Source organism: Calypte anna, chromosome 20 (assembly GCF_003957555.1).
Source record: "Calypte anna isolate BGI_N300 chromosome 20, bCalAnn1_v1.p, whole genome shotgun sequence".
NCBI lineage: Eukaryota > Metazoa > Chordata > Aves > Apodiformes > Trochilidae > Calypte > Calypte anna.
Window position 1 is genome coordinate 9,098,105 of NC_044265.1, and position 72,089 is coordinate 9,170,193.

General features: G+C 39.2%; 1 protein-coding gene across 1 annotated transcript; it reads right to left on the bottom strand.

Annotated features, from left to right (window-relative positions):
• Nucleotides 1-20,153: 20,153 nt before the first annotated feature.
• Nucleotides 20,154-24,990, bottom strand: CBLN4 (cerebellin 4 precursor). Its single transcript, XM_030463105.1, has 3 exons — nt 24,715-24,990; nt 23,030-23,146; nt 20,154-20,351 (listed from the first exon to the last, which is right to left on the bottom strand). Exons 1-3 carry the CDS (start codon nt 24,988-24,990, stop codon nt 20,154-20,156), a joined length of 591 nt encoding a protein of 196 aa, XP_030318965.1.
• Nucleotides 24,991-72,089: the final 47,099 nt, after the last annotated feature.

The window sequence follows — 72,089 nt, forward strand, 5'->3', positions numbered from 1 at the left end:
CGTCTTCCTCCTTTTCCCCAAACGTTGCACCTCGTGCCATTTTTCTTAAATGGTTCAAAGATACAAAAGAAAAATCAGAGCCCTCTCTAGCAAGCCTGATAACAAAAATCCACGTTCTACCTCCTCCCCTTTCTTCCTGTGAGCTCAATGCAAGCAGCAGTGTCTCAGGAGAGAATACCCACTGCTGGCTTTGGAGCCTCTGTTGTTCTGCTACTGGGAGAGGCTCTTTTCATCCACTGGGAGAGGCAGAAAGTTTGTCTTGGTTTTGCTGGTCAGGTCAACAGATTGCAGGGGCTGGGAAGCACGTGAAATTAAGATAATTTACTCTGGTCTTCCTCTATCCTTGTTCCAGGATTCCCCTTTGCTCTGCCAGAATAGAAATTTAACTCAAGAGTATATCATCATAGAATCATAGAATTGGCTGGGTTGGAAGGGACCTCAGAGATCATCAAGTCCAACTCTTGATCCACTACCACTGCGGTTACCAGACCATGGCACTGAGTGCCACATCCAGTCTCTTTTTAAATATCTCCAGGGATCGAGAATCCACTAACTGACCCCAATCCACTAAATGACCCAAACTTGGTTTTGACAAAACTGGTGAGAATTTCCCCAGGCAGGGTGCAGCACATGTGTAGGGTAAAGAGAATGTGGGTCTGCATCCTCTGACAGCCATTGGTTAAGGGTTCCCCTAACCCCATCAGTAACACTTTTTGTCCTATGGCTGTTTGCATCCCTTCTTACCCAGCATTTCAGATACCACAGATGGAAATGCTGAATGATCTAGAGGCCAATCTCATCTTGTCCCAAGAGGAGGGAAATTTGCTGCCAGCAAGGCTGCCTGAAGCTGTCCTTCCTGGGCTTCCTGGGCTAGAGGGTGAAGTGTTCTGCAGCTTCAGGGCCTTGAGTTTCTGTAGCTGGCAGTGCTGTAAAAGCTCTCTGCCCTAAAAGTCCTCAAACACAGAGAATTTTTTATTTAATACCTGCATCTACATGTTCGAGTACTTAGAATTAATATTGTTGTTCTTTTGTTTAACACAGTATACTTAGGTGGAAAATATTAATAAAAAATTAAAAAAAAATAATAATTTTTAATTTTTTTTTAAATACAGCACCAGTTTTAGTGTTATGTTCCCTGACACTACTAGGGCCAACTTCTGCCACGAAAACAGAAATGGGTAGCCCTGATACAGATTCCAACAACCTCAGTTTTATTTTTAGGTTATCTGATTTATTCAATTAAAATCCCTGTTTTTATAAACATGAAACATTTTCAGTTGTGAAAGAGAACAAACACAATCCTTTGTGGAAGACAGTAAATGTAATGCAGTCAGTGTGCAAGTGAAGCGTCCTTTGGTTGGATGCTTTTTTATTTTTATCCTTGTGATATGAATCTTTGTCTTTTTGCTCTGATGAAAGACAGTTTCATTTTCTCTGTCATTTTTCCCTCTCCCTCCTGCATGCACACTCTTCATTAGCACCGTCCAAATCCCTCACATTGCATTAGAGGCTCATTTTATTTATAATTAAGCAGGGATGCAGTCATATGTGTTGTTGTAGTTGAAGGATGCTCTCAGCTATGTTGGAAAGCTGAAGGTTCAGAGCAGGGTGCATTAAGGTTAATTACCTAATAATTTAGAGTATAAAATGCAGTTGCAGACACTTTGATTTTCACTAATTGTGGCATTGAACAAAGTAAATAAGAATTTCTCATATACCAGCACTGTGAGCATGGAAAAAGGAAAAAAAACCAAACCTCTTTATGGCATTTACAATGTCCTTTCTTTGTCCTTGGGTTCAGTGGCACAGGAGACACCTTCAGTAGGGTATCATCCAGAGTGCTGGAGTCTCACCATATCCATTTTATAAAGATTTTCCTTTCTTAATACAATTCAGATGTCAAATACAGCCCAGCTGACCTCTATTGCATTATAGGATATCAAACATAAGCTAGAGAGGCAATACTAATAGGGTTTGATGGTGCTGGAAAGACAATTTGGAAGGTCTTGGGACAAAGTGAAGAGACAGGGAGCCAGAAGCACAAATTTAGAGCAAAAGAAACCCCTCAGCTGCAGGATCTTGGACTCTTTTCTGAACTTATACAACAGCAGATGATCCCAGGTCTCCAGGTAGTACAGATATGTGTAGCTTCACTGAATTCATAAAAATGGGCAGAAATTGTTCAAATATGTACATGCCGTTCATCCTCTGAGTCTGCTGGCATCACTGTGTGGATTTCATGGTAACTGGGACCAAAAGCACAGCCCTTGCTCACAGTCAGCCTCTTGAAGATCTCCTCAAATGAAGGAGTATGGAGAGCTAACATTTCCTGCTGCCACTTCATGTCTTACAGGTGGCTTTTTTTGTAGTAATTTGTAGATTAACATAATCAGTTCAGCTCTATATAAGACACCAAGGAGGGAAGGCACTGAGAGAAAGGACAGTGAGAAAAAGATGCAAGGGAAAGGATGGTAACCTTGGGACCAGCCTCTATACCTGTCCTGTCAGATCTCCAGCAAAAATAGTCAGTAATTAATGTTGCCATGATAATTTGCTACTATCTTATTCTGTCAGGACACGTTTTGGATCATTCACATTTTTTTATGTTTGAAGTGTCATTTAGAGTCTAAATTTTGCATGACATGTAGCAGTGTATTTTCCTGTGTATTTATCCATGTTGGGCTATAGTTTTCCTCTTAACTCTCCAATCATTAATTTTAGCCCTTTGCATGAATTTGGGCTCACCAGTTAGGTCACCACCCTGTAGTGCAGTGAATGTCATTTGAAAGGTTTGGGAAGGGGCTTTTTTGTTTCTTAGTATTTTTTTTCTGGTGCTGCCTATGTAGAGTGGCTGAGAAAGAAATTGGGATATTTTTGGGTACTATAAGTAAATTAATTTCACACACTGTGGCAAGCTTAGGGATCTTAAGTATTAGGTGCAAATGGTATGTGAAAACACTAACTGCATTTAATAAATATTAATGTTTTAAGAATGAGCCTCACCACCTTTTCAGGTTTCTGTGCTCAGGTAAAAGCATCACAGAGAAGAAGTGAACAGTGGAAAGAAACTGCAAAACATCTCTCCTCAGGAGACATCAGCCTTTCTGTACAGAATAGATAAAAAGATCAGACTTCAACATTTCATGCTGCAGATGGTCAAATGCTTTGCTTCCTTTTTCCTCCAGTTCTTTTTGGTGTTCAAAATCCATTCAGAAAACTTCCATTAAAGGTTTCTCAAAAGTTTTAATCCAGAATGAAACAGACATTCTTCTTTCAGCTCGATTCTAGTCTAATAATTTGAATTAAAAACTTGGGCCCTTTCAATTTCTTACATAGGAAAATGGGACTTATTTGGGGAGCAATTCCCCTCACCACTTCCATTATCTGACATTTCTAATATTCTTTTAAAGAGAGCTGTAACAAGTGAAACAGGAAGAGTGTAAAGATATTTCTCTCTCTTTGTCTTTTACTGCAGAAAGACAGTGAAAACCAAAAAAACCCACAAAAAAGCATGAGGAGTTTGGGTTGGCTAAGAATACATTCCTTCTAATTAATATTTTCGAATACTTTGAATGAAAACATTTAACAGATAATGAGAGGATGGGTTTGGAGTTTTTTGGAGCTTACTTGCTTTAGACTTTTTCCTCTAACATTTTCTATGGGAAAGACCTAGAAATGTAAGCCAAGGAGGAGCTCTTAATTGTTCTTTACTGTTCATAGGCTCTTAATTTTTAGTTATTCTCTGAATAATAGGAAGAAAAGAGGAACAAAAAAACCCTCCAGAATTTATTTTCCAAAAATAGTTGGTTTAAGAGTGTTATTTCTTGTTCCACCTGTGATCATACCTCCATGCCCTCAGCACATCCCCAGGCTGACTGCCCAGGGGGATGCTGGTGCCCTTGCCCCCAGTCCAGCCTGGCCCTGCAGTAGCCACTCTCCCTCATCCCAATGTATTGGGACATTTCAGATAGTTTATTCAGATAGTAATGAGAGAGATTCCATAAACCCTAATCAGTCTGAGAAGTGCTTGCACACCCAAAGAGTCCAAGATGATGATGAATGCAACTCAGATTAGGGTTTGCTGAGATGCACACAAAATTAAATACCATGGTATTAACTTAAATAAAAGTTAATGATAAAAAATAATCCAGAATGTATATATGGGGGGTGGAAACTGATAAAACCTTTGTTTTAACTTATAATAAATATTTCGCTATTAAGGATCAAAAGCCAGTAAGTCATGGAGATTCATTCTAAACAGAATTGTTAAACAAAGGGTGATATATTGAGAAGAGACCTTAACAAACCAGGCAGTCACTTTATCCTTAAACTACTGTTGTTGCATTCAGTGTTGAACTGTGCAATCTTTATATTTAAAGGGAAATCAATATCATTGATTAAACAAAATAAAAGCTGCTCCATAAGAAACTATTACCAACCTGGCTGTTGGAAATATACATTGTTTTTAAATCAAACTGATAAAAATCAGTGTCAGTTTCTTATAGCTAGAAGTGATGACTAAAATGCACAATGAGGAGCAGAGAATTACACATTTTATCAAGCAAACACATGCCATTAGTTTGGAAAAGCTTCTTAGGTCCTTGGTTCTTTCTCGTGCAAACAGCTCTCTGTGGCAAGCAATTTGCTGGAGGCTTTTATTTAAATGTTACATTTTAATAGATTTTTTTCTTCCTCTTCCAGAAGATGCATACAGCAGTCAATCAAATTAGTGCCAGAATCCTTACCACAATAAAACAGCCAGCTTAGTACAATTCTTTAGGACACAGCCCCTAGACTTAGCTCTGTTTGTCTTCATAACATGGTCTTGGGCTTCCATTCAGTTGTAGTTACACCAAACACCTTTTATATTGGAAGGAATTTCAGCAGTGCCAGTATTGCTGGCAGAACTAAAGGGCTATTTTTCATTTTTATTAGCATCATTCTACACTATCACTGAACTTCTGTTTTAATAGTTTTATCAGTCTTATGGGAGCTGACATTAGATAATTAAACTGGCATCCAGATCACTAATGTAAATGTACAATGGTATATTTAAAGGCATAGAATAAAGTAAATTATGACCCAGGCTGACATAAACCAAAATTTTCTATGCAAATAGTTTCTCATAAATTTGTTTGAGGAGGTTCTTTATTAAAACAACAGAGATCCTTAAAAAACAAACAAAAAAACAAAACAAAAGAACAAAACCACCCTGTCTGTCAAAGAGACTTCAGTTATCTTTATTTTACATTGGTTTTCTTCTAGAAATAATAGTAGAGAAGGTGCTCTGAATACTTTTATCTGAAGCAATAAACCTCCAGGCTGTTCAAGTATAATTAACTGCATTGTTTAAAAGAAGGGGTTCTAGCAGAATATACAGACCTTGACATTTTTGTTATGCATGAACTCTACTAGGCTTATGCCATAATTAAGCATCAGGATTATACTTTCATTACATTCTTAAAATTTTCAATAAAACTAAAATAAGGGAAACTTTCAACAAAAGCTAATGCTTGAATAAAAGTGATGACACATTCCAAGGCTGAGGTATATAAGAAATGAGATGATAACGTCACAAATACATTTCTGTCACATTTGTCAGAAGGGTTATTAATATGAAAATTAAAAAAAGACAGGACATTCTCCAGAAAGCAAGCCATGGTTTTGCACTTTGCAAAGAAATAATAGCAAAGCCTTCTTTTATAACCCAGTTAAATCAACACAGTTTGTTTCTGAGTTATAAAGCAATTAAAGGTTACTGTGCAGATACAGGGATGGACTTGGTTATGGCCCAGTTTACAGCCCTGCAAGGCAAGAAAGATTTTTTCAGGTTTTCAGAGGAGAGTTTCCATGTTAACAAACTTCTCTCTGCATCTTATGGAAGGGTGAGATAGCACCATGCGAAAAAGCTGCAACGTAACACACACCACTCTGTTTTGCCAGATGTTGCTGCTGCTCCTCTACTTCATAAAAGACATTAAGATCTGGTTTATTTTTACCCAAATTAACACAGACTGTGGCTTCGATCGAGGGCTGAATCCTAACGATTTTATACAGCTAATTGCAGAAGAGCTGGTGAGGACAGGAAAAAGATGGGTAAGAACTTAAGCATTTACTGAACAAGTGACTTCCAAAGGGGTTCAGATCTTACCTGGATTCAAACACTGGCTTGAAAAACTTCTAGCAATCTGAATTTCATCAGAGGATTTTATAGGAGCTACCTATAACTTTGATCTTAACAAAGGGTTTTAGCTGCTCATTCTGACATGGTCTTTTTCTATTTTTAGTTTGCTATTTGGACCTTTACTGTGTCTGTTTAGATCCAAACTACATGCAGGTTATGATCCAACATTATGATATTCATTAGCAGTAGGATATTTTTCCTGAGATATCCAACTTTTCTTGCACCATGAGGTCTCTCTCTATCCGTAGCCTTTGTAGCACATAGAAATCCCTCTCAAATAAGAAAATATCTATTCCCATACAGAAGTAGATTAATTATTAGCTACCTTAACCTCAATCACTTACTATCAGGCATGTGCTAAGTAGTTATGGCTCTATCAGCTGAACTCAAACAGGTAGCCATGTGCTCACCTATGTTTTATTTTGGCCATTGAAGGCAGTGAGTGATGGGATTAAGGAAACAATTGGCAATGGATTTTTGAAAATTATTTTCTGTAACCCCTTTCCTGTCCTGTTCAGCACATTCTTTGCCTTCTCCTACTCTTTATGCCAATTTCTTCCTTCAGTATGCAGCTCTAGAGGAGGGTTGCCTTACTAAATAGGCAGATTTTCACAATGATCTACTATTTATTTAAGACTGTATTATCTATGTATACTCAACAGATTCAGACATCCTTGGCTCATGGCAGTGAGTAGAGCTTTATGAAAGCAGTCAGCAGGAAGCATAGGGGATGCTGAGCTCATCAGTGACTCAATACATCATTGTTGACAATCAAGACTTAATTTTGTTCCTGTGCTTTCTTCATATTGGAGAAGGAAGAACTAGCAACTGAGTTCCTTGAAGTGCAGCTTTTCTAACTAAGCTGTAGCTATAGAATGAATGCCTCAAGTATCCAAAAAGGAGGCAAACAGCTTTGTTATTACCATTGACATAAAAGCAAGGACCAGTCTCCCTGGACAGAAATGTCCTATTAGAAAATGCTTCTCCATGTCTTTGTTTTTAAGCCTCTTACTTTTACTTCCATTGCTTAGGATCTGCAGACCTTCTGATTAGAAAAGATCTTATCTGTGGTGCTGAAATGTGATCAAATCTAGGTCTGGAGAAAGAAAATAGTTCCAGATTAGGAAAAGGCTGTATCTCTGTAGGTTTCCAATCCAAATTCAAGAGAAAGTATCTCACTGTCTTCCTGAGAAATTGCAGACCCAGGAAATGAAAGGCTTTAGCCAAAGTCTGATGACAGCAAGTAAGACGATTTTAGCCATGTCAAATGGAAAGCAGAATAAGCAGAGCTGGGCCAGCTCACAGATCAGCAACTCTGACTCTTGGGATTCAGCCTCTGTATTTATAAATACATCTTGCATTTAAAACTGTTGAACATTTATCTTGAACAAGCCCACTGCTGGTCTGGAAAGGAGCCAAATGCCTGATTTGGTCACAATGTTTGTGCCTTACTGGCCATGCTGACTACAGGGACTCTTTGTTTTCTGCCCCTGGCTGCTGCTCCCTGGAGTAAGGCTTGCTCAGCCTGCAGCTCTGGGTACCAGGGCCCACCCCAGGCCACTGCACAACTGATTGATGCAAAACCCACTAATGCTCAGTAGCATTGCTGCTTTCTTATGGCTTTTATTTTCCCAAAGAAACAGTCTAAGAGACCGAGCCAGATTTAAAGTCTATAAATTAAGAGTGTAGTGAAAATGTTCAATGCTCAGGAGAAAAGTGCCTTAAGTCTGAAACCACCCAGACACTTCTCTGAAATTCATCTGAGGTTTTTCTATCCCTAAACAGAGCATTCACAGGGAGCTTTAACATGCTGCTTCACAACAAAAACATGGGCTGCATAAAGCACTGTAAAGGGGCATCCATACCAGTGTCTCAAATACACATAGCTGCTGACAAATCCCATGTATTTCAAGACAAATCATCCAGTCCACCCTGAGAGCCTTGCAAAGTTGTAAATATGCAGAAACTGGAATAATAATGAATCAAGCTGAAGTATCGGTATGAAATATGTATGATTTTTCCCCACAATTTTTGTAGGAGTGATGCCATTTCAAGTTTGGATGTGACTTCTACTTAAAGCTGCTGGGGTGAATTAGGACTCTGCATGTTGAAATCAGTCCCCCCAGCCCTAGAAATCTGAAAGTCAAGATTGCAACTTAGAACTTTCTTCAGACAACACTCTGCAAAAGATACCATTCTCTGTAGAGAGTTTCCTGTCTTAGATATTGTATTTTAAAAATCTATTGGACACATAGATCATCTGTTAGTAGAGCAACCACTGCAATAAAGCATAGGTTTTCCTGGTTTTGTATGCTTGAAGCCATATTGCAAAAATTTTACAAAAAAACCAGTAGAGTCCCCTCATTCATGCACTTCTTTAGCTTGCTTTATTTCCTATCCCAGACTTGGCAGTCAATTGTGCTCCTTTTATAGCCAAAAAGTCCCCAAGGCTTGTAAATGAAGGAACCAAGGGGAGTCTGAGTCTGTCCTTGTCTCTGAACTATCCTTTACCTCACCTCACACCAGCAGCCTTTGTAGCCACCAGTGCCCTCCCTGGGAGCTGATTTGGGCTGAAGCAGAACCAGGGTTTAAGCACACTGAGCTCTGACCCTGCATTGATTTATTTAAGTAGCTTTTAGGCATTTCTGTAGCTTACAGAACCATCATGATGAGCACAGAGCTGAGGAAAACTTTGCTAAACTGCAAAATTCTGAATTCTGTAATATTTTTGTAAAATGGTAGCTGGGAAGAAAGCTGTGCTGTCTGGTTCTCACCTTCTCTGTGACCAATTAAAAAAGTTCTTCAATTTCCAAGAGAGAAAATAAACATTGTGGTGTACTACATTTGGAATTGCCTTTGAACACAGTGTTTAAGGGGCAGGTATTGGTTTACAACAACTCCTACAGATGTGGAGATTTGAATTTAGAGTCTGGCCATAAACTGAGATGACTTAATGCTGTTCCATTTCAGGTCCTAGATTCTAGGTTTATACTTTTGTAACAAACAAGGATATTTCACCTCCTCCCATCAAATAGCTGTCCTTTAGGTGAATTAAATCCAGTCCTATGACCAATATGAAAGCCATTATTATTAACTACATTTCAACCACAGAGCTGTTCATGGGCAGCTCATTGCCACATAAATTAATCTTGCTTACAAATCTATTCCTAAGCAGTATAGGCATAGTCTGCAGTATTACAATTTCATCCAGACTTACATTTCTAACTCTAAATGGCGACTCCTTATCTGTTAGTAAATAATAAGCATCTAGAAACCATGATGCATAAATACATAAATAATCTAGTTCCCAGCCATTTCAAAGATAAATGCCAAGCACTCGCCTCAGTCTGTGCAGACAACATCAGACAGAATGCCAAAGGGAATTTGTGTATTCCCAGTGCCAGTATGAATTTTGAGAAAGCATCTTTAATACATTAAAAGCTAATATATTTTATAGCCTACTCCATGACGATGCTTCTGCACTGGCAATAACCTTGGTTATTTGAGGAAATAAAAATATGTAAGATGTTTAGAGTCGGTAAAAGAAGTCTAGATTTCCAAAACCTATATAATGACTCAGATGTATCAAATCCAGTCTGTCTCTGAAGTAGTCTCGTGACTACCCTGTACAGGAAGGATTGAATTGCAGACTCCTGCATCTGCAGAGTCCAGTCAATCCCAGTAAGTACATGGCAACACTGCTTCATCACCTGGATTATGCTCCATCAACAAAAGATATTAAAAACTCATTCTGGTGCATTTGTAGGAGGTCACATTCACACACACAGAATCACATCCAACTGACTGGACCCCCAACTGGAAAACTGACTTATCTTTCCTGTTTCTCTGGTTGTTTGCTGGCATTCCCCTATGGGATAAAAAAACCCAACCATTTTTTCCAAGCTGTGACCCTGCTCAGCTCCCAACTGTGGTTTTAGACCTATGGGACTGTGTAACTCTTGATTTAAGTTGGACTTTCTCTTCTTTGCACCAAGCTATGCAATATCATAGTGAAGGCCATTGCTTAAAGTAATTGTGGTTACTAAAGACAAAGGAATTGGTTAGAGCTGGGGAGCAGATTTTGGGAGCTTGAGTTCTGTGCCCCTTTCTGATAATCATTCCCTGGGTGCCTGGGGACAAACCAAGCAAGAAAATTCTCTGTGACTCAGTTACTCTTTCTGTACAACTATGATGAGGACAGATCCAGTTTTAGATTATTCTGAGATGAAGAAAGCAGTATAAAATGTCACATTATTACCATGACTCATTCAAAGAATAGGAAAACTCTTTAGTAAAATTTCATCTTTTTGCAATAATACAAAGGAAGAAATAACAGTAAATTCTGCTTGCTGGATATCTTCCTGAATCTTTGCTTTCACCCTTTCTTTCTTTCAGAATAGTTTGCCTTTTATAAATTTGGAGTGGTTTGGTTCACAGAGTTTTGCCAGAGGAAACTTTCTTGTCACAGACTGTGCAGTGAAAAGGAGGGTGGCAGCCAGCAGCCCTGCAGCTCTCTGCCTGCCCAGGCCAATGGGAGGGTAAAAATGTAAAGATTATTCAAGGTCTGGCTTACAAATAGCTATAGGATCTTTTTTAGCTCTCTATTTTTCCAGTACCAGAAAGATTATGATACTCAGGAATTTCTCCAGTAGACTGGTTTGCCTTTCACAATTCAGAAGACATAAATAATGCCTACAGTTTTCAAGTTAATTTAAGTTGCATTCAATATGCCATCAGTTTAAATCTCACTCCAAAAATGAATCAATCTTTATTCAGCTTCAAAATGTGCTAAATTATATAGCTACTCTAAAACTCTTCTTCCTTAAGGCTTCTGAGTGAAATTCTACATTTATTTAATAAAGCAGCCAGGATTTACTACACCAGTAGTGGTAAGCACTTTTTACTTTCCTCCAGATAGATTAGAGTTGACTGTATACTTTTTTTGCTACAACTGCACAAGTTTACAAGTCACAATTGAATTACCAAACTGAGGAAAAGAAAGATTATTCCTGTGGGTGCAATGCAGGTTGCAGACTTGTTTTCTTTTAAAGAAGGGTTTAAAGAATTAGCAATAAATGTTATCAACTGTAGCTAGAAAATGATGCTGACTTATTACTTTGTGGGGACCCTAAGGGGCATCATGAAAACCAAATTCCTTAGCTGAGCTTTCCAGAAGAAAGGAAAAAATCTAACAATGCTTTTTGAACACCTTAAACTCAGATTTACTGCAGAAAAAAAGACTAAGCTTATAGGCATCCCTGGCTCACCCCTGAAGTTGCACAGCTCTATAGTGTGCAACTCCACTTGAGCAGCTACTGATTTATTTACTATTTAATCAGCATGTTCCCACTGCCACCAACAATGTAGGAGCTGAGGAGGTTTCTACTGCAGCCATCCCTGGCAGGGGCAGGCAGAGAACTTTCCTGCCTGCAGTGCAAACCTCCAGCCAAGAGCACCAAAAAAGGCTGAAACTTTATTTCACATCACTCTGGGGTGAATCCTCTCCTGATCTGGACAGACATTACCTCTCTGAAGATTATCCCCTTGTTACCCACCACCAAATAACCTACTGGCTTGAAGGATACGTTTGAGGTCTGGAAAATGCAAAGCAGTAACTTTTACCTGACTGACACACATGAGTTGTGTGGCTCTAACTTTAGGCAGTATTATGGTGTTTCAAGAGACAGATGTGTTATTCAAAAGGCTTTTTTAATGTTATAAGTTTTGCAGGTCATGCTGCATATCAAGGTTGGGCTTTTTTTTCCTGCATCTAATGGAAAACAATATTGTGAGCCATAATTTTTTTCCATGAAATGTACTTGCTACTCTTTTTCCATTTGTACATTTTGGTACAATCTTTCATCTTTGAAACCCTTAGACTATGGGCTTAATAAAATTTCTCATCTCATAGTTATTTTTTGAGAATCCATCAGAGTTTAGAAATGCTCACAATGGTTATCTTGCATTTTATCATTACTGGAAACCCCATTTAATCCAACTCTATGTCTTAGACAGGACTGATAGTGACAAGCAGGAAAAACCTCACAGCCTTTTCCACCAGATGTAAGTACATAGTATTCAATGCAGCTTAACATAAAATGGGGACTTAGACTGCAGCCTGAAAGTCAGAATTTTAAAACCCAGTGTATTTTCTGTTTCTAACATTGCTATTCAATCAAAGTCATATACTCTCAGCTGTCTCTCAGACACCTGAAGTATGTCCCATACTCACCCAGTTAAGTAATTCCTGTACAAAGAGTACACGACAGCTAAATCATGCCCAGTGAATCACTGTTTACAACAGACTAAACCTTGACTATCTCACTTGGCCTGTATTGAATTCAAGACAACCAAGATACATGGTCTTGGAGTTATCTTCTGCAGAAACCTTCATTATTTTGGTAGGAATTGTTTGAAACAGTTTGCAGAAACTAAAAACACACAATGCTGCTGCAGAATAGATTCCTCTTATACAGCAGAGATTGCCTTAATATTTCTGTGGTTTAAGTATTCATTCTTCAAGTCTTTTCATTATTTGGATTACAGCTTTAGTTTCTAGAAATGAACCAGAGCCTATTTCTCCCAAAGAAATGAAAAATGGTGTGTACTTAAACAGATGACAAGTACATCAGGTTATCTTCTGCCTTCCTCCCTCTTGATCTGCATTGCACTGCAGAGTTCCACCTGGGCACTGATGGCTCCAGCTGCCCTGACCTTTTGCAAAGGCCAAGCCTGGGGCTGAATGCCTTCTCAGACACATGGTTACTGTCTTTCTGCAGTGCCCATGCAGGCTTCTGGTTGTCTTACCTTCTTTAAAAAGATTTCAAAAATAAAAAGCTTGCCCAACAGGAGCAAATTGTGTAGTCTTTGTTTAGCTGAGCTTACAGCTGTACTAATAACTGCTGAACTAAGCCAACATGTTTATCAATATTTCAATACTGATATTGATTTCAATATCAGTGTTTCTGTTCAGCCAAAAGCTTATGGAGAGGAAAAGAATGGAGGGAGTGTGGTGCCTGGTATGTGGAGGATGAGGGGACACATGTCCATGTCCCTCTGACTCAGCTTTGCAGGGATTGATTGCTCCCTCATGACAAGAATTTGAATCTATGAAAAAGGTGAAATAAATAAAATAGTCTGACCATTAACATTGAATTAGGAAGCAGTAGCTGAGAGTCAACATGGAGTCAAATTGCAGATGGAAAGTGGAAAAAGGAAAAAAGGAAAAAAGCTGGACCCCTCCTACAGCCTGATGCCTAACTGTCTTAAGGAAGATTTCACTGAATTTAAATACGAATATGAACCTCTGCTGAAATCTTTTAGCCAGATGTGCTTAACATGACTCGGGTTTTCTCAACAGAGAAAATCTGCTGTGTTTGATCCTGCTCTGGTGACAAGAATTATTTTAAAGCAGTCTAAATGTTTTATTTTCAAATATTTATTTCAAAAGTTCAAATGTTTCTTTTCTAATTGAACCAATTTAATCTTTCAAATAACGAGTTTAAAATTAAACACAGAAGCTTTTTGATCCAAAGCAATTCCCTCCTTTTGTTTGCAAAAATAAGTATCTCTTCTGTTATGCCTACTTTCTCCAAAGAGTAATTGAATAAAAATGGTGTTTCCTGGTAGGGAATTGTTGCAATCAAAATTTTGCAGCCTGCTGTAGGTCAAAGTGTTGCAAAGGTTGGCCAGGTCTGCCAGGGTGCTTGAGAGGTTCTGGAGGAGCTGCATCAAGCCGTGTTATCCCAGGAAGATGCTCCAGCACTAACCCTGCTCACTGGGAAATGAATCTCATGAGCAGAAGCTGGATCAGCACTGAAGGTGAGGCTGCCCAGGGGCTGTTTCTAACACTGTACAGTAGACACAGTCAGCATAATGACTTTTTAGACTGTTGGACTGAGCTTCTGAGCTGTTTTGCAGGTATATGGGATAGATGCCAGAATCAATTTTCCTCCTTTATGTTTAGTTGAGTAGTAGAGCACAGATGTATCTGTATTTTAATTTGCCTTGCTACTTAATTGCATGCCTTCAACTTAAGTGAAATTTAGCCTTGCTATGTACTTAGAACTTTTCCTTACTTTTATTTTCAGACAGTGTTAGCTTCAAAGACTGCCTTTGTTTGAGAATCCCATATGTTCACTGTAAATAGACCTTCATTTGCAAAGAAGGTGACAAAATAAAATCCCAAACACTGGTTTCTAATTTGAGGAGAAACTCGAGGACAGCTAACAGCTTGCCTGACTGTTACAACACTGCTCTAAGACTTCTACACCGGCTCCCAAAATTGGGTCAATTTAGACCCTCCATCTGCAGGCAGGACTTCTCCCCTTCACAGAGCTTTGGTCACTCTACCCTTTTGCCATGGGGATCTGCTTCCTTTCAGCATTAGGACCATACAGGACATTTAAACATCCTCACAATGAGATTAGAGTGGAGGTTTTTCCTTGGGTCAGCAGTAATTCAGAAAGCTCCATACTCTCAGCTGGTTTTTGAGTGTGCCATCCACACATTTGCCCTTTGCACCAAAGTGCCTCAGGGATGACAGACCTGCTTTGTAGGAGCAAATCCAGGCACATGTGTAAGTAAGGAGATAAAGCTCTTTTATTTGCTGATCTCCAGAGTTCTGCACTACACTTCTACATCCTTACCTTCAGCAGAACTAAAAGCCATCAGATTACAATATGGTGGCTTTAACAGGAAGGTCAGTGTCATGCATTGTAAAGTATTATCCACATAAGCAGAGCTAGTTTTTTCCCTCACAATAGATACCAGGGGTGGAAAACCCATCCTCATCCCCACCCCCCTCTTAAGAAATTAACTTTTCTTAGATAATTTTTGATTATTATTTTTTTTAGCTAAGCTGAACCACAAGGCAGGCGGGAAAATGAAAAGAAAAAGAAATCTGTTAAAAATGATGCAACTGTCTGTTTCCCTTCCTCCAACCCGTGAAGATTAAAATAGTGATTGCTTCCATCAAATGCCTTAGATCACAGCTTTCACTAAACAGACTATTCAAGCCACATTTCCATTATTCTCATCATCACTTATATAACAGTGACTGATTTTATCATTATTCTTTGTACGCATTCCCCTTAGTGCTCTAGAGTAGGCAAGGGGTTTTTTTCCTCCCATCTTTCCTATCCTAACCAGCAACAGATAAATCACCTTAGCTGAGTGTCTAAGACAATGTGTTTTCTGAGAGGAACCTTTTCTCCCTGTACAATAGTACAAAAAAATATGATGGTGTGGCACGTGCCAGCCAATAGATTCTGTCAATGGAGATCTTCATTTATTTACATTGAGTCATCTTGTTAACATTGTCTATAGAAGACAAAAAGCTTGAATATTATAAAGAGCTCTTAGAATATGAAGGGCAACTGTAAAGAATTGCTAAGGTAAAACAATGCCAACTCAGAAGCCCTTAAAAGAAGAGAACATATATCTGCTTCTCTGCTTCAGCCCATATTTCATGTTAATGGTTCAGCTTCCTTGTGATTATGACATACTGCTTCTTTCATTTATCTTCTCTATCCTAAAACCTGCTTGTAAAAATACTATTTGTGCAGATGTGTTCCTTTGTGAGATGACAGAAAAAAAAAAAAAACAAAAAAAAAGGACAGAGTTGGTAGCTAATTGTGATTTTTTTAGAACGTGTAAAACTATCCTGTGGCAGTGCATTCATCTTTCTGGAAACAGGCATATAAATAATACGGAAAAGGAAATATAGCAATGCACCATTCACTCCAATAGTGAAAAAAAAAAGGCTTCATATCAGAAAAAACAGCAATCCAACAACCTGAACAGGACTGAGCATCATTAGCAGATGAGCTGGCACACTGGGCACTGGTATTTTCCCAAACCCTTTCTTCATTTTCTCAGTAGTAACACTGAGGCTGCGACATTTACTCTGCTGTGATCTGGCAAAAGTAATTTAATTAACACTGAGAAAATCCTTGGATGCTACTTGAAAATGACATAATATAAAACAAATACAAAATGTTGCTTAGAAAAAAGAAATAATTGTGTTTTCCTTCTCTGTGCTTAAAAATTAGTTATTTCTTGTTTATTCTTTTTTTTTTTTTAAAGACAGAACTGCTGTGAAATTTTTCAAAGGTACTTCAGTGCCTTTTCAAAAAAACATTTCCATTACCCAGGCTCTTTTAGCTCCATGGTCACTTGGCATATATAGCCTAAACTCTTGGTGGCAAACAGAACAGCTTGCTACACAGGATGAATGCAGGAGACCAGGATATTCCTGACTCTACCAAAAACATTTACATCACCTGAGGAGGACATTATGGGGGGTTCTTTCCCCTTCTTTTGATATTAACATATGAACAAAATATAAATATTGTTGCAAGACAAACCTCTCTTAGGGCACGGTGCTCTGAGGTCCAACAAGTGTTCCAGCAGAAGAGCACAAATAGTGCTGTGAGTCTGTTGTCCTCAGGACTGGTCAGCCCGGCTCGGTGCTACTGCTCTGGATTCAACTGACGTCTCTGCTGGCTTGCTCAGGAATGGGAATGAGCTGAGCCTGTGCGCCAAGCCTCACCTTTTATTGGCCCCCTAATCCTGCTCATGCGCAGTTGGGGCCCGCCCTAATCAGGCACAGGTGGGCTTAACACAAGCTCATGCCCACTGCCTGGTAATTAGTGGCACCTGGTTGCCTCATTTCACTACAAATATAAATAAGATGTAGGTCAAAGGGTAAAAATACTGATCTCCCTTGTGAAATGATCACTGATAATAACAATATACAGGTCATTCTCAGAAGGTAACATTTCTTTTATCTTTACTACACATGGCAAGAAAGTTTTCTTGCCCAAACAATGTCTGTAAGCTACAAAGTTGAGTGCAAAGTGGGTGTATGTTGAAGGCTGTGGTATAGATCTTCAGCGTGTTCTGTAGCAGGGATACACACAGAGTGGGAAATTCTGCCCCCACCAAAATCAATAGGATCAGCATCATCAAATTAAACAGGATCAGAAATCCAGCTCTAACCTTTACAGTGCAGCTCAATGGACTATGAAGTTCTTTAAAAAAAAAAATAAAATAGATCAGCCTTCTAGTCTTGGAAATTTGAAGGGTCTCCTGAGCTGTTGCTTCTGAATGAGAAAACTGCTGTAGCAGTAATACAGGGAGAGAGAAAAGAAATTAGGAAAGAGAAAGGAAAACAGTGATTTCCAGTCCCAGCTCCACCTAGCTCAGCTTATCTACTGGGAACACCTCTCTGGGGAGAAACTCCTACTGACATAGCTGAAGCATGGGACAACAGAATGAAAATGAGCTTCACACCTGAAAGTAGCTCAAGTTGTAGTCTAAAATCCATGGGGGGTTTGTTATCAAAATGTGTAAATGTGAGCAAGGAGCTGCCCACCTCCAGAGGGGCTATTGCTCAGCATTATGTGAAGGGAACACAAGCTGCTCTCCAGGTTTGACTACTCTGGAACATTTTTTCCCTTTAACTATCAAAACAATTAGTTAGGGATTCTTATTTTAGAGGCTGAGGAGAAAAATTTAGGACATTTCCATCAGAATGTATCTTCTTAATTGATAATTTCCTAGACTCTCTAGTTAAGGTTTAACTAGCCGTTAATGGCTCTGAAACACTCAGAAATGTTTTGCCAGGGGGAAATCAGCAGAATATTCTATTCTATTCAGCATAGTTCACTATAATTACTGAATGCTAAAGGCAACTTTTAAAGTTCATATGTTTACAAACTAAAGAAATTAGATACGTTTGATCATTCTGAAAAGTATACTGACACCTTTAATGCCATTTCTCTTCTGTCTGTGTAGAGACAATATATCTTTTACATTACATATATATCAATGGGTAAGGTGAGCTTTCAGATTTTACCAATTTTATACAAAATACTGATGTTCCTCTCTGAAATAAACTCTTATGACAAATAACCTTTTTCATGCATATTATGTGCTGCAATCTCAGGGATTTTTAGATATACATATATATATACACACACATTTTGGGGGTACAATGATTGGTCATAATGGAAAACTTCTGCAGTGTTCTGTGTACAGAAACAGTTCTGTGTCTAGCAAATTACCTTGTCACTTGACTTATCCAATAGGGGTACAAATATATGCCCCTATCTTCCTAAAATTAAAAAAACCCAAAAAACGTGAAAGTTCAGTACAGAAAAAAAAATAAGGAATTTGGACAATTCTGTGCCATGGACTCCCTGACATTTTTATCAGGAACATCAACTAGCCATGTATTAGACTTATATCAGTGAAATACCAATTTACAGCAGTTAGAGCAATGTGACACCCTGCACTTGGCTAACAAGTGAAGAAACTGGAAACAGATTACCTAAATTAGCAAATCCAAGGCCAAACTGGCTTTTAGAGAAGTTCCCAGATTGCTGGATATTCTTTCATCCAAAATGTTTCTCAGATTTTTTTAATTTAGAATTATATCCTTCAGGATCTTGCAAGGCACAAAATTCCATTGAATTCAGTGTATATTTTGGGCATGAGGGATAGAGGTTCCTTAGAAGTCCATGTAAAAACCATTTTTAATTAATATTCACTTTGATTGCTCTGGAATTTAATGCTGACAGCAAAACCTAAAGCACAGGTCCCATCCAAAATCCTTTGGAATCAATGTGATTCTTAATACTAACTTCAGTGAAGCCAAGATTTCTTCCTAAATTTTTTAAAATAAAATGCATAGGTTATTTCTAAATCATTCTGATTACCTCTAGGATTCTGCCAGACTAAACTGTGAATTTGCCTGCCTCCCAGGACAGTTTCTGTGAATCCTAAAAGCTTATACTTTGCATATAATAATTATATCCAATAAAAAAATAGCATGAAGTGACTTCCAAAATCCAAAGGTCAAAGATTCAGCTAACATATATTAATCTTTATTATGTAGCAATGATATAATAAATAAGTTTATGAAATCTTATGGCCTGTACAAAAATCCAAAGATATTGCACCAAGTTAGGTACTGACTATTTGGATTTAATATCTGTTGAACATAAGATCTAAATTATATACAGTTGTGGAGTTAAGGCAAAACCAGATGATACCTTTAACACAGCAGAAGATTTGAAAAACAGACATAATTACAGACAAGGGGATCTCATCTCCAGCTAATAAAGTGGTTGTGTCTAAGGAAGGAATCCCTTAGGTTTTTAAGAAAACAGCTATTATCAATCAGGTTAATTAAAACTGAGGAATAAGTGTGAGATTTCCTGCAGGGCAGAGCTGTTTTGCTACATTGTGCCTGAATGATCACCTTTAACCCTGGTAAGAGGATTTCCTTAATGGTCATGATCTACTCTTTAGAAAACTGCACATGAAGAGGAATACCTTACACAGCCAACCAAAATACAACCATAACCTCTTGGCTAGACCTGATTGTGACCAGTGACAGAGCAGAAATCTATGGGTGAGCCATCCAACACGTTACAAGCAGAGGAGAATTAAAGTCAACCACTTATCAATAATAATTACCTTTCTCAAGACAATGAACAAGATCATGTCAGTTAAGTCCCAATGACAAAAACATGTATGACCAATATATTAATATACAGTTCTTTGGCAGCAACACACTAACTCTTGATTGAAGTCTGAACTCAAACTCTCCTAAATTACAGACCTGGTTGCCAGTCTTTTCATAATTAAAGAAAATCCACTTCTCCCATGAATCCAGTAAGTCCAGTAAATGAAATCTGAATAAATCTTGCAGGCAGCTTTAGGTTGTTACATTAAGCACACGTATTGTCTGCTTTAGTCTCAATCCAAATATATTGTATTTAAACAAAAAATTCTGTGAGCTTCTGGGTAGTTCTGATGGGGCCAAAATCCATAAAAAGAATCCATGTTCACACATGAAAAACCAATAAAAAACCATCAATCCCAAGACGATGAAGAGATCTTCATGTATAAGAGGCAAAGATGAGTCCACACCTGGATGAATGTCACAGGAAAATTGACTTTACAGGGGAAAAACCAGAAAGCCAGAAAATGTAGAATACTGCCATCCACCGACCAGATTACCTTTCTCCAGCTTCAGGTAAACCTTATCCTCCTTGTCTAGGTAGAGCAGGACTCCATTGGTGGCAGCTTCACGGGTGACATCCTTGTCCCCAGCAAAAGCAGAAATGACTGGCTTTCCATTTAGCATCAAATTAACCTACAAGAGAAAAACCACTGAAAAGCTCTAATTAACAGAAACACCTCAAGAGCTATCCCTGAATATTAACTAAGGTGTAATGGGTCTGCTATGATTCCAATCTTCACTGGGTTTTTTGCTTGGTTTTGTTTTGTTTTTTTGTTTTTGTTTTTTGTTGTGGTTTTTTTGTTGTTGTTGTTGTTGGTTTTGTTTGGTTTAAACTAATAATTACATTTATTTGGAGCGTGCAAGCACAGTTGTGTTTCATGGGCTTGACCTCCAGCTGAGTGAGGTCCCTGGGACACAGCATGGCCTGGGAAAGGTTCTGAATGTGATACTGCCTTCAGCTGCTTTGGGCACACTAATTGTTGTAACTCTGGTAATACGGAACTGTGAGCAATTACCTCAGCTTGTTTCACACTGTCTACCTCATAGTTATTTAGACATGCATGGGCAAAGAGACATTTCCAAGAAACTTGGGTACCCAGAGATGCAGTAGAGGCACCTAATGAGGTGTCAAAGGTACTGCAGTAGGCTGGGAGTTTACACCTCATTGACAGCAAAACACATGTCCCTGCCATTAGTGGCAGCTTCATTGTAAAGTCTAGAGCAGGCTTTTGCTTTTATGAACAAGTGCACTGCGTTTTTGTACTGAATCCATTTCCCTATACACTTCTGAAAGTCAGCACAGCCTCTGCTCTGGAGGCACTACAACACAGCCACTCTGTAAATAAACACTGGGGAACGGAAAGATCCAGGCATTTTTCATTTCCCCAGAGGCAAACTATTAGCTTTCTTCTACTTTTTCTTTTTAAGTAGCTATAATGCAGTCACAGAGGGCTGAATTATGAAATGCTTATTCATATGAAGTATGCTGGCCTTGCATATGCTCCCATTAATTCTAACAGGACTCGCCATGGAATAAATTAGTGCTCAGCATAAATCAGGGCAGCAGAATCTGCCCCTGATTTGGGATTCGTCTTTCTGGGAAATCCACTTAATCAGATGTCCCCAGGGAACCAATTTCAGTTTAATGATATTTAATGGCACTAGCAGATGTTGCAGGGGCACAGTAATACCACTTCTGCAGGAAGCCTTCAGGTGATTTAATGGTGTTTAAGTCTGCAGGTGGCTGACACTCAAGCTGGTTTGCTCCACTGCAATGGCTTTCAGTTCCCCCCCTCAATTATCACACATGCAAAAAAAGGGCATCAAGAGTTTACTCTTTGCTTGGGTTTGGCTTCCCTCACTCATTCTTTGCCATCTCTTTAGGTCACATTTCCTGCAGCTCATCTTACAGCTGGTGTTTAATCACAGCAGAAGACACATTACAGCTTTGCACCAGATAATCTCATACTCTCATGTTAACTATGACAAAATAGATCCAACAAAACCCATCCATCACTCTATTAGAAACTCTTTATAAAAGATTCCAGATCATGTCACAGGTTGTAACATTCCCTGTTATGAGCCTGATTCCCAGGTCTGAGTACCTGGCATGTGACTATGCATTGGACTTCCAGAATCCAAACCTTGACAGCTTTCTTGGCACTATGTATTTTAAATTCAATAAAGCTGGCTGACATACAGTTAGTCTAGGCTATTTTAACCTTCAGCATTTTAAAGAGTGAAAGGAACAAAGTTCAAGCATATAAATATCTTATAAGCTCATTATAGAGATTTTCATTATGTCAATACTTCTTTTGAGACTTTTCTGACTGACCTGCATGGAACCATGATTTCCTGTTGTAAGCTGAACACAAATTCACCAGGGATGTAAAGGTCTTGCACCAACTCTCTCTACCACTTACACTTTTCTCAGGAGCTGTACCAGCAGCCAACAGCCAGTGCTGCCACAAAGAAATAGCTGATCACTCCTGGGGAAATCAGTTTCATCTCAGCCTTGTACACTGAAAATCTTATTCAGGAGCAAGACAGATCAGGGTGAAAGCATCAAATACTTCTATGAATCTGGTGTTCTCATGGGTGGAAACAAGGGAAGCCAGTATGTATGGCATCAAAATTGCACAAATTGGCATGAAGATTAAGGAATATACTTTAAGGAATTTACTGATGGCTCAGAAAGGAGATGTTCAGGAACTTACAGGCTTTTCCTCTCAGCTAGTACATGCTTTTATTTAATTGGTAGTTCCTCTGCTATTCAGGTACAGTAGAAAGCACAAAATATATATATTTTTTTAATATATGACACATTTTTTTACATATTATATGGTGAAAAAGGTTTGAACTGCTATAAAGGTTCCCTAGAAGCCATCCCTTTAGAGGTAAAACACTTCAGTGTAGTATAGAGCAAGTAGATCACCTTAACTAACCCCAGTCCACAGCAGACTGGTGTCATAAGCAGGTACTTGGCATCATGACCTGCCAGCCAGGTCACAAAACATTATAAAAATAATCAAAACAGGTATCTGTGCCCAGAACTTCTCTGCTCAAAAGAATGAGTTTAACCTGTAGCTAAATACGACTCTTCAATAGTATTTATACAGTTACATGAAATTTAGAGCTCTGTTTCACTCTTGTATGATAAAATGTATTCATTCTACAGCTAGGAACTCAACACCACAAGTTGCTTTAAACTAAGTTATTTTTCCTTGAAGGGTTTTTAAGCATTTAGTCAAAATCATTTTCAAAATAAACATTTTTAGTACAAGAGCTTATAATCATACTTGATAACATACCTGAATTGTTTGGCTCTGATAGACTTTAATTACGTGAAAATTGAAACTGTAAATTCCTTTTCTTGGTGCAACAAAGACAGACTCCAACGTGAAAAAATTGCCCACATTTACTAGGATCTACAAACAGAAAATATAGCATGGGGATTAGTACAGGTGTGCAGTGCTAAATAAAAAATACAGACTATTAAGTTTAGAAAACATTCATCTGTGGAAAAATTTTAATCTACATCTATGCTGTTTTATTCATTGTTCTCTCAGATAAGTTGGAATATTACAAAATTTATATTTAGTTATATTAATAGTGCAACTTTACTATAAACTAAGGTTGAAAATTTTTCTTATTTTGCTGTTTCTTTATACATTCAAGACCTTTCTTCTATACATGGTTAGAGGAGATTAAAAGGAGGCATTTTGGTTTATCATTCCCCCAGTATGACATCAAAACACTAATTCAGGGAGTGGCAGACTGGTTTGGGCTAAAAAGCAATGGTCAAGTCAATACCATATGCCTGAAAGTCTCAAGCTGTGAAAGGAAGAGTGTAGGTGAATGATAAAATTCATTCACCAGTTTATAGTCAGAGTTGCTGAAATGCCAGGCACAGCTGAGCAAAAGCTGGCTGGGAGCCTTTGCTGCTTTGTTGGGTTTTGTGAGCACTGATAATAATTTGGTTTTGATTAAACAGAGACAAGTGAGAGGGGAACATACTAAATGAGTGCATCATCCATATGCTAAACATCTTCTTTAAGCACGAAGTGTCTTTCTTTCCACTTAGTTATGCTTTTTTAAAATAACTGATATTTTCAGGCTCCTTTATGCCAGACACAACCCTAGAAAGCCACTAGGAATGTCCATGAAGTTTGGGTAATTGACACTGCTAGCAGTACACTACATGACATCGCTGCCTTCTGTTGCCACGACAATTTACTGTTCATTCTGGTACAGTCTAGGAAGCAAAAAACCATCAGTCTCAATTACCTCGGACTTGCCAGAGGGCACAGGAGATGTGTGCTGGCATCTGTGTGCTGATATTAGATGCGAGGGGTTGTACTATGATTGTTACTGAAAAGTTGCATGATTTTTCCCTAACGTTCTCTCTCCTTTCCTATCTCTAAGGCTGCTCAAGCCCTCTAAATTCTGGTTTGGCTGCTTGCACCCGAGAACACCCGCAACCTCCCCGGGGCTACCGGGGCCGCTCAGGGAGCGCTGTCTCCCGCAGCCGCCCCCGCCGCTCAGACCCGCGCAGCTCCGCCGGGCCCCGCATCACTTCCTCAGTCCCATTACCCGCGGGGGATGGCGGAGCCGGGGTCCCCAGGGAGCTGTGGGGGGTGGGGCGGCAGCGCACGGCCCCGGGACACCGACAGCAGCGGCTCCCGCCGTGCTCCGCTCCCCCTACGCACAACCCCGGGGGGCGAGTGGGAAACTTCTGCGCGGCCCGACATGTCCTCGGCGGGGGCTGCTGTCCCCAGCTGCCCCCGAGCCTCCAGCTCCCACCTGCCCGGCCCCTCAATTTCCCCAGATTCGGGGTGCGGGGGCTTCCCGCAGGCGGCTGTCCCCCGCGCCCTAACTTTTTGCCGGAATTAAGGAACGGGGCGAAGCGGGGATGGGCAGGTGGCACCTGTTGATCGTGTCCCGGCGGGGCACACGGCCGACCCCCGCAGGGTCCCCCCCCGGCCCCGCCGCTTACCTGGTCGAAGTAGATGATGCGGGTCTTGTTGCTCATCTCGGAAGGCTCGTGGTTGGTGCTCCTCACGGCCGAGAAGGCGACCTTGGAGTTGGCCGCCCGCACGGAGATGCCCAGCGGAGAGGAGGACGAGCCTTTGGCGTCGGTGGCCGGGTTGGAGTCGCAAACCACCAGGCACTTGCCCTCCAGGACGATGGGCTCCGTGTCGTTCTGCGCCCGCGCCGCGGGGCCGCACAGCGCCAGGGCCAGCAGGACGGCGGGCAGCAGCCGACAGCCCATGGTCCGCACCCGCGGCCGCCCGCGCCACCGCTTCGCGCCCTGCGCCGGCCACCGCGCCGCGCACCCGCGGGAGGCAGCGCCGGCAGCAGCGGCAGCCGCTCCCCGCACACGCACCCGCACCTCCCGGCAACGCCGCGCTGAAAGTCTCCTTTCCTCCGGCTTCTTCCCTCTGCCTCGTTTCTTTTTTTTTCCTCTCTCCTTCTTCTCCTCCCTCCCGCCACCACTTTGCGCCTTTTCTTTTTTTTTTTTCCTCCCAGTCTTTCTTTACCCGGGTCCTTTCACGGGCTCTTTAAAGCACACCACGAAAAGCTGCCGAACAAAAGAAATACTTTCCGGTGTCCCCTTTTCTCCCCTTTCTTCACATCAAAAAAGAGAGTGACAAGAAGAGGGGGTTGGGTGCGGGGGGCGGGAGGGGAAAGTCCTCAGTTGAATATTATTGATGAGAGAGAGGAAAGGTCATAAAGAAATAAAAACCTTCTGGCGTTGCCATGATTGCTGCTGCTCTCTCTCTCCCCTTTCAGCTGGAGATCCAGGATGCTCAGAGTGGTGGAGTGGAGAGGTGGTAGTAGCTTACCCCAAGGCTGCTAGATCCTGTGTCTGATATCACTGCCAGGGTGCTGCAGACTCCAGTTCTCTCTCACTCTCTCTCCCTTCCCCCAGTCCCCCCCAAGGAGTTATGTCATAACAACCCTGCCCAGCTCTCACCTAGCTGGGCAGACACAACGCTTCATTACTACAGACCCTCCTCTTGGAATTGTCCTCTCTGCAGACACACACACTCGTCTTCCCAAGCAACTTTTTAAGCAGCTACAAAGGCAAAAGGAAAGCAATGAAACATTGCACCCTTCCCTGTTTTCAAAAGGAGAGGGAGAAAAGATCTGCAGCCTGCTTGAAAGGCACCATCTAAACCTGGAGGTGTCTCCCAGGGCACAGCCCCCCTGAGGGTGTATTCACAGCGTGCCTTTGGGCAGGACCCCTGATCCTGTGGGCGCTACTATTGATTCCCTGTTACCCAGCCAGGAGGAAGCATCCCTCCCTCAGCCACCTGGATCCCTGGTAGGACTTCAGGACTGCTCTTTGAGGACTGATGTTGCCAGGTACCACCTCATGGTGCTGCCCAATGGCAGCTTCTAGTAATGTTGTGAACAGACACCTTGGTCTAGTACTACCTTTTTTTTTTTTAATGTTTGTTGAAAGGATTGGAAGATTGATCAGGTACCTTAGCTGAGTACTCCCATGTATTTCAAGATTATTTAAAAAGTGACTGGTTTGCTGCTGCTGGCTTCTAGAGAAGATCTTTCCTGCAGCACCTCTCTAATTGAAATAGTTTCATGGTGAAAACTTAGCCCTGTTCAGGGCCTTGTAGAAATTATCCAGTGCTCACAGAAGCAGATTTCTATCCAAAACAACAACCAAATACCAATAGTTTTTAAGAAACTGTGCAGAGGATTTTTTCATAGATACCTTCCAGTGCAGCAATCATTTGTGCTTATAGCAGCTTTGCAACAAATATTTCCTGTGTCAAACATTAGCCACCAGTCTTCGTTCACCTTGTGCTTTTCTGCTTTTCAAACCCAGCTGGGAAAGGTGCTGACCTGTTCAGGAGCCATGAATGCCAGTGTGTCCTGCTGCCTTCCCTTCTGTAGGAGAAGAGGTTTGGAATACAGGCAGCTCATGCACCTCAGCTCCACACACCAACAAATGCTGGCCATAAATCTGGATGCTAACAGCAGGCAGAAGAAATTAAAGAAGCAACGGGAATCTAAAAGGAGCAATAAAAAGCACCAAAACCCCACTCTCTGCTGAACACCAGGGCTTTCTCCAGGCAAATATGAGTTGGAACTGTTTTTCAGTTGATGTGGAGAACTGAAGGTGAAGCATTAAGGCTGCAGAACTCATCAAAGCCCTTAAGAAGCCAAAAAGCAGCTAAAAATCCTCTTTACTATCAACAGATGCAGTACTCTCTAGAATTTGAAAAGCCAGATTCCAAATTTAAGGAATCCCATTGGCCAGATAAGAGCTAAAAGGAAATTTTACTGTTTTCTAGGAATACATCCATATCCTTTTATTCAGTGGCACCAGTAAAGGTGGATAGAAACGTCCAGCTGAGAAGTAGCACCTGCTGTGAACAAGGAAACAAGAAATAAAGGAAATACTTTCAGAACAACTTTGTTCCTTTTGTAGAAATTGGATCTGCAGATTAAAAGATTCATGCAAATGCATACAAATGCCTGTCTGGAGGACTCTAGCAAAACAAAACTGCATGAAAATAGGACAAGATTTCATGCTACAATATTTTGTAAATAGATACAAATGTCTAAATAATTCCACGCTGTTTCCAACATCTTGTGCTTAAAAACTCTGCTTTACCTCATGCTGCTGAGTAGCCTTTTAACACTGCACAAATAACAGTAAATATAATAGGTACATACATTGTGATTGAAATGTGAAGGTGCTGACCATTTTGAAAGATCAATCATTTGTCAGAGATTAAAAATTTTACAGTAATTCCAGACAAGTTTTAATTTAGTTTGTTGTGGACAATGCCATGTACTGTCTCTGTAGTGAGGGGAAAAAATGGAAAAATAGCCAAAAGTCAGATAAAGTGAAAAAAAGGAAAGTGACATCAGAAGTCCAAGTGATCAGCAAGCCAAAGTCTGAGCTGAATTAGATTTTTTAAATGTTGACTTTTAAAGGTTTCCTTGTCTGCAGGTGCAGGCACCTGCTCAGTCTGTCCTGGTGACCCCATTTTTCCCTTCCTCTTCCCTCACTGGAATACCAATGGATCAGTTTTGCACAGAGCAGGCACAGAAGTGCAGACAAAGTCAAGATGAGCAGCACTTCTCACTGGTGCACAAACTAGTAATTTTGTATGCAGCTAACTAGTTACAGCCATTTGTGAACACAGCTACTTCATTCATAGTGCAGCTGTAAAAAAGTTAAATGCAAGTTAGGAACAAATTTCCACACATATTTTGCATGAAGTTATAAACCTTTTAAAATCACGGTTTGCAAAAAGCTAAGTGCTCCTCACCTCATGCAATCTGTCCTGGAAAAATCAGAAAATATAACACAGATTCTCTTAGAACTACCTGTCAGTCTGCATAGATAACATCAGACACACTAATGATTAACATCATACTTCTCATCACCTACAAAAGGAGATTGAAGTGGACTCTGGCTTGCAGTGTTGATTACATTTTCAGACGTGTCAGCAATTTCCAAAAATGTCTCAGCAGGTGGCATTATATTGTTACATCAGTGGTATCCTAATCTGAAGGAAGTCCAATTAAGCGAGGCTGCTAATAAAGGTCACATTAAAAGGGTGCAGATTCTGCCCCTGTCTTTTGCCTGCCCTTATGCTGGACACATGTCGGTCTGAAACTCCTATTTTATTTGCCTGACTCTTGAGTTGCTGTGTTGGAGAGGGGAAAACCTCAAACACCAGGACTTCTACTCCTATTCTTGGTGCCTTTGACTTGGGGCATGTCAATTTATGTGTATTTTATTTACGAAAGAGAATGGACATGGCATTTTAACCATTCCAGCATTTTCTTCTCCATGTCTAAAACATATTCTAGAGTGCTAGTGACTCTGCCATGTTTCTAGTTCAATTATACCTCAGTAAAATTAGCAGCTCTTATGGAGCTGATGGAATAGCACTGGGCAGAGGTGATGCAGCAGCTGCTACATGCTGGAGGATATTGGAGCTCCCTCCCTTGGAGAAACCAGCAGCAGATAGCTCAGAAATTTCCCTCCATGCTTGGGTCAGAAGGCAGCCTGTGTCAGTAAAGCACTCTTTTCCCCAAAGGGAAGCTGGTTTTGAGATTTCAGGTGATATTTCTTAACAAGATGAATTCAAGAGATGAATAAGACTATTAAAGCTTTTCTTTAGCAATAAGCCATTCACAGGATGGAGACAAGGCAGCAGAATAATGGGATGAGCAAAATTTGACACAGCAATTGCAATTTAACAGCCAAGTCCTCCCAGTACAGAAGAAATCCTAATAAATTTCCTCTGCTCTGGGAAAAGGAAAGCAGAAGAGAGGCCATCAGGAAAGTGCATTTTAGAGGGGAAAGAGCTGAACTGAAAATAAAATTGAATTCTTCCTGGAAATAAAATTAATATAACCTACAATAAAATTAGCATTCTCAGACATTCAAAAGTAAAACATTGCAGTCAGTGGTGCTGGAGATAAAGTTGTCTTTGGTTGCAGAAATGGCACCAAATCACAGTTCTTAGTAATGGTAGCAGTTAAAACAAAGTCTTGGAGGCAATGGATCAAGTTCTTAAACAGGTACCAAGGATTTCCAAGCAGAAAATGGGGCTGCTATGGCTGATCCTGCATCCAGCTGAATGAAAAAGACAGAGCCAGGGTTTGGCCATGGGGAGCCCATGCACTGACCCAAGCAGAGCTGCTGGCATGGCCATCAACTTTGCTTACATCATGCTCCCAGAGAGATGGGCTCCATAAATAACATCCAGAATCCAGCCTCAAATCCAGGATGAAGCAAAGAAGCTGAAGAGCCCCTGCCTTCAAAATACCTGAACCATATCACATAATGCCCCATGCCCACAGTGAGAAGGGAGCTCAAAGGGTATTTGTAACAAAGTTTGTTTGTGTGGTTGGGTTTTAATTGCCAACAACCTGAAGGAAGTTTGCTGGGGATGCTGTGGGAAAGACAAGTGGAAAAGTGAATTTGGATTTAATTGATAAGCAGGAAGGTTAATGATCATTCTTATTTTATCCAACAAAGAATTTCTTAGTACCGATCCAGCTTCTTCTAACACTTTCCCTCTGAAGGAAAAATGAGTAAAACAAATATAAACAATGCTCAAGAATGGAACTTCAGTTAAATTAAGTTTACAGTTTCTTTCCCTTTCTGGACATATACTGCCAAATCCTAAAACTGTCCCAAGTTGAAAGTGTTTTGCCCTTTCACAGGGAACTTCCTGCCCCAAAGCAGGCATGCTGGGCATCCTTCTGAAAAACAGAAGAGCCAGAGGGAGAATAAGAAGAAAACAACATGTTTACATTTTCTTTTACTTCTTGCCTGGTAAACTTGCATTAAATACTATTTCTGTATCAGTATTACATGGCATCTTTCAAATCTCTCTGGAAAAAAACATCTTGCTTTATATAATTAGTCATTTGCCTTACAAAAGGGAGAAATAATCTGCCTCAGACTTCCTCTCCTGCGTTTCAGCTTTGTACTTGTGTCTAGAGGCCCTGTGAATTCTCCTAACCCTTCAGTATCAGGAGCCCTCCTTCCTCTCCTTTTCTTTATTCTTTATCCTAATTATATTTCCCCCTCTGTCAAGATGAGCTTTCTGTTTGTGGAATGTGTAGCATGGTTTTACACTGAGCTGGCTGAGCACCCATCAGCCTCCTCTGAGGATTAACCCCCCCCAGTTCTGGTCTTGCTCTCCTTGGCTTTTTGGCTGAACTCCTCCTAATGAGGATGCAGGAGGTGACCCCGAGTGGGAGCAGTGGGGAGAGGGAGGGCAGAGAGACTCAAAGACAGAATACTGATGCTGGTTTAAACCTCTGTTTATGGAACTCTGTGGTCAGACTTTTTACTGTCTTTTGACATTCTTTCGGGCTAAATATTGTATTTCCTGAGTTGGCTGTTGTCTCCATCTGGCTCTTGGCTCCTGTACAGACTAACTTGTCTTTTAGACAGCTTGGCCCTGTGGCTCTCAGCTACTTACACAGTTTGTTGGCTGAATTCAAAATTAAATCACCTGGCTAATGAGCTTAATGGCTCTTAAGAAGATTTCATAAATGTTTTATAAAATAAATTTCACTTTGTTGATTTAGGTTTAAAATATAAATAAAGCCTATAGGAATATAATAAAAATCATCACTCATTCATATATATACTGAATGTGGGTTGAAATTACTAAATTGAACAAAAATTTTGTTATTTCAGACAGTTGCAGAATCAACAAAAGATTTTCCTTGCTTTGTTTTGATCTCATATATATATATATGTGTGTGTGTGTGTGCTTCATCTTCAGCACCCTGCTTGCTTTTTAAGCAAGTTTTCTGTATGTCTACCTATTTTTAATGTATCTCTCTTCTGTCCACTCCATCTTCAAGTATTTTTAAAACTTTCTGCATCATTAGAAAAGAGAAATCAATTAAAACCAGTTATCTACTTCTGTTCCTTGGGCTTCTTCAATTTCCCTGGCACTCTGTTAAAATAAGCTTGTGTTTTCATGGCCATCTTGGAAAACAGAACTCTAAAATTCTGCATGGTCTTTTAGAGGTGATTAAGAACATGAAATCAGCAGGATGTCTGCATGTTTGTAAAGGTAAAACTGTTCAGCTATGCTGACAGGACTGGCATTTGAGGTCTTTATTCAGCATTTCTTACACATCCAACCTTCTGTTTGGGCCAGTACTGTAAACCTGAGGACACTTCAGGCCCAACCAGAAACTGCAGATCAGGGTTTGAAATTCTCATGGCCAGATTCTGAGTCCTTACAGCAGCAAGTTTCTGCAGTTACTCTTTGATAGATGTCTGGAAATATTCCACAGTTATACCATTACACTGAGTCCAGCAGACTGAAGCTGGATAGGCATCAGTCTAAAACTCAGAGCAAAATTTGACCCTATATGTTTTTTTTTTTCACTTCTTCCTAGATCCTAGGAAGAGGAGGAGTTAATTGTTTACAACAATAAGCCAGTAAATTTCAGCCTTAACCTTGGCTGGATTATGCACAAATTTGTGTTTTCAATTGATATATTTATGCAATTTTATAAAATAAATAAATTTGTGAAGCAGAATCTATGCAATGGTCTGGTAATCTTGTTTTGTTTTTTATTTACTTGCTCCGAGTTTCAGAGTCCAAAGCACTGAGCAAGGTGGTTACAGTGATCTCAGGCTGAAGTCTGCAAAAGCTTCAGGAATCTGCTGGTAGTCAATTTATTATAAACCACTGAATACATTTTGTGGATCTAGTTTGCTAATTTGGTGTCAAGGAAACCACAGAAAAATTAGATCCTGAAATGGTGTGATTTAGTGCATCTCCTTTGACATCCATTGTGGTACCCAGATTACTTCCCCTCAGGAGAATTTGTCCCCGATAAATTTCTCACCGAGTGGTTTTCATAGCAAGGGCCAATGAAAAACTAAAAATAGTCTTGCTGAGGGAATGATTTGCATTTTTAGAAGTGCCTAAGGTAGTGAATTAAAGGGCTGTCCACAGACTATATTGCTTTTTTGATATTTAAAGGGAGTGGATTTCCTGGAGTCTTGTGATGATGTTCAGGGAGGAAGCCACAAGGAATGGCTTTGCATTAGGATTTTTAGTGCCATCTATTGAGATGTGCAAACTTGAACAGAAGGAAAAGACTTTTTTTTTTATATATCATAGGTTTGGCTTTTTAACTTCCCAACTTTTGCTGTATCCATTTTCTATTCAGGCTTGGTTACTTCAAATCCCCCCTAAGATAGGAAAGCGAATTCATCCCAGAGGACTCCAACATTGTATAATTAACTATATTGTAATCTAAAACTCCTTATAGATCAGCATCGGCCACCTCTGAGACAGAAAAATATCAAGTCTTTTATAAGTATTTTTCCGTTAAGTTTGAGTGATTTCCTGGACCTGTCACTGAGTAATTTTTAACCAGACCTCTCTGATTCTGTCCAAGCTTGTCAGGAACAATAATATCTATCTTTGTCATAGTAAATGCTTTAAAAAAAGGTATAGGGAAGAAAACAATACATACATTTCACAGCTAAGAAATCAAGTCAATGAAACCCATCAATTTCTCTTTCTTGGCTTTCACAAGTGACAATCTGTAGTTGTTTTTTTTAACCTGCTTTCTTATGGAAATGAGGCTCCTGAGCTCAAAATCTGTCTTTCTTTTGGTCCACAGCAAATAACTTCCCAATATGTTAAACTTACTGACAAATGCTGAATTCTCCATCTTCTCCATAATCAAAGATATTAAAAACCACACTGGACACAGCTTTGGGCATCCTGCTTTAGGCCAAATAACTCTAAAGCTGCCTTCCAGACTCCACCACTCTGATTCTTTTTTTTTTTTTTTCCCCCCCCTCTCCAACTAAATTACAAAAAGGTGTAAGATAAATAATAGGCAATAACAGAAAGAAAACTAAACAAATATCCAAACAGTAAGTGCTTCTGAATTGCTGAATGAATTCAGTGATCACTCTGAGGTCGAAGTACTTGACAAGGGTGTCCTTCCCTGAGGCTCTCATTCCAAAAGTAATTTTAATATGCAGTGTTCTGCTTCCCAGCATTATGCCAATCTACATGATACAGGATTTTCAGCTTGAAATATTGACTCTCACTCAGCAGGCAACAAAATTTCACTGGCAGCATTGCATGAGATTTGTGTATGGCTGCTCAAAGTTTTTCCACAGTATAAGTCCATCAAGATGAATGCTAATAAGCAGTTATTTGAGTCTCAAAGGATTCAGATAAAAAAGCTTCAACATAGAAGCTATTTATTGCATGTATTCCAACCCTTTGAGGAGTGTGTCAGAGCAGCCTTCTTGCTACAGAAAGGGAGAGAGAAATTGATAGAAAGGCTTTACAAACCTGAACACAGGCTCTGCGTAACTTCTGTGCCTTCGGTCCCCAGAAGTGGCTCCAAATTCCAAGTGTAGTCACTTCATCCATAGAAACCAAGCTCTAGGTCCTAGCTCCTCAGGCTATATACAGCCTATACAGCCCTGTCCAAAAGAGAGGTAGCTGTGAGCTCTGTCCTCTGCACCAGTGGTTTATGTTAACCAATAGATTTTTAATATAAAAATATACAAAAATTTCTTGAAATAGTGGCTGGCACTTTGGTTGCCTCCTTCCAACTGGTTGCCCAACTCTTGAGGCAGTCATATTCCATGGCCAGCCCAGTAACACTTGACTGTTCTTGCTCAGCTGCAAGGGGAAGAGGTGGGAGGTGTTGAAATGGATCACAGCTGCTGTAAATTTCAGTCTCTGAAACACCTGTTTTGCACAGCACAACCCCAGGGATCTGGTGCAACCAGTTGCAGGGGATAGAGAAGTGCCCATCAGCCAGGCACTTTATTGGATTCATTTGTGCATTAGGATCAGTATATATCAAAATTAATGGCTAATTAATAACAGTACATGCTAATGATTAACTAAAATACCAAAGAAAGGTGAAGGTATGGCTTTAGATATGATTAATTTTTAAAATTTTTAAATATTACTATACATAGAACTGACACACAGAGACACATAAGAAGAATGGATCTAGGTTTGTCTTCCCCTTCCTTCTATCCTGGAAATACAAGGAGAATGGCAAAGCACAGAAATAATATTTGCAACCACTGCACCCCACCAACCCATCAACTGCAGCCAGAGCTGAGCTGGGAGAGCAGAGTCAGCACAGCCAGGCTCTCCTTTGCAGGGCCAGTTCAGTAAATCCATAAACAAAAGGATTTGAGTTGTGTTTAATTTTCCTAATCATCTTAATTCCTGACAACAAAGCGAGACATCAGATTGTTTTAAACTGCAGGATTCCAAATAACAAACTTTAATTTAAGCATTATTGACAGCAACTTGGGATATTATCTGGGAATTATTTGCTGGCTGAGAGAAGGTTCCTATTTTGAAGTTGAGTTGAGCAGATTTCTATTTATAATTACATCATTTCAGCCAATTCCTTTACAGCTTGTTCAGGAAAATTTCTAGGAGTTACAAGAAGAGTTTTTGCATAAATACATCCACCAATACTTGATCTTTCTGGACAATAACCTTTGGAATTATATTCTTTTTTTTAAGTTCAATCCTAATGAGCATTAATGTTAACTTCACCATAGCAAACATCACCAGCTATATATCCTTGTGCAAGCCTGTCAGTTATTTATGTTTCAAGACACATTGCAGCATTTTAAAATTGTATTCAGAGATTTATGTCTGAACCTGACACCTTTTGTTTTAAGTATCTTATTTGTAAAATGAGCTAAAAGAGTATTTATCTACTTAGTAGTTTTCTGTTGTTTAATTACTGCTGATTGTCCGTGACTAAAATATTCTCAATAGACAAAATTCATCTCTAGGTAAACAGGCAGCAAGTGCAAGGCTCAACCACATTTAGCAGTCCTGTATTTATTTCAATGTATGCCCAAGAAAGAGCAGTTTGCTTCTCAGCTGTATAACATCAGCTGTGACATAAAATTCTCAAGCCAAGACTAAATAAAATCTTACTTGCAGAAAGTATTTATACCTGCATGAGCCTGAGTGAGAGTTTTCAGTAAAAGGCTCTCGTTTTCTTTCTTTTTCAGGAAATAAAGTAAATGGTTCATCTATTGGTGCATTCTACTTGGATATTGAGCAGCTAGAGTGAAAAAATGAATATTTGCATTTAGCATTTTGGCAATCGGAAAATGTCTTTCAAATCAGGGAATGCAATATTGGTTCTGTGAACATCCACAACAAAACTTTTGTGAGCAGCGCAGGGAAAGATCTCACCAAGAGCTTTTTGAGTCCCTGCTTGAGTCAGAGCACCTCAGCACTTTGTCAAAGCAGCCCCTCAGTTTGAGTTTTTTAATACATTCTTCTTTAAGGCAAGCAGCTTGAAATTTGTTTGTTGGTTCTTCTGAGTCATTATTAACAGCAACTTCTTAAGCACAGGAGTATTTTCTAAGAATACTTTCAGGCTTTAGTTGTTGTACAGTGAGTGCCCGACAGGTTCCCTTTTATACACCCCATGTTTTCATTCACTTTGTCTAAGACAACCTTTCTTCTTCTACAGCTGGCATTTGTATTTGAAAAACATTAATTCAAACTGGAAGACAAACATAGAAAAGTGACTTTAAAGCTGTTACGCATAGAACACTTTCATAATTTTTTGGTTTACTTTGCTGTTAATTTATAAAAATTAGCAAGCACACCCTGCCTGTCACCTGGTCTTGTGACAGTTCAAATACAAAAAAAACCCAGGAAAATTGGAAAGCAAACTTCATACACTGTCCTAGGATGTAATTATCTGTTTATGGAAGTTAGTTTTTTCCACCGAGTCTAGTGCTGGATTGTAGCTGGAGGAGCATTTCTTGCTCCTGAGGCTTGACAAGCTGCTGGCCTCTCCATGCCTCACCCCAGAGTAAGCTTCTCTCTGTGGGTGTGTGTCCCACCTTTATTGGCCCCCTGGTAATAGGGGGCCTGCCCTAACCAGGCACAGGTGGACTCACACCCACTCTTTGGCAACTCGAGGCACCTGGTTTATCTTGTTTCTCTACACTGGATAATCTCAGCTCTTTACATTTGTGGTTTGAGAAAAATCTGGGAAATCTCTGCCTCTGGGGGAAGATATTTGTATTTCTTACTGTGAAATCTTGGAAAACCCTTGCGAGTGCTGGTACAGATGTAACACTGGTCCCTTTAGGAGCTGAAGTCAATCCAGTGACCTGTGCCTACATGAGCTCCATTTCTCACAGCATCTCTTGAGGCAGATATTTACACAAGATATTTACACAAAGACACAGATATGAACTACTGTGTAGAATATATTTTTAATTGAAAGAGGCCATGCCAACTGAGCTATAAAACGAGTAGAAGCTGTTAGATATATAATAACAGAGGAAAAAAAAAGGGGGTATAGAGTGAGTCATGGGGGAAAAGAAGAAAAAATGGAAAGAAAAAAAAAAAAAAAAGAGAGAAAAACTATTTAGTTAAAAGAGACTTCCCAGAACTCCTAACTAAGGTAATAGTAAAAAACCATAAAATTTATCATGACCATCACGAATGCTGTTCAGGGATGCAGGGATCTTGATACCATGGAAATGGTACTTATATTCAGGATTATTTTACATGATTCACATATAAATGAAGATGGTTCAGATTTCGGAGCAGTAACAACACACAACTAAAACTGCAGGTGTCGTTTAAGTGCACATATATGCACAGTATGGAGCATTGTGTTATAAAGATGCAAAAAAGTGAAAAGGAATATAATTTTCTTCTTTATAGCAGAAATGAGTGATGTTAGCTATAGCTCCTGGTGTACAGATAGATGCCACTGACTTTACTGTCACCTGGATGTCACTGCTTTGATGCTGACTTGAGGCAAATACATCCAGTGTGGTTCTGGTAAAATTAAATCCCTTTATTTGCTTCAGTAAATAATTTTCTGTAAAGTATCCAGGGTATTCATTTTGGGGGTTGTTTTCTTTTGTTTTACTTCATTCCTTTTGGCTCTGAGAAATATGACTGTATGGGCTTCACTAGTAGAACAGTCCTGGCAAGACTGATAAGAAACTGAAATGATGCCCTTGGTTAGTGCTGACACGTGGCAGCAGCACTGGTGGGACAAAGCTGAGGGGACCTTCTGGGCACCTCGCTGCTGCTGCAATGCAGAGCTCCAGGTCAGGCATCCTCCATCTTACACCAGACAGTTTCTATAGGTGAAAGCCAGGTGCCTGGAAGATGGTGTTAAGCATACTAAATACATAGCCTGTTTGTCCTCTTCCTTAAAGACCTTTTTAGACATCCTAAGATGGGGGTGGATTTCATACAGAAATTAAGCAGGGAGGACCATTGGCATCCCCAGGTGGTGTCAGGTTTGTTCCTCTCAAAGCTGGAAGGGCAATTGACTCTGCTCCCCAGCACACTTGCCTAACCCCCTGTGCCTCCTGTTAAAGATGTTTCCCTGGAATAATCACTCACTGGCCAGGAATGAGATGCTGCCTGCCCAGCATCCTCTTTGCCAGAGCTCTCCTTTAAGGGAAGAATTATATACTTCAAGGCAGTATTCCACTTGCTTGGAGCTCTCAAAATGGAAGTGGGAACTATTAATTATCAAAGAGCATTTATGATCCTGACTTACTCATTTGAAACAGAAGTTTTGTGCACCTGCCCTCAGATTCAGCTTCCAAACAGAAGCAACCATGGGGGGCAAGGGTCTAGCTGCATCCCCTTCCTTCAGCAGCTTTATTGAGGTTGAGGTGAAATGGAGCCTTTGCCTTTGGTGAAGGAGTCATGAGCTGGGGGAACATTTTTCTGCCTTCCCACAGAGGGATGTGCTGCTACCCACAGCACATCAGAAGCTGTAAACTCCCAGGAACAGCAACCTGCCATGACCTTCAAAGTACTGAAGCCATGAGAGCAAAAAAAAACCACCTTGGGCTTCTTTTATCTCTGCTTTCCATTTTCCAAGTGTCTCTGTATTCCTGGTGATTGCCCTTTATTTTCTGACAGGACCAGAACGAAGGATCTGGGTATTGCAGCACCAATGGGAGCCCAGGCTCTTTCCTGGACCTTTCTCTGAATCCCTAGATGCTCAGCAGCTGTCACATGCAGAACAGCAAATACAGCACTGGATCTAGAGAAATGATGTATGCCAGCTGGGAAAGGCTTGTGGTAATGTAGTTTTTAGATGTAAGTGCATCTAAACCTTTCAGCTGGCTCACCCCAGCTCCTTTTAACACAGAAGTCAGGGAGACCATTCAGCATTTCCATCAAAGTCCAAACACTGTGAGACCTCACACACTGTGAGATGTGAGCTCAGTTTAGTTTGCCTGACATAAACTAAGTCAGGTAAAACACTTTTTGTCAAACAGTACTGTTTGCAAAGCTGGGAGAGAAAATGCCAAATTTCATCAATGACCTTTTAAAACTATTTCCTGCTTTCAGTGTTAAAAACATCCATTTTGTCTTTGCATTTACAGGCCTCCTTTTCTTCTTCTAAATTTGAGCTCCAGATAATTATTTTAATTAAAAATATGTAAAAGCCAACAAATGCAGCAGAAGTATTTTCTCTTTTGAAAACCATAATTACCTCCAGTATCCATTACTTTGATGCCTCATGATAAGTTTTTACTTTGCTTCTATGATATTTTTCTCTCACTCATAATGCAAATTTATAATTCTCATAATATAAAATATAATTCAAAATATAATTCTCATAATGCAAAACTCACATATTGGTTTACTTTTATAATATCTTACCTGAATACACAACAATAGCCATAAAAAGCACTATTTTATTGTACTACTTCGGGGGGACAAAAACCAAACCATACCCATACCAAACCCATACACTTTCTCCATTACATACTAAGCCTCTAATGCTTTAAAAGAAGACAGAAAAGCAAGAATTTTTGTTAGGTATTCTCCTCAGTGCATAACAGTTCCACATTTCAGTACAAAACTTGTAAAGTATTATTTAGAAAACTACAGCAAAAATATTACAAATTATTTCACCATACAGAAACTTATTTGTTGAAAGTAATAATTAAAACTCAGTCAGAGGACTGGATATTTAAGGACAGGATTAAAAAGAAAAATTATAAAATGTTTTCTTTTAAAATATACAGGCACTTCAAGGTACAAAAGCACCTAGAGCAGTGAAAATGAGGGATCATAAGTGATCTGTGAATTTACAGGGTCAAATAGCACTTAGAAATTACACATTATTAGTAGAGAAACTTTCAAACCAATTCACTTAAACCTTGTTTCCTGCATTTCTCTTTCCCTCACCTCTTTGTAAGATTTGTGTTGTCTTTATGGCATGACTTCAGCACAGGCCCTCCTAACCTGTGAATGAATGAAGGGATCCATCCAAATAGCTCCTGAGAGTCCAGGTCCTGTGGCTCCCCAAATTTTACCTGTAAATTTGAAAGAGAAGAATATGTAACATTAGCATATTAAAGTAATCTAAACCATGTCTAGGATCTTAATGAAATTAAAAGAGCAAGAGAAAAGTGAAACACCTTCAATATTTTGAATAATAATAACAGTAATAGCATTAATAGTAGTAATAATATAAAATATAATAATAATAATAATAATAATAATAATAATAATAATAATAAATAATAATAATAAATAATAATAATAAATAATGCAACTTGGAACCAGCTAAAATCTCCAGCAAGCTGAGAGTCAAAAAATTCCAAGCAAAAGTGGCCCCAAGGAGCTGTCACTGAATTACCTCTGTAACCTGGGTCTCAGTATAACCCTGTCTCTCTGGCTGGACCAGAGATCTCCAGCTGAAGAGAAGAAAAATCACTAAATTGTGAAGCTTCCTGGCCCTGCAGTTTGTTGGGTGAACCCATCCATAACACCAAATGCATCTATTAGAGAAATGTTTTATATTCAGTGGTGAGCATGGTGTAATCTGGTCACAAAAACTTTAACATTAACCAGTGACACCTGATGAAGTTTTGCCTGTTGTGTTCCTAATTGCAGCTCCTGGGTGCACCAAGCCCTTGATCCTTGGCACTCCTCACCACTCCCCCATGGTGCCCCAGCAGTTAAAGAGTAATGAGAGAGGTGTTTCCTGGAGTAATGAGAAGTTGATAGCCCACAGCTATACCACGGCTACTTATCCCCAATTTATTGTTCATGTCATAGAAGTGTCACATGCCAAGGTCACTATTGATTTTATAAGCAGAATATAAAATCAAAAAGGTAGGCCTGTGGATTTTTGTTTGATGTGCAACATGATTTCCATGGCTACCTGCAACACATTTCCAGACCTGATATTCCCCCAGGTGAGCTGGGCTATTCCTTCCTAGTGCTGCTAGCCTGGTTGAGTTGATAGCCTGCTCTTTTGATTACCCATCCTGTTTTATATTTGCTGTACATTTTTTTGCTGGTCTATAAATACTCAAAAAGATCTGCCTAGCTATAACATCATTCAGAAGAAAAACTTCCATTCTAAGTGAGAGAAATGTATCAGATGCCTAACTTTGGAGAACAGGGGAGAAGGGGGACACACACACACAAAAAGCAGCTGGGTTAAAACTTGGGGCAATGTGCAGCTACACAGAAAATGAAATCCTCTTCAGGTGCAAATAAGAGTCTCAGATGAGAGTTTCCAATAGAGGAAAGGAAAGAAAGAGTCTCACATGTGCTGCTGTGCTACAGATGTGGATGTGCAAAGCCTCCTGGCTGAATGCACACGAATTGTCCCTGCAGTAGGACAGGATGGACACACGGGGCACAGCTCTGCAAGCCAGGCTGTCCACACAACACTCACTCCTTCTGAAAGTGATTTTCAGGTAAAATGGATCAAATTCTTCCATACTCCATGAAAGAATCATCCCCCAACAGTTTTACAGCAAAAGGCTCCTCACTTTTGGAATATCATGATTAATTTTCAACCACATCTGCTCATGTAACTCTATTGTTAATTCTCTCATTTACACTATTTTCCACCTTTTTTAAATTCTTCTTGCTTTATCTCAGTGCTTTTTTTTTTTTTAGGCTTGGGACTGTGTTATTTTTCTAGTTCCTTTGCTAGCATAAAAATTTGGCTTTTTAGCCTACACAGAAACATTCTTCCCATTTGTGAAAGACCACAAGAAACATTAAGGAATGCTTGCAGATTCTGAAAATATTACTTTTAGGAAAAGGTTATTAATTAATTTTCCTTGGTCAAACATCTAGTTAATCTTCAATGTCTGTTCAGATGGGTCCCCAAATTTTCATTCAAAACATTCCACCACTGTGGCTTTTTTTTCACAGTTTCTATGGACAGCATAACTGTAAAGCATGTGGAAATATGGGAACTCCTTGCACTTCTTTCCTCTTATTATTTTTTTTTTAGAAACGTAGATTTATTTCATTACATTTTAATATGATACAGACCAGTATGTCGCTGTAAAGCTTCTTCATTTCATCACATCTTTTTGACAGCTGGGATAGATCCCCTTCATATTTCTGAATTAAATCCTGTAATAAAATAAAACTTCTTAATTTGGTATTGGAGCATAATATTAAAGCAGGAATTAAACAGCAGTGAAAACAAGATCATTCAAGTCAAAATTTTGATGTCACAAAAATTTCACATTTCACAAAAGATAAGCATACAGCAAGTGCACACATTGCCTTGCAAGTATTAAGACATCAAAGACAAAAAAAAGAAACATCAATGTTAGAGAATTTTTTACTGTATCATCCAATGACAATATCTAAATCTCTTTATACTGACAGAACTAGATAGGTATCCTAAGGTCCTAATTTCCACCCCCATTTGGCATAGTGTAGCCTTTCCTGCACATAAACCAACACTCCCAGTTGCGAGTTCTTAAGAGGGAAGACACACGGCTTTAGAAACTGAATTTTTGAAACAAAATTTCTTAATCCTGGTTCCTTTGTACTGTCTGTAGCTTTGACAATATGGGTTGAAGCAGCACAGTGTTCAAAGGGGGCTGAGCAGATATCAACACTACCCAGTTCAGCACAGCATGGAGCTATGCAGGGCAGCAGGGATGAGCAGGATCAGATCACAGAGCAGGGAAAGCCTGCATGGGGAGTAGCCCTCTGCTCAGTTAGTGCTGCTGTACCCTTGAGAATGCTGCACCTTGTAGAATGAGATGCTATCAGAGCAGAATACAGGGCCACTTTCCAACAAATGCTCCTCATCCCCTTGGCAGGGCAGGATTTAGCACAAACTAGGCAGATTACTCATTTTTTACCTACAGCTCACAATAAGGTTTTTATAATGTTACCTTTGGTTCCTTGCAGAACTGTGACTCCTGGGGTGTTGCTTTGATAGTTTTGGGCTTAATAAGCCTCCTGCACTGAACAATGTTTTGCAATTCCTTTTTTAAAACTCACAAAAATAAAATGAGATATTTCACTAGCATGCAGTTGTGTCCAAACCGACTGCAAATATCTAATTTAGCACACACACAGACACACACACAGAAAAATTAGGAGGAATATTAACTTTCTGTTTTGAAATAGAACTCCTGAAAGAGACATGGGTCTTACAGACAAAATGTTGTGATCACAGCAACTGCAGAATAATGAGGTCGATGCATGGTTATGCAGCAGCCATAAATCTGACCTTTCCTAACTTTGAGCATTGGGATTAGCACTGAAGTAACATTCTTCAAACCTGTGTAGAAAGTTCAGTGCTCCTTTAAAGAGAAAAGAACAAAAATTCTATTCTGTGTAACAATAAGAGATCTTGCCAGTTGGCACTAAGCACTACATTGTGCTACTACCATGTGAGTGCTCAGTCCAGGCTGCACCTTCACCTTGTGCTCCTGGCATCCATGCAGCAGAGAAACTCCAGGATGTGCCTTGAACTACACGGTGAGAAAGGTTGGTTCAGTGGCATTAGGTCCATCTCTTTCCTTCTCTGTCCTTCTCCTATTCAGAAGATAGGAATATGCTGAGGCCATCAGGAATTCATGGAGGGAAGAGGCCACATAATCTCCAGATTCTGTGATTCACCTCCTTTCATGGCTTCAGCAGTTTCTCTTGCCACTGATGCATTGTACCACTTCACCCAAGACTGTCCAAAACTGCCTGAAATATTTAGTGATTTGGAACAGCTACCAGTATTGTCCCCAAAGAATAGAAGTGGCTGAAGATAAACAGTGTTATTTTTAGTTACTTACATCTGCTAAATGATTGGAATTTCTTGGAACAGAATAAAACTGACACTTTAGTAGCCTCAAGCTACCTGCCTGGCTGACTCCCAAAGCCCAGCAGAATAGGGGCAAGGGCTTTTCAAACTGAAAGCTGAGAGTGCCTGTCATTCAGGGATGTTATCAAAGGCTGAAGTAGGATATATTGGCCTGTAATTACAGTCAACACTCATGCCACATTTTCAAAAGACAGATTTCATCACAATAAAAGTAATTTTCAGCCACTCATACACTTTCTCTATCAGCTATCAAAAGGTTCAATCTAAAATCCATTGAATTCAGTGGTCATCTTATGGTACTGTTCAACAGTAAGCTGTAAATGTCTCCCAAAGTCTATCTTACATTTGAACAACTTTATTCTGCACCTTTCTGTGGACTCTACTGGTGCTGGACTCCTCTATAGAAAAGATCAGCTTGGCTAAAAGAAGTTCCTGAATTTCAGGACTGAACTTGGAAGTTTTCTCCTGCTGCATTACCTGCTCCTGGAGACTCTGCTAAAGCTGTGATTTTGATGGAATACTTGGATTCTTTAACATTTGCAGTTTATGATAAATTCTACTTAATATGGGCAGTATATTTTTTATATTTCTAAACCACCTGGACACACTTTAATATTTCTTTTTTTTTTTTTTTAATTCTTCACAGTAACATGGCAGGTTAAGTATCACCATAGCAACACTTTACCCTCAATGTTTTGAACCTTTACCTCTCTTTACCAACTAGAGAAATGCAACAAAAACCTGATCCAAATGACTGCACAAGGTATGAAAATCTTTCTCTCAATTTAGAAACCACATTTCCATAACATCAGCTTCAGCACTGAGACCCTTCATGGAAGCTAGAAAGGAAGAAAGAGCAAAACCTGTGCTAATAAGTAATATTGTGAGTATGGGAGTTTCCACAGATGTTGAAGGACTTCATCTTTTATCTGTTAATAATTTTCCCCCCCTCTCCCTTCTCTTACCATCAGGAATAGCTTCAAATTCTGTCAACTCCTGAAAAAAATTGGCCAGATCAGGCTCATGTAAGAAGATCTGTTCCACAAGGGCATGGAGCAAGGTGAATGTCCTCTCCTTACCCCTCAACTGGTAACTGCAAATAGAACACAGCAATTATTGACAGATTGAATTATCACACTTTATAAAATAAAATAAAAAAAATTTAAAAACCCCAGCAAGGATGCTGATAGCTCCCAGGTAAATTTGAGAAGAATAGAAAACGCAGTGAAATTAAACTTCTTTTAAATCTGTATTTCACATTCTTTGTTAAGATTAGCATTTTCATATCCATTGATCTTCCTTGGTCTATTATGTCCCATTCACACAGGTCTTTTTAACTTAAGGTATCCCAATTGATTTTGGACCTCCAAACACAGTCATTATTTCATTATTCCTTTCCACTTAAAAGCAGTGTGCTATGCTCACAAAGACAGCAAAATTCCCTAATTGAATATGGTAATATGCTCTGTGGCAGAAAATGAGTTTGCAGGCATTTTTTATTGTGATAGATGTGGTATTATGGCCATTATGTATACATCTATATATATAAGAGTGCAAGTTGCATCTCCCAGTCATCACTAGAGTTATAACTCATTCATATATTTAAGTGTCCAGATGGGAAAGATATTTTATAAAAACAAAGTAAAAATCCTTCCCTCCCATTTACAGATCAGTCATAATATAACAATACTCTTAAAGGTACAAGGCAGCTTAGGAAATTTGTATCTATTTCTTGCTTTTCAGGATAAGAATATGATGCTCTGCCACTGCTAGGCAGAGAAGGGAAAAAAACCTGTGCTCAGTAGCAGCATTTTCTGATGGCAAATTCAGTTGGAGAGGTGAAAGCAATTTCCTTAAAACTAATGGAAAACTCAGCCTAATGTCACACAAGTTGAGATCAGTGAAAAGACAATTAGATAACTAAGAGCTGGATGGTGCTTCTGTACAGCAGATCTCTATCACGAAAGAGTAAAGATCACAACTGCCTCCTTTGTCCCCTGTTCCATCATCCAGCAGAGGAGTAATGGGGGGATTGAAAGCATTGCAGGTAAATTTGACTCCCTTAGAATTTATTAATTTCTTTACATTGTGCTTTTGAATCTCTGCCTTAAAATGGCATTGTACCACTTGTTGCAAAAGGTCTTTGCATTGGAGTCAAATGGCACAGTAAAAAATGATGCCATTGAACTGCAACTACCACAGAAATACTCTGGCCACAGAGAAATTAAGAGGATCCATACCAGAGTGCACTGCACAAAACTGCAAGATGCAGTTTATCTAAAGTTGCCTCTAACCAAGGGCCTAAGCTTGGATGTCTCTTCCAGCCAGAGGACCTCAGTCTTGGGGCAGTCAGCATTTTGATGTTCTACCCAATTAGGAACACAATGGTGTCAGCACCTAACCAGTGCTGCTGCTACAAATGGGGAAATGCAGCTTGTTATAACACACATTAATGAACACAATGTGAAACAGGATCTTGTTTCCAGTGTAACCAAGAGCAGATGTTGAAATGTTAGATACTCATTAAAAATTATTGTCTTTCCGTGCATTCAGGGCAAAACTGAGTTAAAATTGATGGCTAACTTACCCTAGAATATGATGATTTTAATGACAATAAAAATATTTACTCACTTTGGTCAAATACGACAACTGAAATCCTTTAGCCTTCTCTTTTCCAGCCTTTTCATTTAGATGGTTCCCAATGGCTAAAATGTACTCCAAGACAGCAACAAATTTCTGGCTGGATTGCAGCTGCTTACTTGCTTGGATTTTCTGGTTTATTAACTGAAACACAGAAGTCTTCCCTCAATTCAAACTGAATAAATGAATAGTGCCCACACCTTCCCTTTGCCAAAAGCAAAGTCTTTGCCCCCACCTGAAGCAAGTGACACTTTAGCTGGTGGATACCTTCCTACTCAACTTCCCTGGGGAGAAAAGGCCAAGGGTTTTCAGGAAGGACCAGCTAAAAGCCATCCACTGAGATAAAGCTGGTGCTGGCACAGTCACCCTGCCCCCAGTGGAGGTCACATCCTTTCTGGCTGCCAAACCAGCCCTGCCAAAATGACTCCAACCTCATCCCTTAAAAGTGCTTCTGAAAAAAAAGTATTTTTGTTGTTTGTATGCACCAGATTGCACCAAATGTCAGGCATCAGGGGAAGCAGATAGCCCGAAGCACAGTATAAGGTTTTCCATCCTTCACCTCCCTCCCTTCTGTTTATACTAGCTGAAAACTGTTATCAAAATTCTTAGCAGTTTCCCCACAAGGCAGAAGAATAATTTCCTGTAATCAAACTCAGCATCAGTTTCTGTTTTCCTGGGAAAGCCACCTCCCTTCTAGGTCTACAGGCACAGAGGTAGTTTCGTTTTAAATTAGGAAATGTATATTTTTTTAACACCACACCTCTTCATCAATTGCTAACACACAAATTCAAAACCAGGGAAAGGATGAAGCATGCAGGGGAGCTGAAAGCCATCTTAAACATTTATAGCACACCACAGGGCCAGAGGGTGCTGAAAGCCAATATTCAGATTGTCCCATAGAATTTCAGGGGCATAATCTATGGTTTGCAAATACACTTTAGCATGCATAAGTAAGAAAATACTTAGACAACTAATTGGCCCTTCAATGAACATTAAATATCCTTCAAGCAAACAGTATATATAATAGCTTCCAAGTATTCAAATATTTGGTTTCAGTAGAGAACAGAGAAGGTGAAGCATTATACCAGGCAGGGTCAGAAATCTGTGCCTCTCCTTGATGCTTTCCATCTGTTCTTTTTCTGAGTTTTGTTCACTGTTACTATGGTTTTAATCACAGCCAGACAAAGGATAACTCAGACTGCAGGACTTTCAAATTTTGTTTTCATTCCCATGCAGAGTGAGATAAAAACCTTTGAAACTTTTTCACAGAAGTAGATTGTGTATATGCTTTGAATCAAAGCCTATACAACCCCTGGCAGGTAAGGCAGCAACCTGGAACCACAATATCCAGTCCATGCGACTGGAACACTGCATCCAACTCACCCCTAAGTCATCCTGAAAAAGGCAGAGAGGGACTAGAAATCTGTTTTGCAACTTTTCAGTGCAATGCTGTAATCCTTATGGTGAACAGCTTCCTTCTGCATCCCATTATCACATTATTCTGTGATGTAAATGAGATGCTGGTCAAATAAACTTGTCCTACGTATCTATGACTTTAGATTGATTCTTTCAGCTTGTGGAGCAGGAACCTCCCCACACAAGGAATTGACTTTTAATGGTGCAACTAACTTTTGTCTTCCACTGGCCAAAGAAAGAGGAAAGTTTAACCCCAAATAAAAGTCTGAAAATCTTTTTCTGCTGTTACCTCTCTCCTTTCCAGAAGTCTGTTCCACTGCCATTAACAGCTGCTTCTGGAACCTCAGTGGAGTAAAGATGCTCTGAAATCCATGTACATGTTTAGACATACATATCATAGTTCTCACAAGTCTTTTTCTTTTTTTTTTTAAACTATTTTATTTTGAACCAGTACTGTGGAATAGTATCATTAACAATAAAATTAATTGGATTCCCAAAAGCATCCCAAATGCACTAGCTGGTAGTGCCCTCGTATTTCAAAGGTGTCCTGTGTCTAACAATTCCATGGTACTTCCAATTCCTTAGCTACCAAAGCCATGACCCATAGTCATTCTTTCTAATTCTTTTAAGCTTTTTACTTGTTACTTTTAAACAGTGCCATGAAGTAGGTTTTTATGCACTAGGCTACATGGATTATCAGGCTATGAATTGCTCATGTTATGGACTGTGAAGAGTTTTGTTGTAAGAAAAAGAAAAAAAGAAAAAATAATTAAAAAATCCCCAACTACACAGCTTTGAAATCTGTATTGAGGCCACTGGGCTCCCTGCTATCTAATCAGGGGACTGGAGTCTTGCATTACTTACAGGCTCTGAATCTCTCATGTTCACAGGGAGCTCACGTATGGTAAGAAGGAGATCCAGCCTCTGGCCTAAGTCAGGGATTTTACACATCTGCATAAAATTGAACAGAAAATAAATCAAAACCCATGTTTATACCAAAACATGCACATATACCTTTCATCATTTATTGAGTAATTCAGCTGCATTGTGCTTTTCCTCATTTCTCTGCTTATTTGTTAATTTTTTTATAGGCCTTATGCCTGTAGACAAGTGATGGCAAATATAAAAATAGCTGACTGTATGATCTGCATCTGCAAATTCAAGAAACCTCTTTCTGCTAGTAGGGCCAGACACAACTAAAATCAATGACACTCATTTCCTGTGAATAAGAATAGTTAAATGCATACAATTTTATGCCTGTAGATATTGGAAGTCTGCTGCAGAATAAATCAGGTCCTACTTCAGAGGAAGGGGATAGCATGTAACTTCAAGACACCAAGAAATCCATACAGTTTTCTTTATATTATCCACCTCTCTCAACTTCTTATTAAATAAATCCTCTTATATGAACTGTGGCTAAGATTTAAAAAAATCAGTTTCAAACAGCTTCTGGTAGTGGTTTCATCTAGAAAACAGTGTCCTAGATATAATATGTGGTAAGTTTTAATGCTGTGCCCTCTTACCTCTAACATGAACTGATCAACAACATGCAGCTCTGAAGGAAAGCCCTTGAATGACTGGTACCTTTCTGCATCTTTTGCTGTTGGCATGTATCTGTAAAACAGCAAATGAAAATTACATTCTTGCAACATAAACACTCCATTCCTTGTATCAAAATTTCTTACTGTTTAGTGTGTTCTGCATATAGCATATTTATTCTTTAGTCATAGGAATTTTATAAGAGTTTGTGCCCACCCTTGCTGTGGAAAGCAAAAATGTTCTGCAGATATTTCTGCATAACTGGAAATACTTATATATACATAAGTCTTGAAGATAACTGCCAGTAGTGTCCACCTGCAGACCTAAATACAATTTACAAGGGAATGGGCTATTATAAAACCACATGACAAAGGAGTCAAGGCCATAATTTCCAAAGAGGTTCATTAATTCTGTGCTTGATGTATACATTCCTTGTTTTCATTGATCAGATGAACTTTTTAAAAGCACCTAGAAACCATACAAACTTTTGAGCAGTTATGGCTGTGCTGATCCAGCAATTATTTCTAGCACAAAAGCAGAGCAGGCTCACAGAATCACAGAACAGCAAGTGATGCTATGGTGTGGTTAACCAGTGAGCCTCATGATCTGACAGACTCCTACTTTTAAAGCTTTTTTTTTAATTGCTCATGAAACAAGAGTGGGCAAGAACATTTCTGTCTCTCTAAGCACTGTATCACATCTGAGATCCCTTCCTCCTTTTTTGCTATGACTGCACAGAACACAGCCCCTGCAACTTGCTTCCCACTTCACAAAGTAACCAAATATTCTGACACAATACTCCAGAGCTGCAGTTATAGAAAACTGACCTCTTTAAACATGCCTCCACTTGGAAAAAAAAAAAAAAACCTCACACCATCACAGTTCCCCTCCTTTGGAGATCTTCCTGCCTGTCTGACTGATACACCATGGGAATTCATAGTGTATCTTAAAGAATGAAATCGATGTTATAGCTACTACATGAGAAGGCATGGTAAGAATCTTAAACACGCACTCAGGTCTACGATCTTCTTTCTCTGCAAACAAGCTGCTAAATATGCAGAAAGTGTTTTTAAACACTCACAGGGATAGATATACATTTTCATTAGAAATAAGGAAATTTATCCAAAGATGAGAAAAATAAAGCAAAGATTTTTGCACGTTAAATCCAGGACAGAGTAAGTTTGGGTTTTTTACTGTTTATGAATTATTATGACATATCAATTGAATAATTGCTGGGGTTTCAGTTATTAAATTTATATTAAAACAGATTACAAAATACATAATTCGTCACCATCATCATGAAAAAGAAATGAATTGTCATTTTAAAATAACAGTTACCTATTGGCAAATGAATTGTTCTTTATCATTTTAAATGGCTTAACTTATCAAGTAAATTCAAAGAATTTTTTCTTTAAGTTGGCAGCAACTGCCTTCACTTAATCAGTGATGTGGATGTGTATGTGATTCATCAAATTGTTTTAATGCATCACATACACTTAAAGAAACCAGCAGATTATTTAGATGGTTGAAAGCTTAAAGCATTACACAATGGAAGCCATGAGAAGGAAGAATCAGGATATGTTGATGCATTCCATAAATATATTCTTACATGAATGCAACTCTAATGGAATTTGTGCAATGAAAAATCTCCCACTGTTCTTAAAAATTAACTTTAGAGAGACAAAGAATGCTTTGCTATTGATTTTAAGACATTAGGATAAAGAATCATTCAGAGAACTATGAAAAGGTTTCTGTAGCAAAATAAGCCCTGAAGTTTCTAATAGTATTCTACCACCTCCACTGACCTTGGCTGGATACATGAGCAGAACATTTTGCTCCCTGGTCACAGTTTTGATAATGTAATCTTGGTTTCAGCTTGAAATATTTTTCATTTGAAAATATTAGAATTTAGACTTCCTGCTCAGGCATAGACAATGTGACAGGTATAATTTGGAGAAAAGAATTTTCCAGGCTCTGACTATCCTGTTTAAATTCCTGTCATAACCACAGGTTCTCGATTAATTGGAGGCCACAGTTTTCAAGAGTAAAGTTTTCCACCATGGCACCTAAATTGAGTGGAAAGGTCTTCAGAAGTGCCAAGTGTCCTGCTACTTGTATCATGCCAGTTCCACTGGAGAGCATTGTACAAGAGAAATGTCTGAGTGCTAATGTTTCCAGATAAGTGTCTGCTCTTTTGATGAGATGTCTGAATGGGAGCTGTAAGACACTGAACTGCTTTGGAAAATCAACCCTCAGCTCTGCAATCCATGTCATCCATTTCAGCAACATTGCTAAAGCTGTTGGAATGGGAAAAATAAGCTTCCCTTCAGTACAAGATTTGTGCATGCATTCCTAGATTTTGGTAATAAGAATCCCAGGAAATGAATCCTTAATCCTATATAACATAAAGCAAAGCTCCCTTCAGTGTCTCCCCATTGCTAGAAAAATTTCCTCAGCGCTATTGCTATGAAAATAAGACTCAGAAATCATCAAGGAAAAAAATAAAATCTTTCAAGCTTCATTGCCATCATTATTATTATTGTCTCATGGCAGAGAGCCCAGATGCCATAAATCAGTGTTCTCAGTGCTTTTGCACTCGTTTCAACAGCGTGGAAATCCTGGACTGAATCTGCAGTGCTGCATTAGGGCTTGAACAACAGAGAGTACTCTTGATGTCCAAGACATTCCACTGCAATTATCTTCTGAACAATTCCACCACTGCAATTAGAGACTGTAGTGCTATTGTAAGATCTATCTTTTTCAAATGATCCCTTTAAAGTCAGCTTTTGAAAGACAACAAGGCTTCATTACCTTCAGAGAGGCAAAGCATCTTTCATCAGCTCATAATCTGCTGCACACCAGTGTGGGGTGTAACTGGCAAAGCCCTGGGGCAGCATGAGCACTTCCCCCAGCATACTGATATTCTTAATATCCCACCATCCCATGAAGCTCCTTTAACACTGACTTCTCTGGCTTCCTCTTTTCCAAACATGTTTTAAATAGGGAGCAGGGTTCATTTTGTTTCTTCATTTCTGTTCTCACAACAGATGGTAAGGCTGTAGTAAGAGATAAAAAGTTTTCTCATCAAGTTACACCTGCTCACTGCCACAACCTAGTCTTCCAATCACTCTGCACTTTCTACCCAGTCCATGAAATCGTGTCAGATTCCCTGACATTTCTTGCACTCCCCTTCCCTACACAACATGGGGAAAAGTGATCTCAGTTGCAAGGACAGATTCCTGTGTGCCACCTGTATATTCTATTCACAATCAAGATAGATCCAATGTCTCAGTAGCATCTTTCCCAAACTTCACATTATTTGCAGAAGATTATATCTTCTCCAGAAGATGGGATTTATTATAAATGAAAAACTGAACCCCAAAGAGTACCTTCTTAGTGCTGTAATCTGCTCATCTGTAAGTCCACCACTCTCTTCATGTATAATACACAGTTTTTCTTTCAGCTCACTTGGTTTTATATGGAAACTTTTAAGAAAAATGTCTGAAGGAAAAGGATTCTTAGATTACATGGACGAAAATCCTCAAGGAAAGGCAAGTCACCAATATATTTCATATTAACTTTCCAAATTGTAATAGAATAAAACAAAAAGAAACAGAAAACCAACAAAACACTTAGCAGCTGCTAGTGCTAAAGCAAAAACTCAGTTTATAGGAACTTGCTGTGACTCAAATCAGCTTCTAGTGGTTCTCAGGAGACTGTTTACCAATGGAGAATGTACCACACATTTTTGTTCTGACACATTTTCCACCTTTTTAATTTTGCTATAATTTCTAGCTTTAGTGCTCAGCGTGGCAGAATCTTCCCTTTTTCCTTCTTTTGGTTTTTATTTGGGCTTAAATTTAGTGTGCAGATCTTCTCTCTGAACACTCATTTTTCTCTTGTGTTCAGAAATCCACTCAAATTCTCAAGAAATTTTAACCTACTGGTGTTTTGGAGCTTCATCTTTTTATTTGTTATTTTAGAACTGTGGCTCAAAGCACTTGCAAGATTAATCAGAATTCTGAGGATCAAATTAACTTTTGATCTGTGTCCTTTATAATAAGTATATGGCAAAAATCTCACTGATGGGACTTTATGGATAAGATTAAGAAAAGGATGTAGAGTCTCCATGAAAAGAGTTGCAAGAGGAATAGGATCAAAAGGAAGAATAATGCTATTTGCAAACCAAAAGAAATAAATTTCCTCAAAGAAAATGCAATAATTTGTTAGATAAAAGTACTATTACAGGATTCTTTTTATCTGCAAGAGCACTTTCGTATCACTCACTTCCTTTTAACCCTTAAACTGTTAGTCAGGGGATGCAATAATTCCAACAAGTTATCTCCATTTACAGTTCTGAATTAAAACTACACACTCTCCAAAGTATATTATTTTCTTATCAATATTCATAAAGATGAAACCATTAAAACTTCAAAATTAACTGCCCCAAATTCTTTACACATGTAGCATTTTCTAAAACAGCACCAGGTTATAGAACTTTTTTTTTTAAGCATTTCTGTAATGGAAATCAGAGTACTCTGTGAAGAATGATTCCTCTTGCTCCTTTAATATCTACCACTATTTATCAAAATAATTGAAAGACCTTTACATCATCTTATTAGTAAGACCAGGACTATGTGTTGAACTGCTTCATTAGCTGTCAAAGCTGTTCTAGATAAGGTCTCTGACAGAATCACACCTGGGATACAAGAGGCAAGGATCCTCTTCATGATCATTCAAGATCTCTGTTCATACTCTGAGGTATTGGCCAGAGAAAGGTCAAGTTCCCACATCCTGGTTTGCAGCTGTCTCAAAGGCTTCTTACCCACCTCCATCTACATAAATATTCCTGAACACAGTGTAGGAGAGTCCAAGTACAGTGCTAGAAGAGCTACCATGCTATTTTTGTTGACTTCTTTTACCTGGCCAGCCCACAGAATTTGTAGTCAGAGTCTTAACATGGATCTCACATGCATCATGCATGATTTTACATCTCTGCCCTAAAACAACATCATCACAGTTTGATGGCACATTCATAGGTTTTTTACAAAAGTAGGAGATGCTTGGTGCTTCTATTTTACATCACTAAGGACCACGTTTACAGCAACTGAGCCATGAGGTCTGTTTTTGTAAATTATTAGAGAGACACTGAATTAACAGATGATTTAGACACAAACTTTACTCCTTTGCCTATTGAATGGCAGAAAGTACAAAGAGAAAACACATGCAGTGCTCAGCCCAGGCTTCCAGATAGGAGAGCATTAATACACTTACTGAAATGATGTGCAACTTTTCAATCTAACATGATGTGCTGAATCACTGAAGGTTCATTGCCTGAAAATAGTGCCACATCCTGGACCTGGAACTGATCACAGAGTCTGGATACATCTACTTTTTTCCTGCATGGATCACATGATCCCCAGACAGATTTTTGAATCTACAAATATAGGATTGACAGGGTTAAGAAAAAGCTAAAAGAACAGTCACTTTGTTCCATCCAGACATACAGAAGGGCATCCACAGGTTGTTTTGTGGCACAGCTGTAGTTTTTATGATAATTATACATGTAGTACAAGCTACAATTTTTTTCTTTCATCCACTTTCATCCTCACCTTATCACAAGGAACAACATCCCAGTAAAAGGTGGATGGAGAGAGGCTGTGGGGCTGTAGAAACACAGGTGGGGCTGGTGGTACCTCTGCCTTACTTGTGGGAAGTAAAAGAGATGGTGATTCTGAGGCTGTGTCTGCCTCTGCAGGGTTTGTCTGGGAGCTTGAAGACTTGTACAGGCTGACTGCTGCAGAGCTCACACCGAAGTGGAAAGCCTTCTCTTTCTGTTGATTCATAGGTAGAGTAAAATCCTCATAATCAGCTTCAGAGGAGATGCATCCTTGAGATCCCTCCTGAGGCAGTGAGGCATCTCTGCACAGTGGACACTACTTTTCCATGAGACACCCATTCTTTCTGGAGCTTCCCAACATCCTTTGTCCTGTTATTTTGGACAGTAAAGGGTATTCAAAACCTGAAATTTAAGAATGACATATATAAATGCAAGCAAGTGTAAATAACATGCTGACTAATACAGCCACAGATATTTCTTATTTAAGCAGAATGATGTTCAGCAGCTTTACTTGTCAAAAGAGCCCAGTGCTGCTGACTCTGACCTTTTCAGAGAGAGTTAATTGCTTACGTGTCTAAGGTTAGAGAGCTGAAGTTTTGCCATATATTGACTTTGTGGTGCAGTTACCTCCTAATTCCTCTTCTCCACCTTGGGGGAAGGTGAACAATGTGCTACATCTCGCTGTGCTTGTTGCACAAGGTAGTCAGAGCCTGTTCACATGTCTGTCCTACCCAGCTGAATGATATTTCTCTTCATTTGCTCCTGACATGACAGCTGTCTTGGTGGGCAGTATTTCAGTGCATCTTCTCAATTACACAATCTGGTACTTTTGATTCCTCCTTAAAATACTCCTCAAGTCACTGCACAGCAATTGGAGGCTTTATCTATAGAATTCTGGTGGCCTCTTTTCTCTGTTCTCTTCTGTTCTGGGACACTGAGATTCTCTTGCCCTTGATTTCACTCGCAGTGCTTTAACAAATTGCTAATTACCAACTATACTTACAAATAATTGTGTTCTTTGGTCTGGACTGAAAAGGTACTGCATCCATTCTCCTTGCTGACACTCACATTACCACCTGACAAATCAATTGTATTTGTTACAGGGTCTGCAATCTTGTTCTTTTCTCCCAAACCAAGGCAATATAAAGTCAATTCCCCTTTATGTAGCTGTACCAAGCACCTGGAGGAGAAGGAATGGAGATAGAGTTCATTCTTCATTGACTTACTTATTTATGCAAACCTTGGCTTTGTTAGAGCATTTTCTAATGCCAATAAGTCTCTACATTTTTAAAGCATCTTCCATGAAACAGTCAAAAAGTATCAATACTAAAGCATAAAACCTTTGAGATAAGAGCTTCTTATTCTCATCTGACACATAAGTAAACTGTAGCATAAAATATGAACTTCCAGCCTGCCATGTCTAATGAGAGAGGTAAAATTAAGAAGAGCTGACTATTGACTAAAAATCACCCAAGCCCTGTTAATTTATTAACCACACTCTGGCCCTTCCAATCTATATTTTCCTTTTCTTTCTTCGGGGTGATGGGTCTTTTGGACTATGAGCTTTTAAAGGAATTCACTGGGTGATTGAGCAGTGCATAACAGGACAAGGCTTCACAGTTTCTGTCCTCCAGGCTTCTCTGCCCCAAGGTCTAAAGAAGTCACCACCACTATAAGGTAGTGCCCAACATACAGTCCTACAACCCTCCCACTTGGAAATGCCTCTGTGCATGCTCTTCCTCCATGAGGGCTGATCCTGGTCTCCCCTCTTTCCCACCAGTCACTTGGCAGGAAAGGGTCAAAGTATTCTGTTCTCAAGCCCTTCTAGCAGAAGTGACTGTGCCAAATTTGGGCTATTACCTATTTAAGTGATAAATTAATCCTGGCAGAAATTGCCTTATCATACACAGCTCCTATTGCAGCAGAATCTTCTGCTTCAGTCTCTCCTCTAGGATTCTGCTCTGATGCTTATAATAACAGAGGTCCCACATTTGCCAACAAGTGGGGCTTTCCTGTATGTGGTTTTTATTCCTATTTAAGCATTTGCATCCTTATTTTTCTTACTGCATTTCTTTATCATTCTGACAGTTCTATCAGACCTTTCTTTTCTTCCACTCTCTCTTCAAGGTGTGGCTAGTTGATTAGGGTGTTCTATGAGGAATTTAAATAAGTTTAGCTGCTCCAGAAGAATTAAACATAAAATATAAATTGCACCTATTCCCAAATAAATGGCCAAAGTGATAAGACTTGTTTAATGGAGCTGGAAGCTATATTGATCTCTCCTTTCTTTAAAGCAGGGACTTAGAGTTTAATCGGATCTCCAGATGTTTCCACCATTAGTTACTTTGCCAAAAAAAGGGGGGAGGATTAATATCAAGAGAAAGCAACAAGGGCTTTGCTTCACAAGATAAATAAAAATCAATTTTTGTTTGTTAACAAACTTGTTAAATGTTGCAAGGTAACAAATTCTGTACACACTTGAGGATAGTGTTTACAAGACATACAGGGGTAGCCTTTTAAAAACAATTAAAATAATTTTCTGTGAACATGAAGTCTTTTGAAATAATTGCCCTGTGCAGATAATTACAATGTTAAGTTGTTTTCATTAGGTTTTGCTAGGCAGATTTTTTTCTTCATTCTCTTTATCTCCTTTGATAGTATAAGGAATTTCCAGGTATTTTAGGAGCTGGCTCAAGGGAAAGGTGGGTTGTCTGTAGAATGGAGAACAAACTATGTAAAACCATTGCAGCTGATTCACTGGTTTAGTAATAGAATAAGTGGAAGCAAAAGTCAAGCTTATCTGTGATGCTTTAGGGGCTGAATGAAATGGTGGTGACAGATATTTCCTACTGCATGACTCCTGCTCTGAAGTGATTCCTGTCTCTAAAAGCCACCCCATCAAGCCACCATGGTTGGTCACCCCCACAGGGTGGTGTTTCAGACCATGGTGAGAATGAATTACAAATTTTGGTTCAGTCAACTGGCCAATAAGAGTCACTGTTTTCTAGCAGGACTTCCATACTCCCTATCTGCTTTGCCAGGTTTTTTTCTCCTTTTTACTGTGACTGAGCATGGAGTAAAAAGATAAGAGGTAAACATAAATAAGTTCCACCATTAAAATCACTCTCAGCACCATCACCATTATATATGTGTGCTAGTAATACACACAGCAGTGTCTAGCACATACCACAACTTCATTTTGCTGGGCATCACTGTTGCACCAACAGTTAACCTCATTGTTCCCATCTCATGTAGATTTGGCATTTGTTTTAGCTTTAAAAAGCAACAAAATAATTAACTTCTTTTCAGCAAATTAAAATCTTAAAATATCAGAAATATTAAATACAATCTACAGCCCAGAGATCTATGAAAATGCAGTTCATACTTCACCCATTCAGTGCATGTAGAAGTGTCCTTCATGTATCACATCACAGTCAGCAGGGCTTTCAGAGCAGGACTCTGATGATTGCTTGTATGAATTGCTCTGTATAACTCTGCTCAGAAGGTATATAATCTATATAATAAGTGTTGGCAGAAAGACTGCGCTTTTCATGGTAATTCTCTGGAATATTACATTAACAGTGGATTTTTCAAGCATACAAATTACAGACAACACTATAAGCAGCAACCAAATAGATAAAATAAGTTAATATAAAATCAATTGGTTCATTCTATGAAGCTAAACTACTTAACTGCAATTTGGTTTCATGACCACAGTTCTAAACCTGTCAGTGTAAGGAGAATATAATTTTAAACTGGAGGGGTTACTGTAAAACATAGTTTTACCGTTTTAATTTATATACAAAGCACTCTAGGACAGAGATTCTGTTTAGCTGAGTTCAAGCCCAAGTAGTACTTGACTGATTTAGCTTGAAATCTCAAATGAACTCAGTGGGAAAAGGAAAGTTAGCCTACAGTTAAAACCAGCATGGATTAGAGTGTAACACTTGTTAAACAGGGCCATATATGAGTTTCCTTCCTACAGAATGGATGTACCTTACCTTACCTTCTGCTGAATGTAATCCATTTTTTAAATTAAGCTATTCAGCCATGAGGTTCATCTGGAATAGAAGTTTCTCTATATGGAGTGAACCAATAAACTTCACAAGGGATGTATCCCACTGCAAAAAGCTCCTTAAAAATGGGTTCCAGCAGATGTTTGGATACAAACTCTTCTCGTGCTTTTTGAGATTTTGTACCTCAGCCTAAATCATGCAGCTGATTTCAGCACCTCAGCAGTGTGACAACACCAACTCTGGGGCCTGATCACCTCTGAACACACAAGATATCTGCATTCAGGTGAAAAGCTAGTGTAATGTCATGGCTGGATTTTCTCAGGTTTTACATTAACTACCTGGAATATGTGATTGAAACTACAACTCAGAAGCTGAGACCTCAAAATGAAACATCTCATCCAAAATCTTGCAACGCTAAATCATTTAATCAAACAAAAATCTAGTTGTACCTAGGCTGTCTTCCTCTGATAATTTTAGTATTTCTGTACATTTTGATGGTAAAGATCTTCGGCTTTTTCTTTTCACAGCACCAGGATGGTCTCATTCCTCTTGAAAGCATGCATTTTAATAAACATCTTATATATAGGGAAAAAAATGCTTAGATAATTTCAGTTAAGAGTCAGCTGTGCATGTCATCAGTTTTGTTTTGTTTGCTTGCTTTAATACAGTCTCAGACCAGCTGCAGTCAGTCAAAGTTTAGCTGAAGAAATGCATCCCCCTTCATATCATTTCCTGAGCTGGCTTTACATCTTCAGTCCTAGTGAAGAGTGGCAAAATCCTAACGCCAAACTTTACCCTGAACTCACACTCCCTTTGTTCTATGTATAAACACACACCAAATAAAGACATAGCAACTCCTTTCTTGCCCAATGCACAGCATAACTATTCCCATTTATGACTGGGACTTGCTGGGCACTACCATAACATTAACTGTTATTTATAGCAATCTACCTCAGCCATTGCAAAACCTTACCTTCCTTTTATCATCAGGAGACACTGCTTCCAGCTCATCATCTTGTCACCCATGAAACACAATGCTGAAGCATCTCCTTTCAGTATCTTCACAAGCTTTGACTTGTGAGAAAGGGAACTGTTTCTTAATAATTCCTTTTTCAATGTTAAAAAATGGTCTTTGTGCTGAAATCAATTTGGAATAGAAAGTCTGTCATTACTTGACTCCATCATTTCTCTTTGCTGAAAGGGAAAGGCAGAACACCCAATATCACTGTGCAAGGGCACTTAGGTAATGGACCAGGTTAGAACAGGTACCTATCATGCAGTGAATGGAATAAAAATTTGCATTCCATCATCAACATACTGTACTATATGTGCTTTAGTTACAAAACAAACAGATATTAATTGTAAGTGTCTTTCCCTATTCCTTTTGATGAGTATGCACCAATTTATCACTTGGAAATATTTTTTTTACTGTCTCCTTGCCTTATACAACCCAGTACAGAAGCTAAGGTGTAGTAAACAAAAAACACCTCTAGGATGTATGACTTAGACTTGCTCATTTTCAATTTTTTTCCAAACTGCAGGAAAAAGTCAGTGAAATCCAGATTCCTGAAAACATCATTAAACCTTTGCCACTGAAGTCACTGAACCAAAAAAGCATCATTAGGTTTTATTGACCAAAGTTTGTTTTAATATCATGCAAGCCAAGAGAGACTTAAAGTTTCAAGTCAAAAGAGGATTTGCAGGACAGAGTAACCAGAGATAAAGTCCATAGTCTGCCAAATGAACCTTCTGAGTATTCCCAGGAACATTTCTTCCCAAGCTTTGTGATGGATCATGTTTCTTAGACCATCAAGTCTCTCCCAGGGACTCAGTAGAGGGAGTTTCAGATATAACCCCCAGAATAATTTTACATCGCAAGGTAGAAGGTTTGTTCAGTGTTTTATACCTCTCAGATTGGTTGCTGAATGACAAGGTGTTTTAAGCTATTTTATAACATTTATCAAGCAACCCAACTATCCTATACTTTTTATATATTGCTTCAAAAGTGCTTTTTAAGCTACCTCCAAAATTTGTTTCTGCCACTGATAGTGCTTATATTTGTAGATAATGAAAGTAAAGTGTGAGCTGATCAGCAAATGCTGTGAATCCTGAAAAACAGAACAAAAATCAGCAATTTGTCCAACACTGTGCTAATTTTTGTCCACTCAGATCCCATTGTGTTTTCAGGCAAAATCTCCCACAGTGAGAAGTGTTCAAACAGCACTGGAGGCTTTGCAGAACTCCACATGTCTATACATGGAAGCATCATTCTGACCTGATTTTCACAAGCTCAAAATATCCACAAGTCCTGCTGAACTGATGAAGGGATCACAGATTGGGATGGGAGGTGAAAGGGAGAGCAGAAAGAAGGAAGACAGGAAGGAAAAGAGCAGAGCCCATGGATTGTACTAAACACATTTCAAAATACATGAGGAAAAGCATTTTATGAAATGAGCTAAGTAGCCAACAGGAACCATATGTGACTTCCAAAAAAATATGAAGTATTTATATGTATGTATTGTATGTATGTATTACAGTAAACTGGAAGATCTTTGTTGTTTGGTATTATATGAGGGTACACAATTTGTTATGTGGTCCTTTACAGCAGCTGCATGGAAAATGACTGATTCTAGAACCTTCAGGAAAGTGCAGGAAAGGGAATAATGTGATCCAGCATTTATTACATTTAATTTAGTCCTAACAATTAGCTACCACAAAAACTTAAATGCAGCAGAAGTAGAAAGGGAACCCTTTCACTTCTTACTCTGAGATTATATTTTTATGTAGTCTTCAATGCTGGGCTTAACACTTTTTGTGGGCTGCAGCCCCTCTGCAAAACTTGCACTGCTTATTCATTATTATTTATTTTTGCTTCTCCTTCTACTCCTTTCCAGCCAAGAAGTTAATAAGCAGTTCAGAAAGTTATTTTTAAAAATTCCAGCAAGCACATGTTTATCTCAAAATCACTGTCAGCTCCTGTGGTGAAAAAAATTTCAGGTCATGTCATTAGCACATCATAAGATTTCACTGGAGTTGCTTCCATAGGGAGGGTGATTCAAAGCTCCAGAGCAGAAAGGGAAATACACAGTGAAAAATTCTCTGCTGGCACTGGTGATGGACAGAGATTGCAATGAGATATACTGGGCAGGGATTAGAGAGAGGACTACAAGACTGCTGCACCAATGTGTACAATTAATGTGCTCCTCATTCTCAAACCATTTTCACTGACTTTATCAACTTCTACTTTCTCAGGAAAGAACTTCCATGCTTTCCATAAAAATGGAAATATGCTGGTGATCCACTTGAGATGAAGGCTTTAATAGCAGAAAATGTAATTTTGTTTCTCAGTCTGATCCTTAAGCCACCTTTACACTGGTTCAACTTCTGCCTGACAATCGGCAATGTTAGAACTGAAGTCAGATTGGCCAAAGCTTTGCACTTCGTATCCAGCTGCTCTTGTGGCTCTGCATAACTCTGATTTATCAGACCCTCTTATGATGACCAGTCATGCCACAAGGACAACCCAACACTAGCAGACTCTTCAGAGATTAGATCCACAGTTTTCCTCAGGTGTTTCGTGGTATTAGCCCAAGGATTTTGCACTACATTTGTTGTGACAAGACTGAGAATAATGAAACTCATGTGGAAATATCTGATCTAGATTTAAACTACTTAATCCAGGTAATGACAGCAGCAGAGCTGCAGCATCTACATGGGGTATCCATTACATACAGGTAGAATTACCCATCAGTACCTGATAGATTTGGTTACAAACTGGGGTGTATAAGTTCACACAGGTTCTGACTATATCTTTGAAAGAAGCACAGACATGCACCTAACACTCAGCCAGGCTTTCCAGAACCTGCTGATACATTTGAAAGTCTTGCAAAATAGATCAAAGGACTGACCTTACCTTTCCAGCATACACCTCTTTCTGTACCAAATGCAAAGCTCCTTCAATGCTCACTTCTTTATTTTTCACCATGTTCATAATTTTGAGGATTTTTTCCTGGCTTAACTGGAAAAAAAAGTCAATCAAATATTTTCAGAGACTCTTTTTTCATCTGACTATTGAGGATATAGAGTGCTTGTGACAGTTACAAATATGATATCTGCCATAAAATTACAATTTCATTCTTATTTTATGTTCTATCGACAACCTGCCCAGCAAATATCATCTTCCTTTGAAACCTGGTGGGAGTCCACAGGACATCAAATATACAGGGGCTTTTACAATTTTTAGAAGATGGAGTGGTAATATCTGGAGATAGAATTGCCAGGAAGAAATCTTTTTTAGTTAGAAACTCTGGCAAGTGAAAACATCAATTTTGCATGCTTTCCTCTGTCTTACCTTTAAAGGAAAGCACAGAGGCAACATGAAAGCAGAATCAGGACCATTTGAAATTTTTAGGGCAAAGGGGGAAAAAATGGTGTTGGTACCATCAGGTAGAGCTGTCGTGTGAACTTACCTAAACAGATTAGCAAACCAGCATTCCACTTCCCCTTTCTTTTACCAGAAACTGAGGTTCCACTGTCAATAAGCTTACACATAAATTTATGTCACTCTTAAGTGAATTGTGTGGGGACTGCAATGCCAGACAGGAACCATGCAAGGAAAAAATCCAAGTGGAGTCACCAAGGTCTGAGAACTACAGCCACTCACACTTGGTAAATCTCTTACACAGAATTTGTAGAAGGAACAAACCTTTGTCTGAAACAGACCAAAGTTCCCTTATGCAATATCCATTTCTCAATAGCAATGGAACTGGGAACAGGGAGGGAATTCTACCACCAGAGCTCAGGAACTTGTGATTTTGTTATCCAGTAGCTTAGTTTGCTGCAATACAGAATGTATCCTACCCCCAGAGAATGACCTCAGCACCAGGAGATGGTATTACAGTAACATTTTTCTTCCAAATCCTCCTTTTCAAACTTGGGCAAAGAGCCCTCCCAGGAGCATTTCCCAAGCTGTGCAGAAGCAAGGGGAAGGGCAGAAGAGCTGCTGGGAGATGAACACCTTCAGAGCAAGGTGGTTCAAACCATCTCAGCATTGCAAGCAAATCTGAATTCAGCTACCCAAGGATGAGGCACCAAGACCTGGAGTGGGTTTAGCTCTTCTTGTCACAGGAAAAAAGAAAGTGAAGAGCTAATGTCAACTATCCCTACAGAGCCAGGTCTGCTGCCCAAGAGGGGAAGGGTGGACAGAAATCAGGACCCCAGGGAGCCACCTGTTTTGCCACCCCAGACCCATGATTGCTGCCCCAAGCAGCAGACCCAAGCTGTTTCCCAGCCCCATGAGGAATGCAGAGCAGGCAGCAGATGCTTTGCCAGTCCAGAACCTTCCTGTCCCAGCCCAGCTCTTTGCTTTGCCTGTGCCTACAGCTCTCCACAGATAAATACTGCTAAAAAAGCCCCCCATGCAGCTTTGCAGCAGAACAAGGTCCTCTCCACCCATCAAAGCACCACAGACAGTCACCTGGCACAAACAACATCAAAATAACCACACCACAGATGTCAGGAACCAGCAGATCCACACCGTTCTCCTCTTTTTCCAAGCCACACTACACCAAATACACTTTAGCCCACCAGATTTCCAACATCTCAACCAGTTTCTGATCAACAGGCACATTGTAGGTTTTTTACAGCCCACAAATAAAATTGGGAGTAAAAGAAGAAGAAATATTTTGGTTTTAAAGCCTTGGAATTTTCAATGCTAATATAAAGGTAACTTATTGCATAGCTCCTAGCTGCAAATAACAATGTGAACAGTGAGGGAAGAATGAAAGTAGTCTGATAATTCATTCACACTTGCTGAGGCACAGAAGGTTCCTACAATGACCTCCACATATTTGAATTTTAAATGGCCATATATTTACACCACATATACACTGTATACTATTAGATCTTAACAAGATAATTCCCCTCTGAACAGGCTCTGTGTAAGGAAACAAGAATATGGATATATTTGAATTGAACAATGTCATTTCCTTAAGGCTAAGCTCTGCCAGCTTTAAAGTGCAAGATCTTATTTATATAGGACAGCAGCTCTTGATAGGGGGTTGGATGGTATTTTTGCAACTATTAGGCCCTTTTGTATGGATTTTGCAGCAGGATGATGCTAAAATAAAGAAAGCAAGATGAAGATACCTGTGCCTTATGTCAAAGGCACAATCTGATTAACACAATCATGAGAAGTATTTATTTTCTTTGCTTTTTGTAACCCAATGAACAAATTCAGTTCTCATTCAAATCTCATGGTGTCCAGCTAGATGACATATTGTGCACGCCTGCAGGGATGCTTCCTAAGGCTGACCAAGAAAACAAGTTTCAGCTTGAAAAATATGAGACTTTGAATATTATTTTTTTTTTCTAGGATATAGGTGATTTGGTTCACCATCCCTGTTCTCATGCAAGCAGGCTCCATGCTCTGCAGATCCCCAAGCAGTGGTTATTTTAAGGTCTGTCCTTCTGGCTAAATATCCCACCTAGGTACAAGACACCTTGCCACATTATCTCTACTAAAACCAAGATATTTCCTTCTAATTTACTTTCTCTTTTTGCATCGCTGAAAATTTTCAGAAGAGTTGAGTCCTTTTACTTTTTAGCAAAAAAAAAAAAAAGAAATTACAGAAGTGAATGAATTGTTAGATTTGTGTGGTATTCAGCTCTTCATTCTGCTTATCTTCTCCAGTCTCCTTTAGACTAGAATGAAATTCTGCCCAAGACTTGAAAACAGCAGGGAACATCTCTTAATCTGCTTAATAATGTATGAAGAAAAATGCTTGCAAAAGTTATGCAAATCATTCTGTATACTGAAAATTCAGGAAGGTTAGTTAATAACTTAGACATTTGACAGTTAAGGCATTCCCCTGGGAGCACACAAAAGGCAGTGTTTAGTACAGGTTATTTTTAACTCTACCCTCTTGTTTTCATGTCTTGATTAACTCCCTTTCTCTCTGTACATCTATAAGCAGGTGGGAAACAGTTCAAAGGAAAAGAGAGGCAAAAAAAGGCACTTTTCAGCTTATGAGAACCATCAAAATTATTTGTCAGAAGTCTGTCTGGCTCCCTTAGGTTTTTGTCAGCCACATATTAGCATGATATTTTTACTTACAAGCAAGACTTGAGTAACATGTCCTGACCTTTATTTTGTATCTGTGGGGCTTTACTCTCAGCACATCACAGTCTTTGTAATGCTCATTCTTGTGGGGTTTTTTTGTTGCATTTTTTTCTTAAAAAGAAACCATTTTTCCCATAATATCCAATGAAATGCCAGTAAGTCAGATCATTTTATATTGTCTAATAAAAAGTGACTGGTGCTATGAGACAGAATGCTTTTATACCAGGTTGGATAACAAAGCTTAGAAAAAATTAAATGCTTCTATTATAAAGCATATTAAGGAACTACATGAGATTATGTCAATAATGAATTCATTTACCAACCAGGTTAAGAAGATTGCTTAAAACAGGTATAATTTTCAACACCCACACAAAATTCACTATAGCCATGTAAGTGATTTGAAAGAAAAAAACAATGTTCACAACTGAAGGAAGAACGTTGGGCTCCAGGCATTCTCTATAGAGCCATTACTCTACAGGGTGAGGTTTTCATATTTTGGTCCTAGATATAGTATAAAATGTTTTTATCACTGAGGTATGAGATTTATTAATTATTCTTGGGCAGTTGCCAACAGAGTGCTCCACATGATGCCATCCAGGGCTTTCTGCCACTCTCCATTTACCCAGCACTGTCACACAGGAGGCCCTAAGACTTTTGGAAGGTTCTACATGTAGTCTCCACATTGTGCAAATATTACTCCAACTGCAGAAAGGTCCCCAGACCTTCTGAGCATCAACCAAGAATGAAAGGTTAAAGCCATGTCATCTGAGTCATTTACAGTTGATTGAAGAAAGCAGTGGAAGGCATGCAGAACAGGTCAAGGATAAGACAGGCTGCCCTCTTCCTCTCTCTCTTCTTTCTGATTCTCATTCTCTACCAGATAAATTCCCCAGTCAACCACAGGATTGCTGTGACTCCTCTGGAGTCACTGAAGAGACCTCAGTTCTCTGGCTGCCAATTCACCACGTGGAAGATGTGTCTGACAACTCCATCTCTCCACTACCCGCAGAGGAATTTGAGCTCCATGGCTTTTGCTCAGCTTACTCCTATTCTCTGGACCATCCTACCTGAAACAGAATAATATGACAGCAATCTAATGCAAGAAGACACCTGGAATGTGTGCATGTACATTCATACAGCAAGAAATCTGGCTGGCAGTCAGCTGTGCAGGTGATCCCAGTAATTACAAATAATGCCAGGATTCAGTGAGACATCATCTCAGGCTTACTTAGGTGAAGTTCAGAGCTGATATGCACTGAGCTCTATCATTTCCTCTGACAGGAAAACCAAGTCGTGCAGAAATCCTGCTGCCTGTACAAATGAGGAGAAATTTTTATTCATATCTAGTCAAGCTTTTCTCTGTTAAGCATTCCTTACACTTGTCCTTATTAAACATTAACAGTGTTAAAAGTTCTCATCTGCTTGCTGCAGGGAGCAAGAGACAAAGCATCTCCTGGCTGCCACAGGACCCAGAAGGGAAGGTTGGATGGAGAGGGATTCTTCCTCATTCTCTGCACAGCAGCATCTCCCTTTTAGTACTGTTGGGATCAGTGTTCCAAGGGACAAGGGGGATCAATCCAGGAGGGAAAAGTAGTATCTACATAATCCTTCACAGACATCACAGGAATTTCTGGGCATAAATGTGACTGACTACCAGTGCTGCCCCCACACAAAACATATGCTGTTTTAACATACATACCTCACATTTTTTTAATCCGATATGAATGAAAATATGACCCTAGGTTGGAGTCCAATTTATTAATACATTTTTTAATAACAGAAGACTTTGTTTCATATCCAGAACAGCAGGATAAAAATTTATGGGGATTTTCTGTTGACTTGGTACCTTTCAGCTACAATGCACAACATTTTCTGCAAAGCAGGCACAGTGCAGAAGCTTAAAAATTGGTTCCAGAGCATAATGCATGGATTGACCTGTGATAAAATTTCAAGTAGCAACTTCCTTTTCCAAGCTGTGCTTTTAAAGAAAACACCTTCATTTCTCTTTAAGTCAGAGCCAGAACCCTTACAATATTATGCTGAATTCTGCAGCACATTGAACATGCTTTTTAAGTGATTTTAAAGACAGTGGACACAAGCTGGGTTGTCTTAAAAGTTCTAGTCTGCTGTTATCAACTCTCATCTCCTTGTGTAGTCACTTCTAGCAGGCTTGAACTTCGCTCAAAGTGTATTGAGTGCTCCCATATATTTACAGGAGAATGGCTGTCTTCTAAGATAGGGGTATCTGAAAAGCCTTCACTGGTAATTTATATGAAATATCAACATATATGACTGATGTAATAATTTTATGTGGCAATGCCATCTTTTGTAGCCAGACATAGAGGTAGACTAATATTTGTCAAACAGAGATGCTATTTATCAAATAAATTATCCATCTGTAATAATGTTTCACATTATTTGTTCAGATCTATATCTGGCTGAATAATATCTGCCAACATTAATTCAAAGCAGAAGGTATTCATCAAACAGTAGCTTGATTTCCTTGAAAACAATGGTAATTCTGCCAGTTTCAGCAAAAGAGGGAGGAGCTTGGAGGTATTTTATTATAATTTATTTTCTTGCTGATAAAAAGGCTTAGAGTGATGAAGTACAGTAAGAAAAACTCTCAGACATAGTCTCAAAAATATTTAGGAACTAAAAATCCAGATTGGTGCCTAGTGACATCTATAGCACAGCACACAGTATAAACAAGTCTACCTGCTCCCAGTTTTGAAAATATTACCACATTGAGGAATCTCAAAGCCTAAACATTTCCTAAACTTCTCTCTGAAAACCTGACAATTTGTAGGTCTCACATGAAGCAAATACTTCAGTTTCCCTTGGTCACCACTTAACAGGCCAGCATGTTCTCAGCAGGACCTTCCTGCTCTAACAGCACTTGGAACTTGTCAGGAAACAACACTTGGAAAGTAATTACCAGAGTTTCACTGTGAACACTCAAAGAATAAATCGAGTGGTGCTGCAGAGTAGACTGACTTTGCTTTGTACTATTTGGTGTTTTCATTAATGATCTGGTGATGGACTAGAGATCTTGTTTATTAAATTTGCAGACTTTGACACAAAGGTGGAAAGAACTGCAAGCAGGTTGCAAGGGGGAATCAAATTCAAAACGAGTTTGACAAATGAGAGAAGCAATAACATATGATTCAGCAAGTGGAAAAAAAGTATTTTGACAAAGTTCAGCAGGAATTACCAGCTTCACAAGGACTGGCTGAGGAATATATTTCTTCAGAAAAAGAACCAGAAGTTATAGCAGCTTACAAACTGACACAAGTTGAAAATGTCATGCTGTTGCAATAAAAATGAATATCCTGCTGGGAGATTACAGACAGCAGTGTAGTCTGCAAAACACAAGTAATCATTTCAGTACTCAGCACCTATAAAGACTTCTGCTTGAACAGTGTGTGAAGTTCTCTGTTTCTCCAGAAAAGAGCTGGTCATGGAGTCCAGATCAGGACAATGAGACTAATCAGAGCTTTGGAAAAACACAACTCACAAGGAAAAAAAATATATATCAGTCACCTAAGAAAGATGGCCTTTAACAAGATGTCTATTGAAAATTGCATGGGAAAGCCCTGGGGATAAAGTACTTTAAAGTCATTGATTAAAGTAAAAGAGGGTGGAAAAAGCAAAAGAGCTGACAACTGATCTACCTTGCACCCTGATCTTACAAGCTCTCAGAAGACTTAGATAAAAAGACTCCGGAAGCCTTAGACAAGTTTTAAAAGGAGTTCAAAAAAAAGTTTAAGAGATTTTTTCGTGTGAAATTCAGCTTTGCAAATATTTTTGTGCTCGTACAATCTGATGCTTTATTGCAGGCTTTAGGGAGTGAGAGAAAGGGAAATGTGGCACCATCTCATTACAGTTTCCTAACTCTCATACATGTTATGAATGAGCCTTTTCTGGCAGGAACCATTTGGTTATCTCCACATCTGTGCTGCCCCTGTCCTCCCCAACAGTACCTCAAGTAAGAAATAAAAGCACTGGTTCATAGGCTACAATTCATACCTGTGTGTCAGCATCAAGCAATAAAGACATGGACTGTAGACAGAAGAGGAAGGGAAAACACTTCCAGACTGGATTTGTGCCTTATCAACAGCTTCTCCAAATAGATCCTCAGCATGCCCTTATCATGCATAGTGCCAGGTAAGACCTGCATTTTTACAGTACTTCAGGTACTATTACTTTAGGTGAAGTAATTAATATCTGTCAAGTTAAATGACTCTCTCTTTTGATCACCTGTTACACTGCTCTCACAAAATCTTCCAAGGCCAAGGAGGCTGATGTTGAATGGAGGTAACCAAAGGCACCAATTTGTCCTCTGCCCTTTTTCCTCTTTGACAAACCACAAGAATATGAAGGTTTAACCCTGGTTTAAGGTTTAAGCCCTGTGTTGGGCTTGTCTAGAACCTTGCATAGAAAATCCTTTCAATGAATATCTCATACATCTCTGTGAGACAAGGGAATCATGCATAGAGGGCTGGATTCTGACCAGTTCTTACATTCTGCTCCAAGCACACAGCATTTTGCTGCCCAGGACTGACACAGACCTCCCCCCTACACCTTCTGAGCCTACACATAACACAGTCATTCATTCTCCTTATGGCTTTTTACTTCAGGAAATCTCAGCCAATACATGCTATGCACTATCCTTGTTAGAGGGGAGTTTTCCACTGCTTAATTCTCCAGATAACAAACTTCCCCAACATGCAGGTATTGAAACAAGCAGAAACAATGACTGCATCCAGCAGGCACATTCAGGCAAATGCAGTAGTGCTGCCAGCTGATAGATGTCCAAATCTAGTATATCAATCACTTCAAAATCCATTATGATTATTAAAAAAAAAAAAAAAATCCCAAAAACTAAACAAGCTTGTATTTGCCTAAAATATAACCCCCCCTTTTGTTTTTCTATTCCAATTACCTTATGGAAATTTTTTGCTCAGATATACAGCATTAATAAATCCACTCTAACATAGCAGTAGAAAGATGGATTTTCTCTTTTTATCCCTTTCTTTGTATCAGAAAAACTTCACATATTTCAACTTTCTTAAGAATAAAGCACAGAAAAGGATTATTTCGTGCACATCTTTTGCAAACACTTTCTGATATATTAGACCGGTCTGAGCTCATATCACATAATAATCAATTACATTAAAAAAACTATTTAAAATTCCTTGCCAATGAAATACAAAGTCATTTTCAGTTTCTGATACTCCATCTCTTCAGTTCCACAGACACCAAACAGCACTGCCACACAAGCTATAACAATTTCTGACTTTACCTGTGACAAATTGTCTTGTGTTCTCCTATTATCCATGTCTGTGAAAATTCTATTTGTTTCATCAGTGTCCCATAGGGTTGCAAACTCTTGTTTATTCATGAACCACACCTGCTTTCCCACAGCACAGTTCCTGCTTTCTCTGCTTCTCTCTCTCCTTATAAAATCTTGCAGCCAATGGCTTTTATTAAATGTTACTTCCTTTTATGTTGAGAACTGAAAGAAACAATAATGATACTTTGCTTCCTTATGGCAGGTCTGTGAAAGACAAAATAAAGTAGTTCTTTGCTTTTCCTGAACTCATATTTATGTTCCAGTGATGTCCTGAAATTACTGAGCCATGAATGCTGAAACTATGATTTATTACTGTACACTGGATCTATCTGAACCTACCTTAGGTACCAAAACAAATTTCATACTCAATGTAACAAATGTAACAAAGTTTGCCTAAGAAATTACAAATACAGGGCTCAATTTTAACAGCAAGGTTTTTATGCACAGCAGCAATCTTTAAGGTATGTCTTCAAACTCCAGCATGAATATCTGCATATTGGATGAAAGCACAAAGGCACCTGCAGGTTACTGTACAAGATTCCTGGAAAGATAAACAGCGTTTTAAATTCTGCTTTTATTGTCTGTATCTGAGGAGAGAATTGAGTGATTAGAAAAGGCAATAAGCACTGAGGTATTCTTGGTGTCTAATCCTGGCTCTGAAAAAAATTGCACAGCAGATACAGTGAAAATTTACCTCTGTTTCCCCATATACATGTGATGACTTCTATTATGACACAAAAACATATTGAAATTGAAGTTCTGAATTGACATGGTTGCAAGGCAGACTCTTCATATTTTGAAATTTCTTCTCCAAACTGAGGCAAAAAGAAAAAAAAAACCAAAAGCCATTAAGTACCTCCTGCCAAATGAAATTTTTCAAAAACAACAGGAATTGAAACTTTTTGTTTGCATGACAGATCTCCTTCCTCCACTGGCCTTGAAGCAATTTTTTAATATAAGCAACACAGGGAGAGGAAGTTGAGACGTTGGTTGAGGAAGTGTC

Coding starts and splice junctions, on each gene's coding strand:
- CBLN4 (XM_030463105.1), bottom strand. CDS start 24,990: ATGGGCTGTCGGCTGCTGCCCGCCGTCCTGCTGGCCCTGGCGCTGTGC. Junction 23,147..24,714: donor GCATCATCTACTTCGACCAG/GTAAGCGGCGGG, acceptor TTCTGTTTGTAG/ATCCTAGTAAATGTGGGCAA. Junction 20,352..23,029: donor ATCAGAGCCAAACAATTCAG/GTATGTTATCAA, acceptor TTTCTCTTGTAG/GTTAATTTGATGCTAAATGG.